The 72,089-nt window shown below is 42.4% G+C and overlaps 2 protein-coding genes across 7 annotated transcripts in view; both read right to left on the bottom strand.

The window, feature by feature from the left end:
• Dazl (deleted in azoospermia-like) overlaps nt 1-7,540 on the bottom strand; it is a 16,738-nt gene extending 9,198 nt beyond the window's left edge. For both annotated transcript variants that reach the window (NM_001413924.1, NM_001109414.2), the window contains exons 1-6: nt 7,341-7,540; nt 2,632-2,778; nt 2,163-2,254; nt 1,639-1,690; nt 1,272-1,335; nt 1,045-1,184 (exon numbers count right to left, since the gene is read on the bottom strand). In NM_001413924.1, coding sequence (NP_001400853.1) covers nt 1,045-1,184; nt 1,272-1,335; nt 1,639-1,690; nt 2,163-2,254; nt 2,632-2,778; nt 7,341-7,343 — 498 coding nt within the window. In that variant the 5' untranslated portion in view covers nt 7,344-7,540. The remainder of the gene's footprint in view (nt 1-1,044; nt 1,185-1,271; nt 1,336-1,638; nt 1,691-2,162; nt 2,255-2,631; nt 2,779-7,340) is intronic.
• Nucleotides 7,541-19,191: 11,651 nt separating this feature from the next.
• On the bottom strand, nt 19,192-38,373 carry Girdinl1 (girders of actin filaments like 1). 5 transcript variants are annotated; one of them, XM_039084435.2, is made up of 5 exons: nt 37,943-38,369; nt 23,654-23,813; nt 22,192-22,323; nt 21,347-21,530; nt 19,192-19,980 (listed from the first exon to the last, which is right to left on the bottom strand). In XM_039084435.2, exons 1-5 carry the CDS (start codon nt 38,136-38,138, stop codon nt 19,975-19,977), a joined length of 678 nt encoding a protein of 225 aa, XP_038940363.1. In that variant the 5' UTR covers nt 38,139-38,369; the 3' UTR covers nt 19,192-19,974. The 5 variants fall into 5 exon arrangements, with proteins under 5 accessions (XP_038940363.1, XP_038940366.1, XP_063124176.1 ...); XM_039084438.2 differs by lacking the exon at nt 37,943-38,369 and adding an exon at nt 27,912-28,114; XM_063268106.1 differs by lacking the exon at nt 37,943-38,369 and adding an exon at nt 24,542-24,813.
• Nucleotides 38,374-72,089: the final 33,716 nt, after the last annotated feature.

Here is a 72,089-nt window from a genome sequence, read left to right as displayed (position 1 = left end):
TTACAAAGATAATTATTTGTCAAATAGGAAGGAAGAAAAGACAATGTTAACGCTGCTTTTCCAAACCAATAACTACCTTAGGAGGCCATCATACACTGATTATATAGTTCTAGTAGGGGAGTTAAATTAATATACCTTCAGTTTCTTTATAAAAACACTTTTGTACAGTATCATTAGCAGCAACATTAGCAAATAATATCTAATATACTGCTGGTATTTATGCTTTTCTTCTGTATTTAATTTCTAAAGGTTAAGGGAATTATAATCTCAAACTAGAAAAATGGCAAATCCTATACTTTTATTTATTGACTAAAGACAAGTAGGTCACATATGGACCTTGCATCAGTTAGAATAGAAAATTTCTTCTAAGTCATTATTTATAGCAAGAAAGATAAGATACAGTCTATATTCCACATATAAAATATATAGGAATTTTACTATTATCTTTTTCTTCTCTGGCAAAAATATCTCTCAAATTGAAAAAGTAAAATGTACCAATTCATCAATAGGCATAGTAAGCACAAAAATTTAAGTTTAACCAATTTCAGACAAATTAAATGCAAGGGACATGATTTATAGAAAAAAATCCCTATCAATTTTAGAACCAAAATAAACTTAGATGTCAACAACTTACACAAGGAGGCATTTGGAAAGCACTTCAAGTAAAAAATAGACTAACTGATGGGGGCCTTTGGGAAGATATCAACTAAGAGAACTTACAAATTGTTTCTGAATACTTAAAAACATTTTCAAATTAAAAAATGTTTTTTACAAGAAAAAATAGTACAATTCTTTTATATATATATTCTTCTGTATGTCTTAATGTGGCTACCAAGGTCCTGGGATAAAAGCTTATAAACTGTAGAGAGGCAGATTTCAGCATAAAAAGCCCTAAGAACAAGAGAGTAGTAACAAAATACTAATTACTTGGAAGTATTCTAGTAAGGAGTGGAGTGTGTTATCACTTAACAGCCAAACTGTGCATATAATTTCAGAGCTTAAGACGACCATTAAATACATGATTAAAATGCAGGCAACTTTTACCTGAACATACTGAGTGATAGGATTCATCATGGTTGGAGGCTGCATGTATGTCTCAGCATTTGGACTACTCCAAACACTCTGGAACTGTGGCGGAGGAGGAGGATTAAAAATCAAAGGACGTGGCTGCACATGATAAGTACCTTTAAAAAAGTAAAAAGAACAAAAGTTACACTGAGTTCTCTGAAAACCTAAGCAGTTTCATCAAGAAAACTTCTGGTTTTACTTACATAAATTTTGTTTCCTGATTGCAGGGCCCAGTTTCAGCTTTTTGCCATGGAAATTAATCTGTGACTGAAAACAGTAGCAAATGATAATTTAACCTTTCATTTCCAAGACTTTGGCAAACTACTGTGCTCAGCCTTACTTTAACCAAACTGTCATTATGCATCAAATTCTGTTTCTAACTCTGTCTCCACTTGATTAAGCTAGAGGCCTCCAAGCAAGCAGGTTCTGACAAGTTACAGAAGATTATATTTTGATTTTAAGCAGAGAGGAAACATATTTTCTCTGTATTTTATAGAAGATTGATTATCCAGGACTTACTCAACACTAAAGCACCACTAAGGAAGACTTTTACAGAAAACTATGACTTACTTCTACTATCTTCTGCACATCCACGTCATTATAAAATGAGACAAATCCATAGCTAGAAAGACAAATGAAATACAAAATCATAACTACATAGTACTATGGTTTAGACCTAGCATTCTATGTAATAGAAAGTGATAATAAAAGATCAATATATTATGATAAATATGCTGAGACAGAGAACAGATCCTCTATAATATCATTGCTGTTTCCTTAATAATATGTCACAATGTGCTAATATTAACATTAATTGACCAAGGTATATTATCTAAGGCAAGACAGCTAAAATTTAAGAGTGTGGAATATGCTGAGAAAATAACTATTTAATAACCCATTTGTGCAAAATAGAAAATATTGAAATACAAGTAGTAGCAAAAGAACTGATTTTAAAATAACCTTTGTCTATAAATTATCAAAAGCAACAATTTCATTAGTTAGTATGCCCATTTTCAGTCTTGTCTAACATTCAAGCAGTTCTCTAGTCATACTTAGTTCTGTAAGTAGTAGCTTGTATCAAGATGTTTACACACCCCTTCGACACACCAGTTCGATCAGTGATTATCTTCACTTCTTTTACTGAGCCATATCTGGCAAAGAAACTCCTGATTTCGGTTTCATCCATCTACGGAAAAGAATTGAATTTCAAGAGTAAAAATTAAGCATTAAAAAGTTCTAATTGTAAAAATGATATTTGATTATGTGAAAGTCAATCTCTATCTGCAATCTATTCTACTTTGTTGAGTGTACTTTTAGTTTCTATGTATTAAAACCAAACCTGCATAAATTTTAAAACAACAGAAAACCCTTTTAGGTCTACACATCAGCTTCCATTGTCCACAACATTTTAAGTAGTTAATTTATTGAGCTAGATCTCAACTATGTTGCCCAGGCACCTCTTGGAACTTCTGGGCTCAAGCACTCCTCCCTCCTCTTCCCACCCCAACACTACTTGGCTTTATAATTTTATTTTAAAGTTTGAATGAGATATGAATACAATACCCTAACATCAATTCCACCAACAAAAACAGTGTTTGGCATGATTTTGCCTTCTGGCAAAACGTATCCTTGACTGGTGGTTGCTGATGAAGACTGAGTGCTGGCCTCTCTGGAGACAGCTGAATTTGGAGCCTCAGAAGTTGTGGCAGACTGAAATTTTGAAAATAGACAATTTTAAATATATATGCATATATGCTCACACATGTATATACATACATGACAAATTATGTAAAACATTTCTTTTGTATTTAACCTAAATTAGTGTTACTCTAGCTGGTAATACAGTGTAGTTTAGCTTCAGGACTTAAAGCAATTAGAGAACTGGCATGGAAATTAAAGAATGTAGTACTTTCAGAAATATCCTTCTTACTATTTTTTTTAAAACAAGTGTGGTAGTTTGAATTAAGAATGGCACCCATAAGAATTAGGAGGTATGGTCTAATTAGGAGGTTGGAGGAAGTTATGTCACTGGAGATAGGTCTCAAAAGGCCAAGCCAGGCTCAGAGGCTCTCTACTTGTCTGTGGAGCTGTATGTAAAACTCTTAGCTCTCTTTTCAGTATCATGTCCACTTTTATGTGCCATGCTTTGGCCATGTTGATAATGAACTAAAACTCTGAAACTGAAAGCAAAACCCACGTTTTCTTTTTTAGTATATGTGCTGCCGAAGCGAGCACCCATGTTTTCTTTTTTAAGAGTTGTTGTGGTCATGGTATCTTTTCACAGCAACAGAACACTAAGACAACACATTTCTTAAATATGTATAAGCATTTTGTCTTTTATGTAAGTGCACCATGTGTGTGCTAGTGCCCGCAGAAGCCAGAGAGATTTGGATCTCCTAGAACTAAAGTTATAATTGTGAACTGTCATAAGGGTCCTCTGCCAAGAGCAGTAAAAATGCTGTTAATCACTGATTCATCTCGCTGGCCCCTTCATGTCACCTTTTACACTATATTGTGAGAAAAATGCCAACTTTACAGTTTATGAAAATATTTTGTTTGATGAGGTGGGTGAAAAGTTCTGATCTATGACAACTAAAACCATTATGCAAATAGTATCAAATTTTAATTTTACTGGGTATGTTAAATCAAAAGCATATTAAAACTCCAAAGTAAACAAAACAGCTCTTCAAACCCCCAAACAGAAAAGTATCAAACTCTTAAATCAATCTTTTTCCTTTGCCTTTCTGTTATCAAATTAATATAAATCTTAACACTGCCATATTAATGTCCGACTGACTTTAGAAATAAATGAATTCTGTTCCTATTCCTTAATACTACTGTGTTTAATGCATGTTTTGAAATAGCCGTTTCACCATTTAAGCCCCACTGCCACCTTGAAATTTTCAGAGGTTAGTAGAAACAACACCATCTTTTATTTTCAGAAAGTCTATACATACAACTCATTTTTTCTTGATTTTGATCCAAACTCTCTTCAATCAACATTCAGTAGATTCTTAATTGGTTAACATGAATTTTTCTAAGTAGAACTTATAGGGAATGTGTGTATGGAAGAGGCAATACAACAGAGCACAACAGAAATGGACTTAGTCAAAACACCTACATTTATGTCTTACTAAGTTGTAAGCAGCGTGCTTACCAGAGTTTATCTCTGACAGATTACTCTGAGAATGACTAAAATACTGTATTTGAATTTGTTTCAATGAAGTTAGAAAAGTCTCCCCCCTCTAAATTTTACTATCTTAGCTGACTTTATTAACTCGAAATCGATTTATGAAATTTAATAGGTAAATACTGAATATTAAGGGAAAACTAGAATACATAACTTGTTTATATATCAAGAAGCTAAAAATGTCAATTAGTTTTTAAAAGATTAACTTAATAAAAACTAGAGATGAAAAATTGTCAAATTTTTTGCTTTTATCTACTTAAGTCCATATTTGCTGTTTTGTTTTCCTACATGAGAATTACCTTCTTCCTTTGAACAGTAAATCCCCTTTGTGATATTTCATGCTAATGAAATGGCAGGGAGTAAGATTATTAAATTTTTTCCTTCTTTTACTATCTTTCAATTTAAGTTTTATTCTAAATGTAACTATTATATATGCTATGCATCTTGGACTACTTAGAACCTGACTTGATTTGATTTCCTAACAGACAATCTATCCATCTCTACTCAATTTTTTATTCAAAAATAAACTCAAAACATAAAAGAGTTCTCTAATTTTTATAGGATTCCATTTCTCAATTTCCCCTTCTTGTATGGATGAATTTAGAATATATTTGCATTTGATGGTTCTTTTTACTGGTGTCTGTACCACAATACATGGATAGATTTCAACTTAGAAGTATAATATTTCACCAGTTAACCAGAGTATAAGTAAGTTATAATGCACCGATTCTCAGTACTGCGGGGGTACTTATTAAATGTCTAGGAACATTTCTGGATGTCACCAGTGAAGTAAACTTGTGGCATCTGGTAGGCAGCCAGGGATATTTCCGTAATAAAGGATTCCCATAACAAAGCATTACTGGGACCAAAACCTGTACAGGGATGTGATGAAAAATCCTGTTATGGTTACCTCTACAACTAAAGATCAAAATAATTGTTTGGGAGAACTTGCTTTTCATTGTTCTAAATGTTAGTTTCCTTGCTTAAAAAAATTAGAAAAAAAAAAAAACAAAAAACCTCAAATGTCTAACTGTATTCTTTATACAAAAGTAAAATGAATGTTTGGGAAAAGTTTAATGAGAAGGAAAATAAAGCATTAAATATTATAGGATGGTTGATTTGGGCTTAAACTACCTGTTTCACCAGAGCAAATATAAAATTGGTTTCATCTTAATAGTGTAATATGTACTAAAGAAAGCAAGCCATATCCTGGTCCTTACCCAGTAGGTGGCACTCAAAACCAAGAAAGCAAAGAACTCCATTTTAATAAGACCTAATGCCTACTGTATGCTTAATATTGTTTTATTTAAAATACCCACGACAGATAAATGCTTTAGTTACTTCTTTTAAAATATGATCAAAACCACTCTACAACCAAATACTTGTAAGTCAAACTTTGATGTTCAAGAAAGTGTAAGTTTTAAAGTTAAGAGATAGGGTCTTATTATGTAACTCTGGCTGGCCTGAAGCTTGCTATGTAGACCAGACTGTCTTCAAAGTCATGCCTCTATTTCTGGAGTACAACAGATTTTTAAAGGATGTCTTACATTGCCAAAGTTGACTTGAATTTCTAAAGGGCTCAAGTGATTCTCTTGCCGCTGGTCCCCACTAACCCCAATAGTTGAGATTTTCCCCACACCTACATGCCCCCTGCTGACCCTGGTGGAAAAGTATAACCTTACCCACCAATAGACTGTAATAGCATACTGAAAAGAAACTGTATTAAACTTAAGGCAAATTAATTATATCTCCAAATGAGCTATGAGTTAATGAGAAATATTAGAATACCAGCAATGAACTTGTTGGCTAGCACACACACTTTCCTACTATGTACAGTAACATATTCCATTATATTTGAATATCCACACATCAAATATTGCTAGAAGCTGAGAATAGATATTAAAAGATTTCAGGATAACGTTTTTGAAATGTAAGTCAATCACTATGCTAAGCAAATTTCCATGTATGTCCCAAATACTACCCAATATAAAGCCTGAAGTCATGACATTTCTGACACTAATGTAGTGAGTAAACTGTCCAGTATTGTGCGATCTTAATTATTGTGATAGATAATTCACAATTATGATTCACAATTTTTACAAATGATTACTAAAGTCCAACTGAATTTTAACATCTGTTGTAAACTGTATAAATTTATTCCTTTACCTTTAAAATGAAAAAAATTATAAACGAGACGCAACATCCAAGGGATTTGTGACTAAATGGCCATCAGCGTTTGCAGTACTGATTCTGAGGCAGAGTCTTACTGTGTAGCCTAAGCTAGCCTGGAAGCTACAAAGCCAGTGTCCTGGGGTGGGGTAGGGATTTCAGCAGGTGTCCTGTCAAGCTATCCCCTCCTTCACCCTTCCCCCAACCCCACTCAGGCCTCTGGCTCCTCCCCATCCCACGCACACCAGAAGCTAAACACTCAAGCTGACGCCAAGCCTCCTCCACCGCTCAGCCACCACTGTCGACAAGGCCTGGCCAATGGCGGCCTGCGAAGGCCCCGCCTCCAGCCTCCCAATAACCAAACTTGCTGAGTCACAGGAGACACAGCTGCCATCCAGAAGTCCACAGGCCCTGCCGCTGCCAGCCTAGGCGCCACCTGGCGGAGGAGCCCGCGCCCGCTCCTACCCGGAAGCCGCCCCTGACTAGGGCCTGGGCCGCAGGGTGGGGGCTGGGTGGCGGCCGGCGTGACCCAAGGCCTACTCCTGCAGTCACCTCCGCCCAAAGGCGGGAAAGGGCTGTCACGTGACGCCCAGGTCGTGCACGTGGCCCACCCTGGAGCAGCCCGAGGTCTCCAGGGCTGCCCGAGGCCACCGGCCTCCCGCCATCTCCCCGGGGCCCTTCAGTGCTTGTGTAGGCCGCAAAGTCAGCAAGGCCATGACTCCCGCCCTCCAGGCCTTACCCTGGGGGCTGTCCGGTGGGAGAACCCAGAACCGGAAATACGAAGGAACCCCTTTTTGCCTTCTCCCCCATTTCTTCGTGCTACATCAAAAAAGCCGAATTTCAACCTCCGTGTAAGGAGTCTGTGGCTTTGGGCTGGTCTTGCACTGTCACCCAGGGCCTGCCCTCGACTCACCATGATGGCGGCCGGAGGTCCGGTGGAAAAAAACTCGAAGGTGGCACAGAAGCCACGCGGCTAGCAGCTACTCGGGGCAGCTGCGGAGTGGCTGCCTGGCCGCCAACGGGCAAAACGCCGCGGCGGCGGTGGAAGGAGAGCCAAGGGCCTCGGAGACAGCGGAGCCGTGAAGCGAGCGTGGCGAGAGTCGCCGAGTCACTGAGGCGTGGGCGGCGCGCCCCCGGGGATGACTGTGCGTGGCTGGCCTCGTGGTGGGCTTCAGCCAATGGGCTGCAGCGCTCGGCCCTCGCGCGGGGGGGCCTGGGGGGACCCACGTCGCCCACGAGTACGTGAGGGGTGCGCATGGGGCATGCGCGAGGTACAGTGCTGGGGGCCGAGGTAGGCCCGAGCCCCACAGACAGACAGATGTACAGACTCACGCCACTCCCCCGCCCCCCAGAACCTTGAAACACGTCCTGTGCAGAGCTGTGGTCAGAGTTCTGTCAGGAAAGCATTTATTCAGGTCATTCCCTCAAAATGGCGCCTTGAGTACATATTGGGTTATCCCGTTGGAAAAGCCCGGCGACCGAATGGAAAAGTAACGAAACGCACCTAGAAATAGAAAATAACAGGCCCGTCTAGACAGAAGGCCTCGCCTGGCCGGACCCCTTCGCCCCTTTTGCCAGCCACATTTAGGAGTTTGAGTCCAGTTCCGTTTTGGAGGACATGCTCACAGGCTGGCCCTTCAGCCGTCAGGACTTTTTTCCCCCCGTTTTTTCCCCTTTTCGGGTAAGTGCCTGAATTATCAGGTACAAGGGACACAGCAGTGAACACGCACGAGAATATTTCTCCCCTCGTGGCATTTAAGTTGTGATGCGAGCGTTTCTTGTAGGCTTTACAGAAATAAGCTAGGCCGGCTGAGAGAATTCTAGAACATTCTCAAGGTCGGAGAAATGGGGCCTACCTACAGCAAAGCCGCGCTGTAGGGTGGTTGGTGGAGATAATCTCGTATCACTGAACAGCTTGAGCGCCTTATTCCGTCATGACTACCTTTTATACCGATGAAGAGTATTACTTTTTTTTTTGAACTGGCAAAACGAGAGACTTAAAATTGCCATTGACTATACAGTAATGCTGGATAAAATGATAATAAAAAATAAAAATAAAATAAATAGGGATGTAAGCACCCATTTAAAAGGGGGGGAATTCCAAGGTCCTGAAAATGAAGACAAGTTGGAAACTGCAGCGGTGAAGATCTGATTCTCCCCTGGCCTTTGATAGGTAAATACATTGTGTTGTGAACGGTATAACAACGGGCCTGGACTCTCCTAATTTTAGTACAGAGAACAAAACAAAACCATACAGATCTGGAATGGTTGGTTAATGAGCAGGGACAGATGGTTCTAACCTCTAGCTCTAGGCATAGATGTGTGGGCTGGAAGGAAAACTTTGAAATAGTGCAGACAGATGTGGAACTGAGCACCCTGCAGCATACCAGTACTCTGGAAAGGCATGATCACCCTAAGGAAAAACATGGACTTGGGGAACGGAGAGCACTGTAGAGATTAGAGCAAACCCCACATCATTTAAGTCTGATTAGAATTTGACGCTCTACACCTGCATTTCCGGAGTTTGGCATTTATATTTATGACATGTTTATAACCAGAATCTCGAAATGAAGAAATAGGCCTTCCCAGTTCGCTATCCCCTTCCCTGCAAAAGATCGTTAGGCATGGTGTTTTTTAAATGTTCGGAAAAAGGAGAGACGGTAAGGGGTCCTCACAGAACAGGACTTTTCAAAGACAACCCTACCGGAAGTAGGGCTTAGAGGTGCAGTCTCCTAACCCCAGCTGCTTGGGAGGAGAGGCTGTGAGGCAAAGAAAACGAAAAGTTCAAGGGTGCCCTGACGATTAGCGACACTGTTTCAACCTAAAAGGAAAGAGAGAACTGCAGAGGATGCTGCACAGGATAGAGTGCTTGCCCAGCATGTTAGAAGGATGTCCTGGCTTTAATTCCCTGTAAGCTCTCTCTCTCTCTCTCTCTCTCTCTCTCTCTCTCATTCTCTCTCTCTTTCTCTGGTGTGTGTGTGTGTGTGTGTGTGTGTGTGTGTGTGTGTGTGCGCGCCTGCGTGTCTGTCTGTCTCTGTCTCTCTCTGTCTCTGTCTGTCTCTCTCTCTCTCACACGCACACACACACCCCAAGAGATTATAAAACATTTACCATGAATAGGAATGGCATGTTTGGATTGCATGATCTTTTTTCTTTTTCTGTCTCTGCCCTTGGTCTTTCAAGACAGACTTTCTCTGGGAGGCCCTGGAATTCTCTCTGTAGACCAGGCTGGCTTACAGAGACCCATTTGCCTCTGCCTCCTGAGGGCCCACCACTCCTGCCTCTTTTACTGCTTTAACATACACTGTAAATAGAAAGCTGATAACTATCCTCCCTCTTAATTAATTCAAAGGCCTCACACGGTGTTTTTACTTGTAAACCCCTTCTCCCAGATTAAACAACACTGTACTCTCCACATTGCCTCCTGCTCTACCCTGCTCTCCGAGCTCCCTCACAATTTAATCCTCATTTAACTTCATTTTTCTTAGCAGATGAATAACAGTCCATTGTGCTTCCCGCACACTCCTGCCTCATCGTTTGAGAATTCTCTGCTTAATTCTGCATCTCACATTTCAGTTGACTTTTGTTTCTTCGTGTTTAGGTCGTTTCATTTTGTACATATTCTAGCTATTAACCCTCTTTCCCATGTTGTAGGCTGCTGGTTTGCCTAAATGATGCTGTCCTTTCCCGTGAGAAGTTTCTCACCTTGATGAGGTCTTCATGCCCGTGGTATCAGTGCCCTGTGCAGAATGGCCTTTTCTGTGCCAAAGAATCAAGCCTATTCCACCCACTGAAAAGGTCTTATTCAGTGTGTATGAGGCTTTTTATACTCAGATAATCATACAGATAGAGCTCCCTCTTCTTATTCCCCTTTAAAAGTATATATAAATAAAATGAATAAATTTGAAAACTCAGGTTAATTGTCCCAAAGAAAGGTTCAGAATCATCACCCATCTCTCTTTGTTTAACTCATGTGGTCATAGTTTTTAATTATATTTGTGTGTGTGTGTGTGTGTGTGTGTGTGTGTGTGTGTGTGTGTGCATGTGCTTATCGATTATTTTGTTTCTAAAAATTTTAGTTTTACCAGGAATAAGATGAAGTTAGCCAAGCTGACAACTTCAGTTTATGTGAGCACTTACTCATAAGTCAATTTGGTGCTAAGTACATGGTGTGCAAACCATAATCGCATGTACTCAGTCTATATAAACAGGATCACACATAAGATACTTTTAAAAACCAAGATTTTGAAGGTTATTATTTGCTGAGATTGTTTTCTATATTTTTCATTGTGAAAAGGAAATCTAACAGGGCTCTCTAGAGATATATTGCTAGTTCCAGATCATGCAGAAACAAAAGCAGACACATGGGAGAGGCGCTCAGGGGTGTTGAGGGCGGGGATCAGGTTCTATCTCAGAGTAGAATGGGCCTGGAGAAGTGAGGCAGCAAGAGCAGGGCTTCAGACTCAGTGCAGCCGGCTGTAGCTCACTGTGCCAGCTTGTGCTGCTGTCGGCAGTTTATCCTTTGAGTCCCAAACCATTAAAATGACAAAACCCCTTTAGTTACTGTCTGATGTTACCTCCTTAGTCTAGTATAACAGAGATACAGTTTAGCGGGATTGGGAGTTTTATAGATGTCTCCATTTTTGTTGTGTGCAGCCCCATGATCTAGTGAACCCATGTCCCATCAGGACACAAGTCCCTGTGGGGGCCACATAAATCACAGATTAAATGTGGACTTGTATGCCCTTTCTTTAAAAATGAAAGGACACTTTCTTTGGGTTAGTGTGGACACAGAAGACTGTACCTAGGCCTTGGCAGGGAGGCCCAGGAAAGCAAAACAAGAGACGGAGAAAGGAACATCATGGTCTCAGCTCAAGGAAAAGGAGCTCTTATGTTGCTGTTAGAGTTGGCAGAATCACAGTGTGAGGTTCTCTCAGGGTTACAGGAGAGACAGAAGGAGAAAGAAAGGAAGACTCTTTTAAAAACTCAAACGTTTGTTCCCAGGTGGAGAGTAAATTCCAAAATGTCTGCAAGGAATGTTACCAGCCCAGTTGGGGGATGGTCAATGGTGTCCATTTACTTTCTCCCCGACACAGAGTCAGGGGCTAGCTTTTACTCTTGCGTGCTTTTACCATAGTTGTTTTCCTAACGACATCCCCATATGAGGAGATAAGTAACACTAACTTACACTGGAACAGCTTCACCAGTTAACTGTCCTTAAGGGCACAGCACCTTTACCTCTCAGGGTGTTTCAGAGTGAGGAGGGGCCAGCCTGACCTAGACAGGTTACTGTGACACATGCTTGAGTCTGAGATGGGAGGGCCAAACCCCATCTCTCCATGGCTGCTCAGTGAACTTCCACAGCACAGGGCAGTTTGTCAAAATCACTTAGTACTTAAGGGTCCTCTGCTCCTGACGCCATTGCCTGATGCTTAGCAGCTCCCTTGCGGTGCCGTAGCAGAAGTGGTTCTACTGTGCCACAGCTGGAATAATTAAAACCACGAGCAAACACATGAACCAGAACTGTTCTTTTGTTCTGGGCAGGATTAAGTGGGGACCGTGGGAGGGAAGAGGGCTCAGATCTCAGTTGGACCTTTTGTGTCAAAAAGAGAGGTGAGGAGTTTGTCCACGGGCAGTGGCTAGGCAGAGTGGGAGAACAGTCGGATAGGGTGCAGGCTCGCCTGCAGGATAACATCGCAGAGGGCTTAGGAGTAGGGTTGGGACTTTGAGCTGTCATGCAGAAGTGAAGGAACAGAGTGAACAATGGGTCGGGAATTTCAGTATTTGCCATTTTGCCTTTAGGCCGGTAAGGATTTGGAAATGGAAATTATTCAGTCCAGGTCGGGTGTGGCTGTTGTATACTTGATATTGGGGCCAGATATGAACCGAGAGCTATGTAAGAGTATGGGGTGAAGTTTTGAGGTTTGATTTTAGGCATGCCAAAGGGCGTTCTTAGGCACAGACAATTTGAAACCCATCTCAGAAGGTCAAGGAAAAAGGAGAATACAGTCATTCCCTAAGTTGTTACCTGGTCCAGGCAGCAGCTGAGGAACAAGCATGAATTGCAGAAGATGGTGTCCCTAGCCTAGCAGGTGGCAAAGGCCAAGGAAGCCCTGGAGAAGGCCTAGGTCTGGGGCCCCTCCTGACACTGGCCAAGACTTACCTTACCAACATGCAGTAGTGGATGTGCTCTAGGAAACAAGGAACCAAGAGCCTCTGTTCTGGAGAGTTGGAGAGATAGGAGGACAGGTTTTACAAAGAGCCCGAGCCATGTTTACGTGGCTTGCCAGTAACACCCAGAATGTGGATCTTAGGTAGACAAAGGACCCCAAGGCCCAGAGGTTTCAAGCTGCAACAGGCAGCTGTTCAGCTTGTAGGAAGCCACGTAAACCACACTGTCAGTAGGTGGGTGTCAGCAAAGGGAGGGAATGGAGAAGGAGAGCAGAAACGACCACCAGGGGAGGTGGACACAGGAGCCCTAAACCCCTCTCAGGTTTCAACACCAAATGTTAGATGGGACAGAAGGAGGCAACATGAATACAAGAAAGTCGCCAACCTCAACAGAAGCAGGCTGTCATTCACCAGAACAGTACAGGGTCCCTCCATGGGAGTGGAGGAGACTTGGAGGGTTTTATAGGGTAGAAAGGGAACTTCAGCAGTGGAAGATTTCCATCTGTACATCCGTTCCTCTGCATCATGGACTTGTAAATGCCAACGTAGGTTGACATGTTGACCTTCTTATCAGGATCGTCCAGTATCCTAACTGCCCACAGATGTTAACAGCTTGTTTACTTTCCTAGCCAGAGCTTCCCAGCTCCTCTGAGGCTTTTAGATCATTAACCCTTCCGAGGCACCAGAGATAAAGGTGCCAGTATTTCACCATTGTGGAAATGTTGCCATCCAGCCAGGGCTGTGGTTTCTGGGCTTTGCGGTTAGATAGGACGACCAAACGCTCCACTTTCTCGGTGCCTTCTGACAATGAGAGACATTTGTTGGGGATGAGTTCAAATCCTCCCAGTCCTGTGTCCAAAGGGTGTCATGTCTTCAGCAATAGAGTTTGATCGTCAAATTCTGGGAGGCAACCAAAGCCATAGCCTGCATTGTCTCAGAGATGTCTCGACTTCCCCTGACTACAAACTTGAGAGAATATTTCTCAGACATAATGCCGAGGTTATTTTTAGGTACTTCATGGCTCCTAGGGAAGCATTATCCTCCCAAGGTATGTGACACATTATTGAAATCTTACAGAAACCTTATTCAAACCATGGGAAACAATTGCTAAGATAAAAACTGGCAGTAAACATTTCAATGTGGCAAGGTTAGCAGCCTGATTCACATAATCTGAGAAGCAAAACTCTATATGGCTTCCTCATCTGCCTGGGGCTATTAACAGAGGAAATATGGTTACACTCAAATTTATTTATTATATATGTAGATGTTAAAAATATTTTATATTAAGTTATTAATTTAATTAAAACTACTTTTAACTTAATTAATTGATTAAATTGAAACTAATTTTAATCATCGGTCGCTTCTGGTTGGCTTTTGAGTAGTTTAATTTAGCCACGTGCTTAAGTGCACCAGTAGCATTGGCTTCTGTCCACATTTTACTGCCCAGTCCAACCTCCACAGCCTCTATTACTCCTAGATAATAGAAATAGACATCTCAATGTCCATAATAAGCTGAAGAAGTCCTTGGCTCATGCCACTTAAAGAATAATTAGTGTTAAACCCAATGCCTTCTTGACACCACTGACCCACAGAGCAAGCCCAAAGTGCTGCTGGGTTCCTCCTAGTCCTTTAATGTCTGTGGGCCATTGGGGCTTCTGCTTTGTGTGCTGATCTCCTGAAGTCATATGGGGCAGAGTCATACACTTCTTTCTGCTGAAAATCAGGCATGCAGTGTTGCTGTGTTGTGCAGTATTTCTCTGCAGGTCAAGGACGTGAGTGTGTATGGAGACAACAGAACAGTTTACGAACATCATATGCTACTTGGTGTTTGCATCAAGGGTCAGGCCATGAAGTGCAGTAGATGGTGTAGCAGGCCAGCCTTGGCGCACTGGCAGCAGGAGATGTAGTGGGAATGATCCAGGCACAGTACCTCCAGCATGGGCCCCTGAGTGTGTGTGGTCAGCTACCTGGTCCACTAATGTGCTGTCTCATGCAGGCAGACTCATTTGCAAGGTACCTGTCCTGGGCTTCCAGATCCTGCTCCGATTGTCCTCTGGTTGGTCGTGGGTGTTCTTCCCATTGGAAACCTTATGTGCTGTGTACCAGTCTGCGGGCAACAGCCAGAACTCAGGTGCTTCCTTCCTCATGTGGCATCCCAGAGACGTGTGTGTGTGTGTGTGTGTGTGTGTGTGTGTGTGTGTATGTGTATGTGTGTGTATGAATGTGTATGTGTATGTGTGTGTGTGTTCACGCACGTGTGTACAAGTGATGGCATGCTTGTGGAGATCAGAGGACAACTTGCATGAATCAGTTCTCTCCTCCCATGAGGATTTAAACTCAGGTACTCCTAAAGGCCTCTGCCACTTCTGTGTTCTAAAAGCCTAGAACTTTGGACAGAAATTTTAGCCTGATGTAGGCACTGGGGAGCTTCATTCGTCTGCAGACCATGGTCACAATTTTTGCTATGGCTACTCTGAGTCGCTACATACACTTTTATAGTTTTAATTGGCCTGTTGTCTTAAGCAGCATGGTTAAATCAGATGCCAAGGTAGCTGCACTTTCAAGCAATTCAAACCAATCACCTTTGAAAGTTATTTTTCTGAACAAATCTTTTGAGGCAACTCAGCTTGCTTCAGACTGACATCGACATCTCCAGATACTTTGTGTAGGAAACTAAGTGTTGACTGCATAAACCTATAAGCATGGGCCAGCGGTTAAAGCTGAACAAGCAGGCAGGACTTGGGCTATAAAATGAGGAGGGGACAACCAACTTGGAGGTCGAGGAGTAATTGGCTCAGATCTGAGCCCATGAGCAGTGGAAAGAGCTCCATCTCTTCCCATCTCCATGGGAACCCTGAGAGTAAGATTTATGCTCCTGCACATTATTTCTAAGCTTCTGTTTCTGCTGAATTATTTCTGCTCTGGATCATCTCATAGTCCAGCACATAGTCCTTGACTGTATCATATTGTAACATAATAGTTCAGAGGGCATTTCCATGATGCACCTCACCAAACGGCCTTGGAGGGTGGTTTCTGTGAAACTGCAGTGGACTCTAGCAGAGTTTGGAAGCAGGAAGGGGATGTGAGGTTACATGGTACAAAGACCTGTGAGTCCTCAGCTGTGAATTCTCCTCTCAGAAAGCACTTTGGCTGACCCTAATCACCACCCATTTCAGTAAGGCAGTTGGCCCAGTGGCTTTGGCTGACTCACACAGGAAGGAAACTCATTAAAAGTTATTGGGTAGTTCGGGCTGGAGAGGTGGCACGGAGGTTGAGAGTCTGTACTGCTCTTGCAGAGGAACTGAGTTTGGTTCCCAGCACCCATGTCAGGGTGCCTAAAACTGCCTGCAACTCCAGGAGATCTGACACCCAGCCTCCAAGGGCATGCACAGTCATGTGCACATGCTGCCACTCAGACACATATGACGTAATTAAAAGTTTAAAAGAAATGAATGTAGAAACAAAATGGACTAAGTAGCTAAACACAAAGTCTCAAAAGGGAGGGAAGAAGCAAATTAGAAGTCTTTGTTTCCAGGAATGGCACACAACACTGCATGTACCTGCTGACTGCATGGGTGTTAGTCATTCAGTGCTCAGTTTCCTAAGCAAGACACCTGAATTTTGCTGTCAGTCTGGGCCAAGCTTGTCTAATTGACACAAAGCTTGCTAAAACACGATATAACTCTGAAAAGTGATGGAGTTGTTAGAAGCAACAGGCGCTGCTTGCCTGTGCTAGGCAACTTGGATTCACTTATGTTACCTCCAATGGTAATAGCTGTTATCATCATCATCGTCAAAATATCACTATTGCAGATGATATGATAGTATACTTAAGTGACTGCAAAAGTTAAGCCAGAGAATTCCTAAGCCTGATAAGCAACTTCAGCAAAATTGCAGGGTATAAAATTAACTCAAACAAATCTGTAGTCTTCCTCTATCCAAAAGAGAAACAAGCTGAGAAAGAAATTAGGGAAATGACACCTTTCATAATAGTCCCAAATAATGTAAAATACCTCAGTGTGACTGTATCAAGCAAGTGAAAGATCTCTGTGACAAGAACTTCAAGTGTCTGAAGAAAGAAATTGAAGAAGATCTCAGAAAATGGAAAGATCTCCCATGCTCATGGGTTGGCAGGATGAAGAGAGTAAAAATGGCCATTTTTCCAAAAGTGACCGACAGATTCAATGCAATCCCCATCAAAATTCCAATCCAATTATTCATTGGGTTAGACAGAACAATTTTCAAATTCATTTGGAATAACAAAAAACCCAGGATAGCTAAAACTATCCTCAACAATAAAGGACTTCCCTGGGAATCACCATCCCTGAACTCAAGCAGTATTACAGAGCATTAGTGATAAAAACTGTATGGTGTTGGTACAGAGACAGGAAGATAGACCAGTGGAATAGAATTGCAGACCCAGAAATGAACCCACACACCTATGATCACTTGATTTTTGACAAAGGAGACAAAACCGTCCACTGGAGAAAAGATAGCATTTTCAGCAAATGGTGCTGGTTCAACTGGAGGTCAGCATGTAGAAGAGTACAAATCATCCCCTTCTTATTGCCCTGGACAAAGCTTAAGCACAGGTGGATCAAGGACCTCTACATCAAACCAGATGCACTCAAACTAATAGAAGCAAAAGTGGGGAAGAATCTTGAACACATGGACACTGGAAAAAATGGAGTGGCTGAGAAGCACCAAAAGAAATGTTCAACATCTTTAGTCATAAAGGAAATGCAAATCAAAACAACCCTGAGATTCCACCTCACACCAGTCTGAATGGCTAAGATAAAACACTCATGCGACAGAAGATGATTGCGCTGATGTGAGAAAGAGGAACACTCCTCCATTGTTGGTGACATTGCAGACTGGTACAACCATTCTGGATATCAGTCGGGAGGTTCCTCAGAAAATTAGACATTACACTAGCTGAGGACCCAGCTATACCTCTCTTGCACATATACCCAAAAGATGCTCCAACATACAACAATGCACATGCTCCACTATGTTCATAGCAGCCTTATTTATAATAGTCAGAAAATGAAAAGATCCCAGATGCCCTTCAACAGAGGAATGGAAACAGAAAGTGTGGTTCATCTACACAATGGAGTACTACAGAGATATCAAAAAGAATGACTTCATGAAATTCATAGGCAAATAGAATGAACTGAGACATATCATCCTGAGTGAGTTAACCCAATCACATGGTATGCACTCATTGATAAGTGGATATTAGCGCAAATGCTGGAATTCCCCAAGATTCACAGACCAAATCAAATTCAGGAAGGATGACCAAAATGCTGATGCTTCACTCCTTCCTTTAAAGGAGAAGAAGAACCGCTATTGAAGGGATAGGGAGGCAAAGTTTAGAACAGAGCCTGGAGGAATGGCCATTCAGAGTCTACCCCACGAGAGGCCTATACATATACAGTCTCCAAATTAGATAAGGTGATGAAGCTGAGAGGTGCAGGCTGACAGGAACTGGATATAGATGTCTCCTGAGAGGCACAGCCAGAGCATGTCAAATACAGTGGAGAATGCTAGCAGCAAACCATTGAACTGAGAACTGGACCTCAGTTGGAGGAATTACAGAAAGATTGAAAGAGCAGAAGGGACTTGCAACCCCATAAGAACACCCATGCCTGCCAAGCAGAGTTCCCAGAGACTAAACCACTACCCAATCACTATACAGGGACTGTGCCATGGCTCCATCTGCATGTGTATCAGAGGTTGGTCTTCTTGGGCACAAATGGAATGAGCAGCCCTTGGTCCTGCCTAGGCTGGGAAAGTGGATGGCTGGTGACAGGAATACCTTTCTAGAAGAAGGGGAGAGGGATGATATTCAGATTTATTTCTAGGAAAAAAGGAAAGAATAACATTTGAATTCGAAATGAAAAACTATCCAATTAAAATTCAACAACAACAAAATGGTGTTTAGAGCTTCAAAAAAAAAAAAAAAAGCCACAATCAGGAAACAGAGAATTGTATGCTTCTGGTTTTCTTCAAATATGCTCAGGGCCCGGGTCGGTACTGGGCCCAGGCTGGAACAAGCAGGTTCCTGCCGCTGACTGCTCCTCTATTCCTGTTTCCAGAGGCAGCATGCAGATTAATATTGGGCCAGAGATATGGGAAGAGCTGGGCCGAAGTGGCTTTCTGTCCTGTGGTCTCAGGATTATCTGCAATCCTGGGTGTTCAGCACTCTCCGCCACGGAATTTGGGTGCAGGCTTCCCGATTGCTTTAAACTCAATTATACCATGTTTATATGTCCTGGGAGATATTACAAAAAATTAATGTATATCCCATTAATTTGTTCAACACTCTCATCCACAGACTATAATTTAGAGGTAACTATATATTTGACAGCAAGCATACACAGTGGGTAATGTATGCATGATGAAGTTGAAATTCACAGAGTTGGGAACACAGTGAACAGTGACTGTGTAACTGCCTTTGAATCTCAGTCTGACTGGGAAGTGATTTGATGCCCAGTGCCCATGAGAATGCACAGATCCATCCCTCCCTGATAGCTGTGGGACTTCAGATATAGACACTAATGATCAATAAAGAAGGTTCTTAAGAGTGAAGATTTGAGATTACCCCTTTATTCACCAGAATACATCCAATTTACTGAATAGTAACCAGATGCAGGTAGTCAATATATACAGTCTATATCCTTATCAAAATAGAAAAGCAAATGAACAAAACAAAAACACATAAGTAATAAAATTTCAAATGAATAGAAGGAAAACCAAATAACCAAAACAATCAAAACTAAACCAAACGTTAAATAAAGGAATTGTGCTAAGCATTCTTTTGCTGCTCCTTTTGCAGAATAGACTTATAGCCTGTGGCTTGCCTTGGAGACATAGTAGACAAGCAGTTACTGATGGTAATAATCTTTTCAAGAGGAGTGGAAGTAGGTCTGTTTTGTTGGAGTGGGGGTATTAAGGACAAAACCTATCAATACTGAGTATAAATGATATTACAGACTTTGTTTCATAGTCTTTCCAATGTTGTGAACTGATCTCCATGAAACTCTTCTGGATGACCCATCAGGACAAGTACAAATTTACACGTGCACAGTCTTTCTGGATGACCAGCAGCTCTTGATTGATGTGCATCAACACTTCTCTGGGTCCATCCAAAAGTTTACACTTGCTGGAGAGAGCTGAGGTGAAAGTAAAGCCTATTCAATCCAAAGAAGTTAAACGAAAGGAGGAAAATGCAGTCTACAATTGCTATGGACATTACAGATGAGACGCAATAGTGGTGTATTTGTTGTGCACACTTAGTTCTCCTCCCGAAGCTCTTCTCTCCAAGGGAGATCTTGTCCTGGTCTGTGTCATGTTCGAGTTTCTGCTGGAGAATTTCAGACCTAGGAGAGCAAGGGAATAAAGGTTTATTGAGTGGCTGTCAATTCAGCTCTCCCTCTTACATCAGCTCTATTCAGTTGGACAATCCAGCATGACCTGTCAGCTGAGGTCAGTCCCTCCATCCCCAAGTGTCCTAGAGTACCTGGGCTTGGATTTATATCTCAGCTTTTCAAACTGCTAGAATTTGAACTGTGGACTATGCACTGTACTGGACTTTAGAGAAAAATGAGCATATTTTGTCACTGGTCCAGGTTTATTATATTGAATAATAACATTGTAGCTGGGTCTGAATCTGAGTTCAAGAATGGTATGAGCAACCTAGAATACCATGTGGATTCCTTCTGGAGAACATGCCCAGAATTGTGGTGAAAGTTCTGATTATGTTAGCACTGAAGGAACCTGCTTAGGGTCAATTTGTAACCACTGAATCTGCAAATACACAGAGAAGCCATCTCACTTCAAATCCATGCTCACTGCACATATCCTGTAATCACTGAGAATGTGCACCATGCAAATCCTCACAGCACACACTAGGAACAGTAAAGTTTATTGTGATGGAGATACATAACAGCACCCCTGTAAGACTATGGTTATTGTAATGCAATTTGTGAGACGACAGAAGAGAAAATGTCCTCAGATCTTATCAGAGAGTTAACAGGAAGAAAGAAGTACAAAATACAAAGAAATCCTGAGGATTATACATATTGGGTCATGGACAAAATTCACATAAACTGAACCAGAACAATACTCTGGGTAGTTCTTCAGGTGACTGACGGTGAAATCCTTGTCAGTGGTCAGCCATCCAAAAAGGATAGTTATATAGGGACAGGAAATCCAATTGGCTTCTGCCAGTCTGTGTTCCTACTTGATCTCAAAGATATCAGAATGCTTCTACAATGTTCCTCCCAAGCCACTTTCCTGGTTGATCGGTTCTTTCTGCTTCAGAATGTCCTGCATTCTTTCCTGTAATCCTTCCTTATCCTGGTCATCAGATGACTGTACTGTCAATGGAAGCATGCATGCATGTGTGCACACACAAACACACACACTGACACACAGACACACTAATACAAACTCGCAAACACACAAGTCACACATAGCACCCTCCACACATAATGGCATGTAGTGCTGTGCTGTGTGATCAACCTATCTCCCTTAATGAACTGCAGATTCTCAAAGAGCAGGAGCATTTGCTTTCCAAACGTGTAGTTTCTTGAAAAAGGGCTATCTCCACAGAAAGCCTTGTAAACCATGACATACATGAACACTTGGATGAGACAGAAGACAGTACATGGATCAGCCAATAGACAGTTTGTCTATGTTTATGGTAAGACATGAGGACAACCTGACCCTGAGCCCTAACCCTACCTGCTGTTGCTTGGCTCTGGGGTCATAGATGTTCATTCCGGCCTCTTCACAGAGCCTCTTTGCCTCCACAGAGGATGCTGGCAGTTCAGTCTGCTCCACCAGCAGTTCGCTCTTCTCATTCAGCAAAATCTGTATATTGTTCTTCAATTGAGTTTTTTCACGCAGGAGCTGGGAGTGCCTGATGCTGAACCACAAACAAAAAATGGTAAATCCCAGCCAGCTTCTATTTGCCTGTCAGTCCTGCAAGTCCAATCATCCCTTCAAGGGTCCTCATCCCCAGACATCCCCAAAATAGAGCCACACTATACAAGTTAGCACCAATTAGAGGAGGTCAAATCCAGAGGGCACATTCCACAAGAATCAAAGTACTTCTGAAAATCCTGACACTAAGACGGTTTATATAAATCAAGGAAGAAGAGATGGTCCATAAGGGAGCTCGTATGTCCATGGTATGGTGAAGTCATCTACAAGTAGAGGTCAAATGCCCTCTGAGGGAGGATAGAAGATCCAATAGCTATACAATCTTTCCATGTGTTTCTCATGGATTATAGACATCCTGTCAGAGTCCTAGAGATTCAGAGTTGATTGATATTCCCATCATGGTGCAAACCTTTTCTATCTAGAGGAACCTTAATGGGGAAAATAACAATTGGAGGGTCTTCTACACCCTTCACATGTACGACAACTGAGTTCAAGAGCTACAAATCTAAGACCCTTGCCAGGAGGCAGGCTTCTTGTTAAGAGTCAGACACTACAGAACCAGAGCCCCGACTTTGGTTCAAAGTCATACAGGACAGAAGCATTCCCTGCCTAGTGCTGGGTTCTCATCTCTAACAGCACCTCACCGGTAGGAACTGTTCACTTGTATGAGCTCCTTGTACCTCTCCATGGCATCACTTATTGAGTTGGTCATCATTTGCATAGCCATCATTCTCATCTCATGTTCGGATTGAAGGACTGGCAATTCGACATGCAGCCTGGGTTAGGTCATGGCCAAAGGAACAAATAATGTTTTGAACTCACGATTTCAGAATTAGGTGAAATGTAAATAAAAATATATAATAAAAAATTTCAAATTCAAGGAATGGTGGAAGGAAAGAAAATGGCAAAGTCAAAAACCAGACCAAAACCCAACAGTGAGACTCAATCCACAGAAAATATTTCCATGTAAATAAGCAAACACTTGTTTTGAAATAAGGACTCCTTGGAATCCTGAGCGATATGGTTCTGCAAAGACTCACTATATAGGAGGGGGCAGAGCCTGAGAGCTGCCTGTTTGGGAATAACAACGGTCAAGACCACAGTGACCATTTCTAGGTCACAATAAACAATCCCTGGATAGTTTAAAAAATAAAAAAACTAAAGATCAAAGCAGGTGAAACAAATTAGGTAAAATCAGACTGTTCTCTCTATTACTTAAACTCAGTATGTACCACATACTTGCTCCTTCAAAGTATTTGTACTGGTTAAGTTTATTATCCTGGGCACAGGACAACAGAGTCACGGTACCAGTTGGAGGGACCTGACCTTCAAGAGCTGGCCAGGTGAGCATGATGGAATTGACTAGTTCAGGAAGAAGATTCCTCCAGTCTGTGCCACAGCTTTGGGTCCAAGAGAAAGCTGTGATGACATTTCTCTTGTTTTGAAAGCAGGTATACTCAATCCTTGGTTTCTATAGTTACATGAATTCCCAGAGGGCATAACTAAGTTTGACAGGGAAGAGGATTTATAGCACCTTCTCCCCTCAGGAGAGTCCTGTGTGCCACCAACGTATACAGAAGGAGCAAAGTGCTCTGTTGATCAGTGTGGGCCTCCACGTACTCATCACTATCATGACCTGCAAAGTGTTGATCAAACAAATCCTCAGACCCCATCAAAGGTCCCAGACGTCCTGATCCTGAGTAAACACCACATATGCTTCCACATACATACATAGCAACCCATATCCAAACACATTTAGAATGCCAACTACATCCATGGAGGTGCCATAGAATCAGAGTATAATGAACAAATTCAGAGGAAAGAGTGATTACGTGCAGGCATTTCATTCACACACACAGTTGCAGCAAGTGTGACAAGGTCCTTCTAGCTGTTGACAGAACCAATGCTAATCCAAGAGGCTCGGGGTCAATTACAAAAGAGGTTGACCCTAAACACACAGCACCTAGCTTATCTCACAAGCAAATGCCTGCCAAATCTCCTTAAAATCCAGGATGAGAGGTGAAACTTTCTCCTGCTATGAGTAAATCTTGAGGTAGTAGAGAGAGAGCGAAAGACAGTGAACAGGATACTGGGCATAATGACTACCTGTGGTCCCACTCATCATAGATATAAAGATCCAGGATTTGATAAAGTTCATCCCTCTCGAATTGACACTTCTGGATTTCAAATTTGAGTTCCTCCAGTTCCTTTAGACACTCCTCTTGCTTACTGATGACATTTTGGGATGATGCCTTCCTACCAAAACCTGTAGACAGATAAACCCAAGTGAATTTGCATATTTGAACCAATGGGCAGAATAGATCATTCTGAATCCGAAAAGGAGGTTGAGGAAGGGGAAATGGTAGGGAATGGGTGAATCCCTGAAAGAGCAGAAAAGCTTTCTTAAAGGTTGATTCTTAAGCTATGTCCCTCTTCCCAACCTCTAATGCCATACACGTGCCACACTCACTATTACACAGACCCCGGCACAGAAATTTATAATCTGACTGAGACATAAACATCTGCGACATTGTTATCTCATATCAGATGTGGTGCAGATAATCCTGGAGTTCATAATGACTTCATAATGCTTAGCACCATCAAGCTCTAACCAAGTGTGGTCCAGCCCAAAGTGTCTGAGAACTCAATTCATGACTAGGGGTGCATCCTTCCTTGTTCTCGCCATCAGAGACTTATGTCACCTACAGTAATCTAGAGGATGAAGTGCTTCAACTCCCAACCATGGATGGTCACATTGTTAATCTCACAGTGACTCCTCCTGCCAATCATTGACACTCACAGTTAAAAAGCTTCAAGAAAAGACACTGAAGTCTTACCACTTTATGTCTTTCTCTCAAATTAAAGATCAGGAACTCCTGACTCTTGGTTTGCCTTTGAAAAATCCCAAGGCTCCTGCTTGTAAGGCCTAGTCTTAGAAGGCACATCTCAAACCTACCTCCTTGAGGATGTTCCCCAACTCTGCCCACGACTCACCAAGCCTTCCCCAGAATGATTTCCTCCTTCCTGTTTCACTCGAGAGGGGTTCAGCTTCCCTCTGACCTGGTGTGGTTTCTCCTTGATCAACACTTTCCTTCCGAAATAGCCTGAGCAGCTGGCGAAACATGCCTGCTTGTGAACCCAAAGGGAACTGAAGTAATATCCCAAAGGCAGTTGGTGTCACCACAACACTGGTGACATCACAGAAGATTCTAGGGATCTCTTAGATACAATAGAGTGTCCAGTGAACGGCTTACTGGTGATGTCACTGGAAAATTCTATGGCCTACCTACTAACCAACTCTCCCCATACTGATGAATTTATGTGGGGACCCTTTCCTCCAGTCTCCCATGTGTCACTGGGAATACCATTTGGCAATCTCTATTTCAGAGCTACATATGCCTCTCTGCTTCATTAGAAGTCAACAATGCTTTTGCTGGGGAGTTGTTGCTTACAACCCTGAATTGGAGAACAGATTTTTCTTAGCACCCAAATCTCTAGGGACCAAGGAGGAGGGAGATTTTTCTTAAAAGTAAATCTACTACTCGAGACAATGCATGTGACATGTATTTCGATTTCTAAGCTTTTCCCTTTTTCTGGAGGTCAATGTATTTCTTCTATACCTCTGAGTGTATAAAACCTGGAAATATTTGCTTACTGTGCAGTCCTTGACAACTGACATTGTTTCCATTTACATATCCATGTATTTCACAAAATCAATGGTCTATAATCCTATTTTTTTTGCAATAAAAACTCCTTTTCCTTGGGATCATAGGGATCAACTACAGGGCATATATAAAATAATAAATTTCTGTCCGTTTTATATATAAAGTAGGGCATCCTCCCTTTCTCAAATATAACAAGACAATTAAATTGGACATCAATGAGCAAATGTCAACTTCGACCTTGTGTTACTACATTGTAACTATATAGCCATCACTTCTCCAATATCATTCTTCCTGAATAGACAAGTCTAGGCATGAGAATGTTGGGGACTACACCATGATCTTTTACTTGTAGCAAACATAAGAATCAGGAGGATGGAAAGGTAGTGGAATGGCCTGAGTTCAGGTTGAACCTCAATTTTAATGGGTCCATAAGTTCAGGAGGGAGTCCATTTGGCATTGTGATATATGGATTCTGTTTTCTTACCCTAGGTGTTATAATTCCACCTGAATATGTGCTATAATGCCACCCCACCTCAGAGATGTAAGAGTGAAAATCATGTCTGACCTTTCTGGGAAGAACTCTGCCTTTTACTACCATCTGGAGTTATACAACATCACTATACAAAGCTCAGAAGAGAGGGGTGCAGATGTGCGGGCCTTAGAAGTTGAGGATCTTTTCTACTGATTAAGCCACTTGTTTTTCCTATGTACTTTTTCCCTTGCTCTTTTACTAATGGTGGCTGACTTCTTTCCTGGCCTGAGGTAAACTGGAGTCCAATCTTTTGGATTACCGAACCTTCTATTTTTGAGATGACAGGCCCACCAAGGGTCCTACTGCATACAGAAGGTATGAATAAGTCTCAGGGGCTGGAGTAAGTTAAAAACGTCTGTGACAACAAAGAACTGATTAAGAAAACAAGAGCCCAGCTGCTCTTCAAGATCACAGTTGTATGATAGTAAGAAAATGTGAATAGGGTATCAGGTGAAAAGATAAATTAATTAGGAGGTCATAGGCCTAGAAGGGTTATCCTTTGCTCTCAGTGGAGCTGCCATTCTTTCTGCCATTCCTCGCCCTCTGCCACAGGACCAGAGACCTCCCCATACAACTGGCTGGCCTTGCAAAGACCTGGCAGGGCTTCTCCCTGTAGAATAGGACACATAGAGTCCTTGAGGACTCACCAAGAGGTCTCCTCCACACAGGTTCCTTGTTGTCAAAGGGAAATGTTCCTGCAGAATCCTGCCATGCCAGCAGGAATTTCAACCTGGCTGCTCTTGGTCCAGCTCACTGGGTGCAGGCCTGAGGCCCAGGGGTATCTGGGGAAAGAAGCAGCAGGCACTACCTCACAGCTCTCTCTTTGTTGGATGCAACTGCTAGGACTGTGATAGGATTTTTGTTTCTTTGTCTGTTTATTAGAAATACCTACAAAGCTGATTAAAGTTGCAACATGCCTTCATACCCAGAGTGCAGAATGTTTTTACATTGTTGTTGTTCCTGTTTTATGTTTGGATTTTGTTTTTTAATCCCCTCAGGAAATATCCCTGTGCTTAGAATGTTAAGCACATGCTCGGGAGGGATCGATTGTTCAAGTTCGGCAAAGCTTTTGTTCTCACCATCCACTCCACAGATGACGCCATTACTTACTTTTAAATAAGAAAACAGTTATAGAGAAGTATTTTAACCTGTAAGCTATCAAAGAAGAAACACATCATGATTGTGGAATGGCACCCCAGTATTTTGTATTTCCTAAGTTATTTTTATTTTAAATTTTTTATTGGATTTTTTTGGGTACATTTCATCTTTTTTAAATTCTTAAAGGTATCTTTTATTCCTCTCCTCCCATTTACAAGGTGGAATTTCACATGTAATTGTTAGTCCAGATAGTTTGGTCAATGGCTTAGATATCACCTTGGCCTAGTTTCCTTGGCATAAGCTGAGTTAGAAGCAGACTCAAAGATTCAGGACCAACAAATAATGAATTCCACTACATCTGGATCCCTAGCCTCACAGCCAGGAAGGGACTGGATTTCCATTCAGTATTTTAAAAAAAGATGCAGTTCATTAACATGTAAAAAATTTCTCAAGTATATTAAAGTGTTTACCATGGTCATACAGTTTTTCAAATACCTGGCATTCATCTTTTTCCAAAACCTAAAATTTCTTTCTTATTCACATTTTTTGATTATTTTTTGGTATTAGTATCATTTTTTTAAATTTCAGTTTTTTTAATAGATATATATGTTTTATTCAAACGTTATTCCCTTTCCCAGCTTTTGGTCAATAAGCCCCCCTGCCGTGACCTCTCCCATATGTATGGTCCCCCAATCCATGCCACTTAGAAACCCCTTCCCGGACATTCCCCTGCACTCAGGGTCCAACCTTGTTAAGAACAAGGGCTTCCCCTTCCACAGGTGCCCCAACAAGGATATTCTCTCCTACATATGCAGTTGGACCCCTGGGTCAGTCCATGTATAGTCTTTTGCTAGTGGTTTATTTGGTTGGCATTGCTGTTCTTATGGGGTTGCAAGCCCTTCAGCTCTTTGGATACTTCTTCTAATTCCCATAAAGGGCGTCTTGTTCTCAGATCAGTAGTTTACTGCTAGCACTGACCTCTTTATTTGACATGCCCTGGATGTGTCTCTCAGGGGAGATGCATATTCTGTCCCTTTCAGTAAGTACTTTTTAGCTTTATCAATCTTACCTAGTTTTGGTGGCTGTATATATATGGGCCACATGTGGGGCAGACTCTGAATGGCTGTTCCTTCAGTCTCTGCTTTAGATTTGGCCTCCACATCCCCTCCTATGGATATTTTTGTTCCCCATTTTAAGAAGGAGTGGGAGCATCTGCATTTTGGTCATCCTTCTTCTTGAGTTTCCTGAGATCTGTTGATTGCATCTTGGGTAATTCGAGGTTTTGGTCAATATCCACTTATCAATGAGTGCATACTGTCAACGAGGGGTGTTGAGTACCTGGAAGAGAATGAGGGACAAGAGATGTGACGAAGGACTCCAAGACAAGTGTCTGATCAAGGCGACAATTTTATTTTTCCCCAAGGCTGAATTTGAACCATAAAAAGGGTAACAGAGAGAGGGGGGAAGTAAGAAACATTTACCCACGCTAAGGACACAATATTCGTGTGGTCAGAGAATTGGCTGGTGTTGACAGGTTGTCAGAAAGGTCAAGGGTTTTTCATATCTATTAGTCAGCAGGATGTTGGTTTTTCAGAAAGGTTACAGGTCATGACATTGGGTATCTTAACGTCACACGTTATCATATGATTATTCATCTTGACCACCACATTTGTATTAGTCTTCTGCAGCTGGCTGGCGATTTTCCATGAACCCAGGCATACTTAATGCTCACCATAATAATAACATAAATAATGGAGGGCTTCATGGCCATCGCTCCCAACAGCATACCAAGTGTGTTTTTCTGTGACAGGGTTACCTCACTGTGGATGATATTTTCTAGTTCTTTCCATTTGCCTATGAATTGAACGTTGTCATTGTTTTTGATAGCTGAGTGGTACTCCATTGTGTAGATGTACCACATTTTTCGAATACATTCCTCTGTTGAAGGGCATCTGGGTTCATTCCAGCTTCTGGCCATTATGAATAAGGCTGCTATGAACATAGTTGATCATATGTGTTGTTGTATGTTGGAGTATCTTTTGGGTATATGCCCAGGACAGGTATAGCTGTGTGCTCAGGTAGTGATATATCCAATTTTACAGGAACCTTCAGACTGATTTCCAGAGTTCTTGTACCAGTTTGCCATCCCAGCAACAATGGACGAGTGTTCCTCTTTCTCCACATCCTCGCCAGCATCTGTTGTCACCTGATTTTTTGATCTTAGACATCCTGACTGGTGTGAGGTGGATTCTTAGGGTTGTTTTGATTTGCATTTCCCTGATGACTAAGGATATTGAGCATTTCTTTAGGTGCTTTTCAGCTATTCTATATTCCTCAGCTGAGAATGTTTTCTTTAACTGTGAACCCCATTTATTAACAGGGGTGTTTGGCTCTCTGTACTCTAACTTCTTCTGTTTTGTGTATACTTTGGATATAAGCCCTCCATCAGATGCAGGATTGGTAAAGATTATTTCCCAATCTGTGGGTTGCCTTTTTGTCCTAATGACACTATCCTTTGCCTTACAAAAGCTTTTCAGTTTTATGAGGTCCCATTTGTCGATTCTTGATCTTAAAGCATAAGCCACTGGTATTTTTTTCAGGAAATTTTCCTTAGTGCTCATGTCTTCGAGACTCTTCCCTACTTTTTATCCATTACTTTTAGCGTATCTGGTTTGATGTGGAGGTCCTTGATCCACTTGGACTTAAGCTTTGTCCAGGGTAATAAGAATGGGTCAACTTGCATTCTTCTACATGTTGACCTCCAGGTGAATCAGCACCATTTGTTAAAAATACTATCTTTCTTCCATTGGATGTTTTACCTCCTTTGTCAAAGATCAAATGACCATAGGTGTGTGGGTTCTTTTCTGTGTCTTCAATTATGTTCCCCTGATCTGCCTGTCTGTATGCCAATACCATACAGACTATAGCTCTGTAATACTGCTTGAGGTCAGAGATGGTGATTCCCCCAGAAGTTCTTTTATTGTTGAGTATAGTTTTGCTATCCTGGGTTTTATGTTATACCAAATGACAGCAAATTGCCCTTTCTACCTTTTTAAAGAATTGAGTAGGAATATTGTTGGTGATGGCATTGAATCTGTAGATTGCCTTTGGCAAAATGGTCATTTTTTACCATATTCATCCTGCCAATCTATGAGCATGGGAGATCTTTCCATCTTCTGAGACCTTCTTCAATTTCTTCAGAGATTTGAAGTTCTTGTCATACAGATTTTTTACTTGCTTGGTTCAAGTAACAGCAAGTTATTTTATATTATTTGGGACTATTGTGAAGGGTGTCATTTCCCTAATTTCGTTCTCAGCCTGTTTACCCTTTGAGTAGAGGAAGACTACTGAATTGTTTGGGTTAATTTGATACTCAGACAGTTTGCTGAAGTTGTTGATCAGGTTAAGTAGTTCTCTGGTAGAATTTTGGTGTTGCTTAAGTGGACTATATATCATCTTCAAATATTAGTGTTTTGACTTCATCCCTTCTAATTATTTCCCTTTGACCTACTTTCGTTGTTTGATTGCTATGGCTAGGACGTTAAGTACCATATTGTACTTAAGTAGGGAAAGAGTGGGCAGCCTTGTCTAGTCCCTGATTTTAGTGGGATTCCTTCAATATTCTAAGTTTAGTGTGATGTTAGGTACAGGTTTGATGTATTTTGCATTTCCTATATTTAGATTCAGGCCTTCAATTCCTGATCTTTCCAGGACTTTATTAATGAAAGGGTAATGAATTTTGTCAAATGATTTCTCAGCATCTAATGAAATGATCATGTGGTTTTGACTTTGTTTATATGATGAATTTCGTTGATGGACTTCCGTATATTAAACCATCCCTGCATCCTTGCCATGAGGCCTACTTGACCATGATGGATGATTGTTTGGATGTGTTCTTGGATTCAGTTTGCAAGAATTTTATTGAGCATTTTTGATCAATATTAATAAATAAAATAGGTCTGAATTTCTCTATCATTGTTGTATCTTTGTGTGGTTTAGGTATAAGAGTAATTGTGGCTTCATAGAGGGAGTTTGGTAGTGCTCTGTCTGTTTCTATTTTGCGGAATAATTTGGACAGTTATGGTATGAAGTCTTCTATGAAGGTCTGATAGAATTCTGCACTAAATGCATCTGGTCCTGGGCTCTTTTTGGATGGGAGATGTTTAATAGCAGTTTCTATGTCTTTATGAGTTATGGGGTTGTTTCAATGGTTTATTTGTTCCTGATTTATCTGTGGTACCTGGTATCTGTATAGAACATTGTCCATTTCCTCCACATTTTCCAGTTTTGTTGAATATATGTTTTGTAGTAGGATCTGATGATCTTTTTAATTTCTTCAGATTTTGTTGTTATGTCTCCCTTTTATTTCTGATTTTATTAATTTGGATACACTCTCTGTGACCTCTGGTTAATATGGCTAAGCGTTTATGTATCTTGTTGATTTTCTCAAAGAACCAGCTCCTGGGTTTGCTGATTCTTTTGATACTCGGTTTTGTTTGTTCTTGTTTGATTTCAGCCCTGAGTTTGATTATTTCCTGCCTTCAACTCCTCTAGGGTTTATTTAATTTTTTCTAGAGCTTTTAGGTGTGCTGTCAAGCTGCTGACATATGCTCTCTCTTGTTTCTTTTTGCAGGCACTCAGAGCTATGAGTTTTCCTCTTAGCGCTGCTTTTATTGTGTCCCATAAGTTTGGGTATGTTGTATCTTCATTTTCATTAAATTCTAAGAAGTCTTTAATTTCTTTCTTATGTCTCCAATGACCAAGTTGTCATTGACTTCAACTTCCACGTATATGTGGGCTTTCTGTTCTATTTGTTGTTATTGATCAGCAGCCTTAGTCCGTGGTTTTTTGATACGAGACATGGGATTATTTCTATCTTCCTGTACCTGTTGAGGCTTGTTTTGTGACCGATTATATGGTCAATTTTGGAGAAGGTACCATGAGATGCTGATAAGAAGGTATATCCTTTGGTTTTAGGGTGGTGTGTTCTATAAATATATGTTAAATCCATTTGTTTCATAACCTGTTAGTCTTTCTGTGTCTCTGTTTAATTTCTGTTTCCCTGATCTGTCCATTGATGAAAGTGGCGTGTTTAAATCTCCTACTATTATTGTTTGTGGTGCAATGTATGATTTTTTTGAGCTTTAGAAAGGTTTCTTATTGTTTAGGGACACAACTGCTATATACTTGACAAATATAGCAATCAACCAGAATATCCGTAGAAAGCATGTGACTGTTGGCCACATGAGGATGAGTTTCTTTCAAAGATCATCATGATTTTTGGTAAGATCTTCCCTGTAATTGGTGGCATGGCTTCCTACAAACATGGTCCAGTTGTCTACAATCTCCTCCTTGGTCAGCATCTCATCCTTGTTCTTATCTGACTCATACACCAGATGCTGGGCCTCAGCCTGTGCATGGTCATAGTCCTGAGGGAGGATCCAGTGGTGAATCTCATCCTAATCCAGTTTCCCATCCTTGTTCAGATCTGGGAAATCATTGAACTGCTCCCCAGACAAAACCCAGTCGGTCTCAGGGCAATTGTCCTCGTGAGAAAAAGATGTCCACAATGTACTCATCCTGCTCCACAAAACCATCCCTGTTCTTGTCGATATTCTCCAGCGTTTCCAGAACTACAATCTCCTTCATATGTTCTAAATCCTCTTAGTGCAGAAAAGCAATGAACCAGTCCTGAGTAGCTGTCAGGTCACCGTCAAGGCCTTAAACCTCCTCTCATCTCGTGGAGGCAACTTTTTAAAGTTGTGATGATCAGAGCTATCTTGGAATTCAGCAAGGTTTCCCAGGTAGTAGCCATAGGTAGCCTGCTTGTATTCTTCCCAGGAGATTTTTCATCTATGTCCCTATCATAATCCTTCCAGAGTTTAGCCACATTTTAGTTGATGTATCTTTTCTGTACCTGTTTGATCCAAACTTTCAGGTCCTCAGTAGTAACAAGGCCGCCTTCATCACTGTCGATTGGATCAACAATTTTCCCCAGCCTCTCCTGCTCTCGGCCAGGCTTAGCTATCAAAGGTCTTGGAGTCCTCCTTGCCCAGGAAGACCTCGTGATCGTACAGGAAGCTGTGCTTATTCTCTGGTGGCCATTCGCCCTGCTCTGAATCAGGACAAACCATGTGCTCCTTGCTCATCATGCTCTTGGCCATGAACGCCAGGACCAGTGCCAGCAGCAGCCCATGGAGAGTCCCAGGCTGACACCATGTACCACAGTCTCGATCAAAGGGAGGCAGCAGGGAAGTAGGGGCTCAGAGCACCTTATCCGCTGTCCCTTCCCCAGAGAGGGCTTTTGTTACATTTCAAATGTTATCCGTTTTCCTGGTTTCCACAAAACCCCTTATAAAACCCCCTCCCCCTTCTACTGTGAGGGTGTTACCACACCCACCCAAACACCTAGGCCTATCTGCCTCCCTGTTCTGGTTTCCCCTACACTGGGGCATCAAGCCTTGACAAGACCAAGGGCTTCTCCTCCCATTTGTGCCCAAGAAGGCCATCCTCTTCTACATATGCAGCTGTAGCCATGGGTCTGTCCATGTGTACTCTTTGGATGGTGGTTTCCAGCCCTGGGAGCTCTGGGTGTTTCTTAGTGTTGTTCTTATGGGGCTGTAAACCCCTTCAGCTCCCTCAATCCTTTCTCTTACTCCTCCATTGGGGACCCTGCTCTCAGCTGAATGGTTGGCTGCAAGTATCTGCCTCTGTATTTGTCATGCTCTTTACCCCACTCTTTTGAGCAGATCACCACAGAGCAACGAAGATGTATTGTCTTGGCGTGATGATGTACAGACAAATAGATGATTTCTTAATTCTTATGATGATTCTATAAGAGTTCCTAAAACTAGATTAGAAATTTTAAGCTCCTTTATAATGGGACAGCTATTATGTTTTCTCTGGTAATCAAAATTGCATTGAGAACTCTTCCTTCTTAAAGTTTCATGAGTGAATTGCTTCTGCAATACCAAGCAGGCATCTACAAATTAGAACCCATGCTAAGAGGGTATAAACCAATTAACCAAAGTTCATAAATAGAGAACTAATGATTTACTATAGGTGCAAGGACTGAACGTAAATAATTGACTGGATTTGCCTATAGGCAATTTCACTTATTCTTTTCTCATAAAAATTACAGCTTTTAACTCTCCATGAACATGCAGAGCCAGTGACAGATGGTGACGGTTTATCCTGATGATTACTCTTGATGGATATGCATGTAAACATTCTCTGTCGTAAACTGATTATCCAACTTATGATTTGAATTCCTGTGCAAACTTGTGGTGAACTTTTCACCATGTGATGCTCTGTTCAGAAAGATATACAAATGCTGAGGACAAAGAGAGAGAAAGCTTTTTAGACAGAACTGAACTGAAGAGAACAGAACTCAAGAAGAACTTAGAAGTAAAGGCCTAGCGTTGAGAGTAAGGCATTGAGAGTAAGGAAATTATTGTGTCATAAGAGCAAGAGGAAAGGAGATAAGAAGAGAGCAAGGAGAACCTTATAAGTCAAACTTTATGGAGGCAAACCTTTGTAGAAATTTTAGGAAAACGGAAGAACTTATAAATAAAGGTTAAAATCACTGCTCTTCAGTCTTCAGCCTGGCTCACTGGCTAGCCTGTGCTCTTCAGTCAGACTCACTGGCTAGCCTCTGCTCTTCAGTCAGGCTCACTGGCTAGCCTGTGCTCTTCAGCCTGGCTCACTGGCTAGCCTGTGCTCTTCAGTCAGACTCACTGGCTAGCCTCTGCTCTTCAGTCAGGCTCACTGGCTAGCCTCTGCTCTTCAGCCTGGCTCACTGGCTAGCCTCTGCTCTTCAGTCAGGCTCACTGGCTAGCCTGTGCTCTTCAGCCTGGCTCACTGGCTAGCCTGTGCTCTTCAGCCTGGCTCACTGACTAGCCTCTGCTCTTCAGTCAGGCTCACTGGCTAGCCTCTATTCTTCAGTCAGCCTCACTGGCTAGCCTCTGCTCTTCAGTCAGGCTCACTGGCTAGCCTCTGCTCTTCAGTCAGGCTCACTGTCTACCCTGTGCCCTTCAGTCAGTTTCCCTGGCTAGCCTCTGCTCTTCAGTCAGGCTCACTGGCTAGCCTCTGCTCTTCAGTCAGGCTCACTGGCTAGCCTCTGCTCTTCAGTTAGGCTCACTGACTAGCCTCTGCTCTTCAGTCAGGCTCACTGGCTAGCCTGTGCTCTTCAGTCAGGCTCACTGGCTAGCCTCTCCTCTTCAGCTGGGCTCACTGGCTAGCCTGTGCTCTTCAGCCTGGCGCACTGCCTAGACTCTGCTTTTCAGCTGGGCTCACTGGCTAGCATCTGCTCTTCAGTCAGGCTCACTGGCTAGCCTCTGCTCTTCAGTCAGACTCACTGGCTAGCCTCTGCTCTTCAGCTAGGCTCACTGGCTAGCCTCTGCTCTTCAGCTAGGCTCACTGGCTAGCCTCTCCTCTTCAGCTAGGCTCACTGGCTAGCCTCTGCTCTTCAGTCAGGTTCACTGTCTAGCCTCTGCTATTCAGTTAGGCTCACTGGCTAGACTCTGCTTCTCAGCTGGGCTCACTGGCCTATGGGGCCCTAGCACATCGCTTAACCATCTGCTCATGACTGCCTGACCACACTGACCACCTGACCGGTCGCCCTGACTTCTTAAAGTCATTCCCTAGAAAGAGCACAAGCAACCAAAGAGAAACACCATGGCAAACTTTTCCCATGGGCTCTGCTTTAACCTTAAGTGCTTTCATTATTTCTTTAAAAGAGTGAAATATAATTTCGGCTATTCATATGGCCAAGAGAGCTGTGCAGTAGTCATTGCTTTAGGGAATTTGGTGCTAAATCAAAAGATTCCTTTATTCTATCACGATGTTATCTGTATGCTGTAAGATGTATGTTTAGAAAACACAACACCAAATTCCTAAAATCTAGATGTTTTAAGACATCAGCTCATGGAGAAACATAACTGCTTCCTATCTAGACTGGGCTTTTTTGCTATACTGCAGGTACAATCAATTTTCCACACTACTTCCATGATTTTCAAGAATGATTAAGAGAAAAATAAGTTGAACATAATGGCCAGAAAGGGGGTTCTGTCAAGTTGTCTTATGTGGGACAAGATACCAAACTATGATGGTAAACCTAAAACCACCTGTTCCCAAAACTAACAGAACTTACAGAAAATACATACTTTCTCATCATTCCTCCTCCCCAATGATCAGTGATTTAATGAGCACCTACTACGATCCTAGCACTGTGCATCTAAGTGGGTAATGGTGAATAAAAAACTCAATAAAAAGCCTCATTAAGGAATAAAGAAAAATGAAACATAACTTTGAAACTCAGAATTCAATATAAGCAAAACCACCATTTCTTCAACTGGTGATTTCTGAAAACTTCATCATTTTTTCCATGGGCTTCTATAGTAATGATACTGAGTCTTGATTTGGTAAATCACAAAAAGCAAGTCACACTTCTTTCTTGGCTCCCATAACTGTCAAAGGGAACAAAACTGTTGCTGTCCATTGTGCTTCCCTATCAATCCTGCTATGGATGGTAATGAATTCCAGTCTTTTCAATGTGAAAACAGGCCACCACTTGAGGGCAAAGGTTATTAAAATTACCCAAACCGGTATATTCTCTAAAATTTTCACATAGCATTTTACTGATATCACAATGTAAATTCACCACAAATATTTAACCAATGAAAATATTGAATAGCTCTGCAAATAGGAGCGATAATCATATATACGTGAAAACAACTATCATGGAAACAAACGACGTAATAGGAGAAAAGATACATCACTAAAAGCTACACAAGCAGCAAAAAAGACACTATATTTCTTGGTTTAAAAGTTAGGAGATACACTTGATCTTTAAAGACAGGCAATGTACTTGATCTTTAATCCCTTTAACTGTGCCCTGTCCACATAGAAACTGCAGTAGATGACAATCTTTTGTAAGATTTATTTATTTATATGTGAGACAATGCATCTGTCTTCAGACACAGCAGAAGAGGGCATCAGTACTCCTTACAGATGGTTGTGAGCCACCATGTGGTTGCTGGCATTTGAATTCAGGACCTCTGGAAGAACACTTGGTGCTCTTACCCACTGAGCCATCTCTCCAGCCCTCACAATGGCCTCTTACACACCATCACTTGGTCTATTTCACTAGATGGCTCCAGGGTGATAACAGAGAAACTTTCACAGTTCCTGAGCACTTCTGAGTTCAAATACCACCAGTGCCCACTCTGTGCTGTTGGCACATTCTGACCTTCTCCTAAGGGTTGTCAGCCACAAAAGGGACGGGTTAGCCCCAGACAGCATTCACTGCCCAATCCTAAAAACCCCCTCGATTCTGAAAAAGCCACATTCCATGCTTGCTCCATATTTGAGGAAGCCAGATGGTTGATCTGGCTCAAGGCTCTACTTTTCTTAGCTCATCAACATTCTTTTTCCACTTCTTGTCACAAGAAGTATTTTTTTTTATGCTGCAACTACACTGCAATGTGTGAAGGAAACCAGCATAAACTCTGGGTGCCACCTCTTGAAATTTAAAATTCACAAAACAATTCATGGCTTTCTAATCAGCACCATGGACAATAAACAAAAACAAGCAAAACCATTCCAAAGGAACTTGCTGATCTGGAGGCCTGCTCATAGCAGGCAGGAAAGAATTAAATTAGGCAGAACTGTAATCTGCATAAATTGCCTGAGGTTTTAAGAAAATATATTCCCATGATCCCCATCCTTTAACATACAATAGAAACATTACAGGGAGTGTGCCACCAGGATAAGCTGCCTCTGAAAAGCCTGTCCTGCCCTGGCAGGTACAGGTCATTTAATTCTAAGTCAATCTGGAGAGAGGTGACAGCCCCAAGTTGCTCTGGGGATGTCAGAGCACAGCTCTCATGCACACTCCTGAGCACCTCTACACTCTTTCCCAATGCCATAGGCTTTCCAATCCCTGCTTCAGCTCTCCATACATCCCTGAACCCTCCCTCCCCCTACCCAATGGGCTCACTTTGCATTGCCTCCTTCTGCCACTGCTTTCCCAGGACAGGGGGACCAGGTGGGGGGGGGGGGCAGAACCAGTCCAAAGAGGGACGCGGGTGTCCTACCTACCTTGATTCTGCTGCTCTGGGGCTGCAGCCCGCCCTGCTTGCTGCTTGCTGCTTGCTGTTCCTGGGGACCAGACCGGAGGTCGGGCTAGGGGTCTGCGCGAGCTCCATGCCTCAAGGTCCCCTGGCAGGGCTGGCCTGGGCTTCTTCCTTGGACACTGCGAGGCTGTAGTCTCTGTTGGAAACCCCGCCGCTGTCATAGGGCGCCCTCCCGTGGCCGAGATGATGCCCAACGCCGCTAAGGCCCCCTTCCCTGGCCTCTCCTTCTGCTTTTTCTTTTCTTTTTTTCTTTCTCTTTTTGCTGGCGATGTGGCGCCTGCGAAGAGCTCGCCTCCAGCAAGGAGGACATCGTGGAGGCAGAATCACCTCTGGGCCCTGCCGGGGTCGGAGAGGGAGAGAGAGGAGTCAACTTGGGCGGAGGCGCCCCGGCTGCCAGCGCCTGCGAAAGGAAAACTCGTCCAGGCACACGTGCTGCTGCGGGCTCCAAATATAACGCTAGCGCCTCGCCCCCTCAGGCCCTGCGCTCACCCACGAGCTCCGCGTGCCCTGAGGCCCGGCTGGGGCGAGGTCGAAGGGCGGGGTGGGAAGGACACGTGTGCCCACTCCAAGGTGCAGGCAACACCGCGAGGCACGACACCCGGAAGCGCATGGTGCGGAATTCAGGGATCCAACCAGGCGCGTCAGTCCCCTCTCAAGGCTCTGTGGATGCGAGGGCGGCTTCTTCAGGCCTCCAGGTCCACCACGAAAAACCCGCGGGCATCACAGCTCGAGCTTCCAGGTGCCCCAGGCTGGAGGCTTGGACATGGCGATTGTGGTTGCCACTCTCCTAGGCTGGCTCAGCAGGGCACAAGCCACCACCTGCTGTCCTCACCTGAAGGCATCTTGATGGGGCTGAGAGCCCACATCCAGCAGGCGAGCCTCAGTGCTCAGGGCCATGGTCTTGGGTCTGCACCTTGTTGCCAGCCCCTCACACATATGGCAGCATCACACATATGGCTCCTTCTACCAACCGCCACTAATCACCATTTGGACATTCCATCACAGTGTTCTCAAGAAGAAAGATGCAAACAATCACGAAAAGAATGAAAGTTAAAATCTTTTTTATCAGGCTGGAGAGATGGCTTGGTGGTTAAGAGCCCTGCTTCTCCAGTGCTCCCAAGTTCAATTCCCAGCAACCACATGGTGACCCACAACTATCTGTAGTGGGATCCAATGCCCTCTTCTGTCTGAAGCTCTCTTCTGAGATGCAGGCACACTCGCAGACAGAGTGGTCATGTACATAAATAAATAAATCTTTAAAAATAAAACCTTCTAATCAGTTAATGTATCTACATCTAGAAGCTAGAAAAGGGTCACAGCACTATTAAAAATAACTCAGAAATAGTAAAGGGATGTATGAGAGTCACAAAATTCACTGGGCAAGATGGTGTATACCTGCAATCCCAACACTCACAAGGCTGAGGTAGGTGGATTGCCTTGAGTTCAAGGCTAGACTAAAGTGTGAGACCTTGTATTAGAAAACAAAACAACTGGGGAGGGGATGGAGAGAGAGACAGAGAGACAGAGAGACAGAGAGAGACAGAGAGACAGAGAGACAGAGAGGGAGACAGAGACAGAGAGACAGAGATAGATAGATAGATAGATAGATAGAGAGAGAGAGAGAGAGAGAGAGAGAGCTTGATGTAATTTCCTGCACTGATGACAAGCTACTGAAGAATGTGAATGCCTCCTATCAAGCACAGAGACTGCTAGTGACAGAATGGGTTTCTTATTAAGATATCTTAAAATGTAGATGGAAAAGTAAAGGAATGTATAATAAATAAAAGAGAAATTCTAAATTTGGAAAGCCTAAATTTAGAAGACTGTATAAGTTTAAGTCATAGGGGAGGGGATGAGACGATGTGGGGGGAGAGAATAATCACAATAAATTATATATGTGTATGAAAATGTTAACTAAGAGCAACCAATGAAAAGAGAAAAGCAGGTTTGTTTACGATGAAATTGAGTTCCCATATGACACTATATAACATTTTGTGAATGGATTATATGAATTATCTGCAATAAAAAAATCAATTGTTATTAAAGATGTGGTTGTGTTCATATTAATTTCAAGTGTTTTAAATTCTTTTTTATTTGCTTATTTATTGATTGATTTTTTTAAGATAGGGTTTTCCTATGTAGACCAGGTTGACTCAAAAAAGAGATCAACCTGCCTAAGCCTCCAAAGAGTTAGGATCAAAAGTGTATACACACACATGAAATTTACATTCTTAAAGTCATAAAAAATAACAGCTATCAACTTCGTACAATTTTTGAACAGTGATCAAGTGAATAGAAATATCAGAAACACATGTAAGGCATTAGGTTACTGTTGTTAAAAGGATCTTGAGCAGCATATATAATTCAAATCATCCAGGAGATACATTGTGAAAAAAAACATGAAACTGGGTAAAGATGATTTAAATTTTTTAATCTATTAAAAATTTTAAAGTGCATTCGATATGAAAGCTCTAAGTGATATACTTCACACTTTTGCTTATATACCATCTTCAATTTTATGTGCATTCTGCAAATATTGTCCATGTTTATTCAGGCTCTTATTATTTCCCCATGACTGATAACATTCACAGAAATCATATTGAGCAAACTGTATATGTTGACGTATAACAGAATTGTATTCTACACAGTATAGCATAGAAATATGTATACATAACTTCCCATATGTGTGTATATACATATGTAAATGGCTCAAGAAAATGAGTATCACTTTATCATTGTGGTATTATTTTCATCAAAATCCTGAGAACATTGAAATGGCATCAAATAGTGACCAGATCGGCAAAAAAATCCACAAAATAAAACTCTTATAAAGAATCTAAAAATACTAGCAAAAGATGCAAAAATATTAAAGTCTCAATGAAATAAAAAGCCCAGATGAAATATTGTATAATATTTTCTCAACTCTAGGATAATGTATTTTTGTAAAACTATCAATAAAAGGCCTAAATTTTGAAGAAATCAAAAGTAGTACAGTATAATTATGCAGTGGTCAATATTGATGCATACCATTTTTACATAACTGCATAAACTGTCATTCTTTTATTCCGTGGTCTACCGTCGAACTCGGATAGATTTATGGGGAACCATTACATTGTAGACTTAAACTGGATTAATTTCGGGGTGAGTAAGTCATATTTTGGTAAAGTTGCTTTAAAAATAAACCATTTGATATTAGTACGGCAAATAATTCTCCCTAAAGGAAAAACCAGACACCAAGAACCTAGACCACTGCTGTCCAGGAGAAATTTCTAGATGATAGAAATATTCTATATCTGCGGTGTTTCTGGCTATGGATTCTGGCTGGCTGTTTGCCTCCTGGTTTGCCTGCTGTGACTAAAGAGGCAGATTTTAGTTCTAAGTTTAGTTCATCTCAAATAGCCATGTGTGACCAGTCGGTGCCATTTGGACAGTGTAGCCACAGAAAACTGAAGCAGTGTAACCAAAGACTCACCTAGGAGTCAGTTGACCTCCTAGAAGTGACTTGGGAAAACGCTGGCAGTGATAGCCTCTTGGGGAGCTCAGCTTCACCAAAAGCAAACTGTGAATCCTTTACTCTTCTGCAATACTCATAATGCAACTGGTCTCACACCCACCCCAACTCTCACCAAAGACACTTGAGAGGGAGCCTTACCCACTGTGTGCTTAGGATTTCAGTTTAGAAAGCACTTCCTTGAAAGTGGAGCAGACTTAGATTGCCAAGTCCTTTGTGTGGCTCCAGGGACTTGGGCCTGACCAGGGATGAGGAGGAAATGAAGAATGACATTGGACACACATACATGGGGAAGGCTGGGTCCGTGGGCTGGAGAAAATGCAGCATCCCAGAAGCTCAGCATGTTTATTGTATAGAGCTGGCCAGGAAGCAGGGCTGTTGCACAGGGCAGCAAGGAGGTGGGCATTACATGCAGATAAACAAGTAGGAGAGGACTATGCATATGCAACTGACAAGGGGCAGATTTAGCTAATCTCAGTAGGAGCAGTCTGTGCAGGGAGCAGTCTTCACGCTGTAAATATCCAGATGGGGCCAGGGAGAAAGGTAGAGTAGACTTTTTCTGCACACACTATAAACACCATCCTGAGAAGGCTTTGTCATGTCCCTGAGCCTCAAGGGGCATGGGGGCCTTTGCCTTTTCCCCATGGATGAATGGTTTTGGGTCCAAGGCATGGTCATATCATGTTTACAGCACACATCCACTTAGGGCTGTACTTCCTCAGGGCTTCCTCTGCTCCCACAGTGAGATCTCAAAAGAAAAACAGAAACCAAACAAAGAAAAAATGTGCTCAGTGAACTGGTTAATTCCCTTAACGGTACAGATCCAGTGTCCTAAGTCTAGGACTTCCTCCAAGGCTACAGAAAATCCTGTGGACCTAAAATAAGCAAAAAACAAACAAACAAACAAAAGGAAAACCAAAAAACAAAACAAAAACAAAAAACAAACAAAGACCCTTGCGCCCCCCCCAAAAAAAATGAATGGGAGAAAAAATTATTAAAGGTTTTCATAGAAAAATGTTTAAGAAATACACACGGGAATTTACTTAATATAGTTAGTGTGCTGAGATGTGAGGCCCACTCACATCATGCAGCATTTGGAAGTCTCAGACAACTTAACAGAAGAGGACTCCTAATTATTCTTTGTGACCACTCTCCACATCTACTCACAGCTTAATACTAACCTTCATAATTGAGTTGGGGACAATATTCACCATAGCAGATAATTGAAGCATTAGTGCACACAGACACAGACACAGACACACACACTCATACATACACTCACACACGCACACACACACAAAACACACACACAAAACACACACACTCACATGCATACACACACACACTCACACCTGCATACACACTCACACACATACACACACAGACACACAGACACTCACACACACAAGTACACACACATACACACACACTCACACATACACATAATACACACACAAAACACATACAAAACACACACACTCAGGAGCACACACAAAAGAAATGTATATTCTATGAAGTTTCTTGGCATATTTTTATTTGTAATCCTCAATGCTTTAGTATTCTTGGTTTTGCTTAAAGGGGGGGAAAGTCAGGCTTCATTTTCCCCCTTTTGAAATGACAGATATCTGTGTGTTAAACATACTCTCATGGCTGTCCAGGCTGCCTCGGTCTATTTGACAGCATCCAGGTCACTGTGGTCAGGACCACAGTGCTCTTCTTATTGGCAACTGGTTTGCATCACAAGAGTTTTCCACATCCTTACCAATATTAGAAGTTTGGTGACACAAGCAGCTTGAGAAACAGTAAAATTATTGTGGTTTTGCCTTTCTGGAGGACATTAAAATTTACATGTTTTGCATATTGCTTTTTTTCTTGGCATTTAGTCCTGCTTTAGTGCTGTTCAAATGTGGCCATGCAGCCAGCATCCCTTTGCTCCAGGCTCTCAGCACCCCATTCCCGTCACTGATCTGATGCATACTTGGTCCCAGAGATGGACAGCAGAGGGACTTGACACACAGCATCCACTCTGCTCCACTGCTTTGCTTTTTGTAAATTCTTTACAATGGCTATTTCTTGATTTATTATTAAATAATAATAAATCTTGACTTTTCTTGACATTTTGACATAGGATCTTATTAGGCAGCCCAGGCTGGCCTTGATTTCCAAATTCTCTGGCCTTAGTCTTCCATCATTCCCTGATTCTCAGTTTGTTACTAGAGGTAGTTATATAGACCCATTTCCAAATCAAATGTTCTTCTGGCTTTATTACTTTGCCCTTTCCACAGACTTTTATTAATTATGCAAAGTAGATGATGTTTAATGTTTAAATACTAGATATATTAACTCGTCAGTCCCCAAGACAACTCTGTGAATTAACACTCGTTATCATCCTCACTGTGCAGATAAGGGAATTGAGTCACACAAAGGTAAAATAACTTCTCCAGGTTGAACATCCAATGGATGTGAGAGCCAAGCTTTGAGTCCAACTACAAAGTAGATCGGCCTATAATGTGTCTGCTGCTGCTGTATATTCAAATGGTAAATTCTGTACCCTAAGGTCTGGTTTCTCCAAGACAAGGAGATCCTCATGTATACCAGATTTTCTTTTTTTTTTTTTGCCTCCTAAGTTACCCCTGATTGGTTAATAAAATCCCTACAACATGGGCTGGGCAGAAGAGAGGGGACAGAGCAAAGTTTCCCTGGGCCTGGGGGCTCAGGCAGGGTCCACAAAGAGAAGGAAAGGACATGGAGGAGAAGGAAGGAGACACCACCCCATACGGTAGGTGGATCGTGAGTGTATTGGCATGAGGGGCAGCCTGTCAGAACAGGAGTGGCCCAGGTAGAGCATGGCAAGCAATACCTCAGGGTTATTGAGAGGGAAGCAGAAAAAATAGCACAGAGGGTTGATGTCTGCCCAGTTCTAGTATTTTAAAGCTTATTATAAATCTAAAAGTTTTGTGTCTTTTATTTGGGAACTAAATGATCTACGGTCGGGTAGAAACCCCCTTATAATATTTACTGTAGCAATGGCCACTCAATTATTGTGGTATTTTAAATATAACACACATTGAATTTTACAATTCAGATGCAAGGTTTTGTATATTTCCAATGTGACTGTACACCTGAGGTCATGTGTAGGTATAGAGACATAACATGGCAGAAATACCTAGAACATTTTAAGGTCACCACACCGACCAAATGAAAGCCACAGGCTATACAGACTATGATGGATGAGGAGAAGGCTTAGTGCTCTCTGGAGTCCCCTTCCCTAGTCTTGGGATAAGACTACCAGTAAATCAAGACCATATTCCTCTTTCATTTCTCAAGGAGCCAGGGGTAGACCCAGATATATGATTTATTGCCTGCAGGGTTTTTTTTTCTGCAAGCGCTGCCCTGTTTGAGAACTTGTCAAGGGTAAGCACTGTCAGAGGAAGGCCAGCATATGAATTCTGTATAACTCTGCTCTGACAGCATGTAGCACAATACTATCAAGTACTGGAAGCCTTGCTGGAAAGATTAATCAAACTCTAGGATCAAAAGGAAGCAACCCGAGGGCCACATGGCTGTAAATCAAGTATGAAACCATAGCCCATTATGGAAGTTCATCCTTGCATCTTATGTCAAACAGCGTTAGCATCCAAAAGAAACACAAAATTGAAATTGCAAGGTGACGGGTAATGACCCCATGGCAAGAATATCTAAGTCATGTGGAAAGATCCCAGTGAAAAGACATGTAGCAAAGATACTGAAAGAGTGTACCCCAAAATGGGGAGCCCCGTCTCTTGCTCTGATCGCGGGCTGTGGTGCCCCCAGGAATCACGAGTAGCCATTCTTGATGTAACAGCAAGAGGTAGCTTTTAGTAAGGAGATCCCGGGTCTTAGCGGGATCCCGGGTCGATACGTATCTCACACAGGAGACAGAGGAATCGACCCCGAGCCTCCAACCTGGGGGGTTTATATAGGGAGGTTAGGGACATTTGCACGGTTACACATGATTGGTCAATTCAAGTGGTGCACAGTTACTTTCGGCGCGAAATTACATCAGCAAGGAGTACGTGCTCCCTAGCAGCTCGGCAGGCAGGTAGGGTGGCTCATCTCACTCAGGGGGGTGAAGGAAGGGGAGGGAGTGGCTACAGATGGTCAATGTCCTTGGGGCTGGTAGCGGGTCCGGCAAGTCCTATCTCTGGCTCTCCCTCAGGCACGTCCGGCCCTGCACATCCGGACTCTGACAATGAGTAACCTTTTAAAAACTCTAGTTCTACATTCCCCACTTCTTTTTTTTTGTTAATAGTTCTAATCTTAGAACTTCATGGAGAACTCAGCTTCATCTAGCATAACAGCTTGGTATTGTTGTCTTAACATGAGGATTCTAATCTGGACACTATCTAAGCCTATACACCAAGGTCATGACTAGCTTTTAGAACTTCTAAGCTTATACAGACTGTGATCCCTGAGGCACGGTCCCAAGAAGTATTAAGAGTACTAACATATGCAATGTTACATCATTTGTAATGGAAATCAAGCCTATCCGACACCTATCTTGATAGAACCCGGGACAAACATGACTGAATTTCCCTCTAGGTCCCAGCTCTCAGCCCCAACAGCTAGTACACGACTGGTGAGGGCTGAGAATTGACAGCTGTCAGGGTGGTCAGCAGCACCAGGTATGGTCCTTTCCAGCTAGGCTCGAGTGTCTGGGCTCAGTGTAGCTGCAGTCTCCGACCTGGAACTGATGGGATGTCTCAGGGGTCTCCGGGGCATAGGCTGCTGTCAGCTGTGAGCAGATTTCTTTCTGTATCACCTGTAGGTCTTTTAGCCTGGCACACAAATCATTATTACTATGGCACTATGACGTGTTGGTTCAGTAACATCATCTAATACAGTCAGGGGGGCTGAGGCCCCATATAAGATCTCAAAGGGGGTAAGGCTGAATCTGGAAGGGGTATTTCTTGCTCTGAAAAGAGCAAGAGGGAAGGAGTGTCACCCAGTCTGCGCCAGTCTCCATGGTTAATTTAATTTGGACAGGGTCTCTTTTAGAGTTTTATTTATTTACTCTACCTGTCCTGAACTTTGAGGTCTGTAGATACAATGTAATTTCCAATCGACCTCTAAATACTTGGCCATACCCTGGCTTACCTTGGCAATGAAAATAGGGCTGTTGTCTGACCAGATTACCTTGGGTACTCCAGGCTGGGGGAAGATTTCTTCCAGTATCTTCTTGATGACTATCGAGGCCGTCTCTTGCAGTTGTTGGCTTCACCAGGGCATCCAAGAGATGGTAAAGGCATCTGAAGTGCTGATGTGCTGGGGGGTAGAAGTTCAGCCCTCCCAGATGACATCGTGTTGTCCACCATGGCAGCACCCACTTGTCTCTGACCTTCATTCATGAAGAGAACTGTTCCCGTCGTGTGGACAAGGTCCTCGGCTTTCAGCAGGGGTCAATCAGCCAGTTGCAGAGGTCTTTCCTCCACCCATGGGCTTCTGTCAGTGCTTGACACTCGTGCTGTGGTGGCTCCAGGTCTGGATTGGGCAGCAAGGTGACCAGATTGTCCCCACCGGTGGAGAATCTAGTCCATGGCAGCTGACCAGTGGTTCCATCTTTTGGGACACTCTATTTAAAGGCAAAACATCAGCCACTCTATCACAGTTTAAGTCCTGGATTGGGTGATAATTGCCAGTGCCTGGCTGGCAGGAACGGTGTGTTCCAAGCAGAACAGGACTAAGTCACACATCTCCCAGCATCAGGTACTGGTGCACTGAGACAGGTCTTAAGCTCCACATTCACAGTCTGTAGATATGCATACACATGGCCTCACCCAGCGATTTTAGCCCACGAAAGCCAATTTGGAGAGCAATTTTCTCATGAGCAAGGGATAGGGGCAGTCAGGGATGACCATGAATTAGTGGGTGGGTTACCCGGCCCACGCCAAGGTCCACTGTTCTTCGGGCAGTCCATAAGTATTGTTCGTTGCCAGTAGCCCCTTGCACTCAAGGTCTTTGGATATTGGCCCACTGGGGGGCATAGGAGCACAGATCATTGGGTCCCTGTCCAGCACTCTAGGACCAAGAAGCTCTCCAGTGGCCCCTCTTGTTCTTTCTTGGGCAGTCCCTGCCCCAGTGTCCTTTTTCTTTGCATTAGGCACACTGATCTTTAGCCAGGAATTCTCTTCTGTTGCCAGGTACTATCTTCCTAAGTTCCCTAACTACTGTGGCCAGTATATGTTCCTCTCTCATCTTTTATCTCTCTTTAGCTCTCTAACTTCTTCTTCTTTTTGTCTCTTTTCTTCCCTAGCTTCCTGCTCTTTTTATCCTCTTTCTTTCTTTTTTTCAATCTCTCTGTCTGCACCTTCTTCTACAGCTATTTTTCTCTGCAACTTACAATAACTCTCTCAGTGACTTAGCTTAACCCTTCAAGTTTCTGTAACTTTCTGTTCATATCCTTTCCTTATCTTAGCCAAATTGGTGGGGCATTTTCCAGCCCCTCAGAGACCACCCTTGGAGCCTGGCGGCAGACCTGGAGCACTCCCTACCTTCAGGCGTCTGAAGAGAGCAGGCAGAAGTCAGGGCCTTCTCTCCGTGTCTGGAACATTTTTTCTGGCCTCTAGTAGGATCCCGTCTTTCCTCAGTGGTAAAGAAAACCTGTAACAGTTACTAACAAGCATGAAGAGGGCAAACAGCATTTAGTCACACAGCTAAACCAGGAGGCCTTCTTGGACAAAAAGCCATTGTACAAATAAGCACAAGCTTTGTCTATGAAACAGAAAGGTGAGCAGAGAGGCAGCAGATCTTTTATCGACTATCTCTCTAGACTTAGATTTTTCCCTCAAGGAGTATAACCAAAGGATGGAGAGATGGTTAGAACCTGGGTGCTAGATGCCAGGTGGCTGACAAAAGAATCGTAACCAATTCACCTGGGGCTATCAGGACCTCAGTAGCAGCCCTTTACCAAACTGTCTCACTGGGTTTAAAGGCCCATGGAAAAGAAAACATTAATGCTGACCTTGGCCACCTCCTGATAAGGCAGGCTCCCTTAAAGAACTTCTCTAAATGAGTGCTCTCCTACTGTGAGCAAATGTCAGAAATTCCTTTCTTGTTCTTGTTTTCCTTATAGTCCTCTCCCACCTCCCTCTCAGCCTTTTCAGATAGTTCCTCCTGTAGCATTTCTAACACAGCCTCTCTCTCTCTCTCTCTCTCTCTCTCTCTCTCTCTCTCTCTCTTTTTTGATAGCCTGTTGAAAGCATTTCTGATCTTTTAGGCAGCTACGCACTAAGTGTCAAAACGGCTGAAACTCTGCCTTTAAGATTCCTTACTCCCAAGCAAAATTTAAATCTTTCTCTAGCTTATCTCAGCTGGCTGCGAGCACAAGCACAGATAAAACACTGTTTTAAAAATTAACTTTGGAAGTCCCACACCCGCGGATCCCGGCCCGCAGCAGCTCTCTGCTCCCAGACCCGGTGAGAGAGAGACCCAACCGCCTGGTCAGGTGGGCACTCCTGAGGCTGCAGAGCGGAAGAGACCACCAACACTGCTCACCCCTGCCCACATCCCTGGCCCAAGAGGAAACTGTATAAGGCCTCTGGGCTCCCGTGGGGGAGCGGCAGGACCCCTGCCAGAGACACTGCCGGACCCTGAAGGAAACAGACCGGATAAACAGTTCTCTGCACCCAAATCCCGTGGGAGGGAGAGCTAAACCTTCAGAGAGGCAGACAAGCCTGGGAAACCAGAAGAGACTGCTCCCTGCACACACATCTCGGACGCCAGAGGAAAAAGCCAAAGACCATCTGGAACCCTGGTGCACTGAAGCTCCCGGAAGGGGCGACACAGGTCTTCCTGGTTGCTGCCGCTGCAGAGAGCCCCTGGGCAGCACCCCACGAGCGAACCTGAGCCTCGGGACCACAGGTAAGACCAAATTTTCTGCTGCAAGAAAGCTGCCTGGTGAACTCAAGACACAGGCCCACAGGAACAGCTGAAGACCTGTAGAGAGGAAAAACTACACGCCCGAAAGCAGAACACTCTGTCCCCATAACTGACTGAAAGAGAGGAAAACAGGTCTACAGCACTCCTGACACACAGGCTTATAGGACAGTCTAGCCACTGTCAGAAATAGCAGAACAAAGTAACACTAGAGATAATCTGATGGCGAGAGGCAAGCGCAGGAACCCAAGCAACAGAAACCAAGACTACATGCCATCATCGGAGCCCAATTCTCCCACCAAAACAAACATGGAATATCCAAACACACCAGAAAAGCAAGATCTAGTTTCAAAATCATATTTGATCATGATGCTGGAGGACTTCAAGAAAGACATGAACACACTTAGGGAAGCACAGGAAAACATTAATGAACAAGTAAAAGCCTACAGAGAGGAATCGCAAAAATCCCTGAAAGAATTCCAGGAAAACACAATCAAACAGTTGAAGGAATTAAAAATGGAAATAGAAGCAATCAAGAAAGAACACATGGAAACAACCCTGGATGTAGAAAACCAAAAGAAGAGACAAGGAGCTGTAGATACAAGCTTCACCAACAGAATACAAGAGATGGAAGAGAGAATCTCAGGAGCAGAAGATTCCATAGAAATCATTGACTCAACTGTCAAAGATAATGTAAAGCGGAAAAAGCTACTGGTCCAAAACATACAGGAAATCCAGGACTCAATGAGAAGATCAAACCTAAGGATAATAGGTATAGAAGAGAGTGAAGACTCCCAGCTCAAAGGACCAGTAAATATCTTCAACAAAATCATAGAAGAAAACTTCACTAACCTAAAAAAAGAGATACCCATAGACATACAAGAAGCCTACAGAACTCCAAATAGATTGGACCAGAAAAGAAACACCTCCCGTCACATAATTGTCAAAACACCAAACGCACAAAATAAAGAAAGAATATTAAAAGCAGTAAGGGAAAAAGGTCAAGTAACATATAAAGGGAGACCTATCAGAATCACACCAGACTTCTCGCCAGAAACTATGAAGGCCAGAAGATCCTGGACTGATGTCATACAGACCCTAAGAGAACACAAATGCCAGCCCAGATTACTGTATCCAGCAAAACTCTCAATTAACATTGATGGAGAAACCAAGATATTCCATGACAAAACCAAATTTACACAATATCTTTCTACAAATCCAGCACTACAAAGGATAATAAATGGTAAAGCCCAACATAAGGAGGCAAGCTATACCCTAGAAGAAGCAAGAAACTAATCGTCTTGGCAACAAAACAAAGAGAATGAAAGCACACAAACATAACCTCACATCCAAATATGAATATAACGGGAAGCAATAATCACTATTCCTTAATATCTCTCAATATCAATGGCCTCAACTCCCCAATAAAAAGACATAGATTAACAAACTGGATACGCAACGAGGACCCTGCATTCTGCTGCCTACAGGAAACACACCTCAGAGACAAAGACAGACACTACCTCAGAGTGAAAGGCTGGAAAACAACTTTCCAAGCAAATGGTCAGAAGAAGCAAGCTGGAGTAGCCATTCTAATATCAAATAAAATCAATTTCCAACTAAACGTCATCAAAAAAGATAAGGAAGGACACTTCATATTCATCACAGGAAAAATCAACCAAGATGAACTCTCAATCCTAAATATCTATGCCCCAAATACAAGGGCACCTACATACGTAAAAGAAACCTTACTAAAGCTCAAAACACACATTGAACCTCACACAATAATAGTGGGAGATTTCAACACCCCACTCTCATCAATGGACAGATCATGGAAACAGAAATTAAACAGTGATGTAGACAGACTAAGAGAAGTCATGAGCCAAATGGACTTAACGGATATTTATAGAACATTCTATCCTAAAGCAAAAGGATATACCTTCTTCTCAGCTCCTCATGGTACTTTCTCCAAAATTGACCATATAATTGGTCAAAAAATGGGCCTCAATAGGTACAGAAAGATAGAAATAATCCCATGCGTGCTATCGGACCACCACGGCCTAAAACTGGTCTTCAATAACAATAAGGGAAGAATGCCCACATATACGTGGAAATTGAACAATGCTCTACTCAATGATAACCTGGTCAAGGAAGAAATAAAGAAAGAAATTAAAAACTTTTTAGAATTTAATGAAAATGAAGATACAACATACTCAAACTTATGGGATACAATGAAAGCTGTGCTAAGAGGAAAACTCATAGCGCTGAGTGCCTGCAGAAAGAAACAGGAAAGAGCATATGTCAGCAGCTTGACAGCACACCTAAAAGCTCTAGAACAAAAAGAAGCAAATACACCCAGGAGGAGTAGAAGGCAGGAAATAATCAAACTCCGAGCTGAAATCAACCAAGTAGAAACAAAAAGGACCATAGAAAGAATCAACAGAACCAAAAGTTGGTTCTTTGAGAAAATCAACAAGATAGATAAACCCTTAGCCAGACTAATGAGAGGACACAGAGAGTGTGTCCAAATTAACAAAATCAGAAATGAAAAGGGAGACATAACTACAGATTCGGAGGAAATTCAAAAAATCATCAGATCTTACTATAAAAACCTATATTCAACAAAATTTGAAAATCTTCAGGAAATGGACAATTTCCTAGACAGATACCAGGTATCGAAGTTAAATCAGGAACAGATAAACCAGTTAAACAACCCCATAACTCCTAAGGAAATAGAAGCAGTCATTAAAGGTCTCCCAACCAAAAAGAGCCCAGGTCCAGACGGGTTTAGTGCAGAATTCTATCAAACCTTCATAGAAGACCTCATACCAATATTATCCAAACTATTCCACAAAATTGAAACAGATGGAGCCCTACCGAATTCCTTCTACGAAGCCACAATTACTCTTATACCTAAACCACACATAGACACAACAAAGAAAGAGAACTTCAGACCAATTTCCCTTATGAATATCGACGCAAAAATACTCAATAAAATTCTGGCAAACCGAATTCAAGAGCACATCAAAACAATCATCCACCATGATCAAGTAGGCTTCATCCCAGGCATGCAGGGATGGTTTAATATACGGAAAACCATCAACGTGATCCATTATATAAACAAACTGAAAGAACAGAACCACATGATCATTTCATTAGATGCTGAGAAAGCATTTGACAAAATTCAACACCCCTTCATGATAAAAGTCCTGGAAAGAATAGGAATTCAAGGCCCATACCTAAACATAGTAAAAGCCATATACAGCAAACCAGTTGCTAACATTAAACTAAATGGAGAGAAACTTGAAGCAATCCCACTAAAATCAGGGACTAGACAAGGCTGCCCACTCTCTCCCTACTTATTCAATATAGTTCTTGAAGTTCTAGCCAGAGCAATCAGACAACAAAAGGAGATCAAAGGGATACAGATCGGAAAAGAAGAGGTCAAAATATCACTATTTGCAGATGACATGATAGTATATTTAAGTGATCCCAAAAGTTCCACCAGAGAACTACTAAAGCTGATAGACAACTTCAGCAAAGTGGCTGGGTATAAAATTAACTCAAATAAATCAGTTGCCTTCCTCTATACAAAAGAGAAACAAGCCGAGAAAGAAATTAGGGAAAGGACACCCTTCATAATAGACCCAAATAATATAAAGTACCTCGGTGTGACTTTAACCAAGCAAGTAAAAGATCTGTACAATAAGAACTTCAAGACACTGAGGAAAGAAATTGAAGAAGACCTCAGAAGATGGAAAGATCTCCCATGCTCATGGATTGGCAGGATTAATATAGTAAAAATGGCCATTTTACCAAAAGCAATCTACAGATTCAATGCAATCCCCATCAAAATACCAATCCAATTCTTCAAAGAGTTAGACAGAACAATTTGCAAATTCATCTGGAATAACAAAAAACCCAGGATAGCTAAAGCTATCCTCAACAATAAAAGGACTTCAGGGGGAATCACTATCCCTGAACTCAAGCAGTATTACAGAGCAATAGTGATAAAAACTGCATGGTATTGGTACAGAGACAGACAGATAGACCAATGGAATAGAATTGAAGACCCAGAAATGAACCCACACACCTATGGTCACTTGATTTTTGACAAAGGAGCCAAAACCATCCAATGGAAAAAAGATAGCATTTTCAGCAAATGGTGCTGGTTCAACTGGAGGTCAACATGTAGAAGAATGCAGATCGATCCATGCTTATCACCCTGTACAAAGCTTAAGTCCAAGTGGATCAAGGACCTCCACATCAAACCAGACACACTCAAACTAATAGAAGAAAAACTAGGGAAGCATCTGGAACACATGGGCACTGGAAAAAATTTCCTGAACAAAACACCAATGGCTTATGCTCTAAGATCAAGAATCGACAAATGGGATCTCATAAAACTGCAAAGCTTCTGTAAGGCAAAGGACACTGTGGTTAGAACAAAACGGCAACCAACAGATTGGGAAAAGATCTTTACCAATCCTACAACATATAGAGGCCTTATATCCAAAATATACAAAGAACTCAAGAAGTTAGACCGCAGGGAGACAAATAACCCTATTAAAAAATGGGGTTCAGAGCTAAACAAAGAATTCACAGCTGAGGAATGCCACATGGCTGAGAAACACCTAAAGAAATGTTCAACATCTTTAGTCATAAGGGAAATGCAAATCAAAACAACCCTGAGATTTCACCTCACACCAGTGTGATTGGCTAAGATCAAAAACTCAGGTGACAGCAGATGCTGGCGAGGATGTGGAGAAAGAGGAACACTCCTCCATTGTTGGTGGGATTGCAGACTGGTAAAACCATTCTGGAAATCAGTCTGGAGGTTCCTCAGAAAATTGGACATTGAACTGCCTGAGGATCCAGCTATACCTCTCTTGGGCATATACCCAAAAGATGCCTCAACATATAAAAGAGACACGTGCTCCACTATGTTCATCGCAGCCTTATTTATAATAGCCAGAAAATGGAAAGAACCCAGATGCCCTTCAACAGAGGAATGGATACAGAAAATGTGGTACATCTACACAATGGAATATTACTCAGCTATCAAAAACAACGAGTTTATGAAATTCGTAGGCAAATGGTTGGAACTGGAAAATATCATCCTGAGTGAGCTAACCCAATCACAGAAAGACATACATGGTATGCACTCATTGATAAGTGGCTATTAGCCCAAATGCTTGAATTACCCTAGATCCCTAGAACAAACGAAACTCAAGACGGATGATCAAAATGTGAATGCTTCACTCCTTCTTTAAATGAGGAAAAAGAATACCCTTGGCAGGGAAGGGAGAGGCAAAGATTAAAACAGAGACTTAAGGAACACCCATTCAGAGCCTGCCCCACATGTGGCCCATACATATACAGCCACCCAAATAGACAAGATGGATGAAGCAAAGAAGTGCAGACCGACAGGAGCCGGATGTAGATCGCTCCTGAAAGACACAGCCAGAATACAGCAAATATAGAGGCGAATGCCAGCAGCAAACGACTGAACTGAGAATAGGTCCCCTATTGAAGGAATCAGAGAAAGAACTGGAAGAGCTTGAAGGGGCTCGAGACCCCAAAAGTACAACAATGCCAAGCAACCAGAGCTTCCAGGGACTAAGCCACTACCTAAAGACTATACATGGACTGACCCTGGACTCTGACCCCATAGGTAGCAATGAATATCCTAGTAAGAGCACCAGTGGAAGGGGAAGCCCTGGGTCCTGCTAAGACTGAACCCCCAGTGAACTAGTCTATGGGGGGAGGGCGGCAATGGGGGGAGGGTTGGGAGGGGAACACCCATAAGGAAGGGGAGGCGGGAGGGGGATGTTTGCCCGGAAACTGGGAAAGGGAATAACACTCGAAATGTATATAAGAAATACTCAAGTTAATAAAAAAAAAAAGAAAAAAAAATTAACTTTGGCTATCAACCAACACACCGCCACTAGAGCAGGGTCCATAAGATTAAGTTTCTTACTCACTAAGCATTAAGGGGACCAAGTAAAACTCTTCGACGAACAAAGCAAAACATGATTTCAAACACAGTCGTCAGTCCAAGATTTTAAACACAGTCAAATCTTTTTGACTGTCAGTTGCCGGGTCCTCCCTGCAAAATTCAGCTCGTGGAACGTTCTCATGCGTCCCAGATCCTGCGCGATTGGGGCGTCCCCCTGTGCGCTTTCTAAAAAGGAAAAAGAAAAAAAAAAGACTATTTGGAGTAGGAATCCTTCATCTACTCACAGGCGCCTATTCGGGGTGGGGAACCTTCTTCCACCCGTGCACAGGGCAGGAATCCTCCTTCTGCCCAGACAGTGCACTCTCAAGGTAGCTTTCTACTGGGTGGGAATCCTTCTTCCACCCGTGCACAGGGCAGGAATCCTTCTTCTGCCCAGACAGTGCACTCTCAAGCTAGCTTTCTATGGGGTTGGAATCCTTCTTCCACCCGTGCACAGGGCAGGAATCCTTCATCTGCCCAGACAGTGCACCAAGACCTTAAACCGGTACTGAAAAACACAGACTACAAGACTTAATTCACACACACTCACACACAGCAGCCGCTTTCCAGCACTCACACTAACGTACCTCCAAGTGGCATTCTTGGTTCCGGGGGGGTCATGCTCAGATCCCAGACGAGCCCCCAAATGAAAGAGCATACCCCAAAATGGGGAGCCCCGTCTCTCGCTCCGATCGCGGGCTGGGGTGCCCCCAGGAATCACGAGTAGCCATTCTTGATGTAACAGCAAGAGGTAGCTTTAATTAACAAGATCCCGGGTCTTAGCGGGATCCCGGGTCGACACGTATCTCACACAGGAGACAGAGGAATCGACCCCAAGCCTCCAAACTCGAGGGTTTATATAGGGGAGGTTAGGGGCATTCTCTCGGTTACACATGATTGGTCAATTCAAATGGTGCACAGTTACGTTCGTCGCGAAATTACATCAGCAAGGAGTACGTGCTCTATAGCAGCTCGGCAGGCAGGTAGGGTGGCTCATCTCACTCAGGGGGGTGAAGGAAGGGGAGGGGGTGGCTATAGATGGTCAATGTCCTTGGGGCTGATAGCTGGTTTGGCAAGTCCTATCTCTGGCTCTCCCTCAGGCACATCCGGCCCTGCACATCCGGACTCTGACAATGAGCAACCTTTTTAAAACTCTAGTTCTGCAATACATGTCCATGAAGCTTTCACAAGAATGCCCATTCTGTGTTCTAAAATACTATATATACACACACACATACAGTGAATCCTCATTTATGGTCAGCTATGGGGATTGATTCTCTGGGAACCTGACTTTGAGATAGAGATAGATGTATAAATGTGTTCGACAAGTGCTCTTTGGGACCATGGCTGTGACAAAGAGGAGAGAAGAGGATAGGGTAGAGAGCACTCTGGCTCTAATGCAGTCACAAGAGTATGCAGGCAGCCCTGTGTGGGGCTCAGGAGCTGGCCTGACCCTGAAGTCTTAGCCTGCACTGGAACAAGCAGGAGGCCCGGCCTTAAAGTCCCCATTGGCTAAGGACGAGGTTCCTGGTCAGAAACTAGTTACCACATTGTAACCACATAGCCATCCCTTCTCCAATATCATTGTTCCTGAATTTCCAAGTCCAATCATGAGGATATTTGGGGGTCCACTCTGATCTTTTACTCAGAGCAAACATAAAAATCAGGTGGATGGGCAGGGAGTGGAATGGCCTAAGGTTAAGCTAAACCTCAATTTTAATGGGTCCATAAGTTCAGGAGGGAGTCCATTGGCATTGTCATCTGTGGCTTCTGTGTCCTTATCCCGGGTGGCTGACTCTGTGATACGATGCCACCTCAACTCACATATGTCAGGGTGAAAATCATGTATGAGTTTTCTGGGAAGAACTCTGCCTTTTCCTACCATCTGGAGTTATACAACATCACTATGCAAAGCTCAGAAGAGAGGGGTGGAGATTGTGGAGGCCTTAGAAGTTGAGGATCTTTTCTGAATAAGGCACATATTTTTTCCTGTATAATTTTTCCCTTGCTCTTTCCCTAATGATGGTTGACTTCATTCCTGGCCTGAAGTAAACTGGATTCTAAGGTTTGGATTAGGGAAGCCCCTCTTTTTGAGATGATAGGCCCAGCAAGGGATCCCACTGCATACAGGTTCCTATTCCCAAGGAAGTTGTTGCTGCAGAATCACAGCATGGGGGCAGCAGCACAGGATGTCTCCCAGCTTTCTCTCCTGCACTTGCTGCAAGTGTAATAAGGCTGTTTGTTTGTTTGTTTGTTTGTTTGTTTGTTTTTTATTGGAAATTCCTACAAAGCTGGTCAGAATTAATACATGCCTTTAATACCAGCACCCACAAGGTATTTTTGTTTTTCCTTTTGTTTTTGTTTTATTTCATTTCATTATTTCTGTAATTGTTGTTAGGATTCTTATTGTTTTCTTTGGTAATTCCCTCTACCTCTTCACTCTCTACCTAGAATGTGAAGCCTATGCTCTGCATGGTCCTATTATTCATGTTAAGAATTTTATTCTTACCACCAACACCACAGATGATCACATTATTTACTTTCAAATCAGGAAAACAGGCATAAAGAAGAGAGCTATGTAGTTTGGTCTCAGGTAAGCAGGCAATCAGGAGTGTAGGATGGCTTCCCATTGTTTTGGGTTAGGTAAGCTTCTGTTATTGAGATGAAATGCCTCTGTTGAAACCTCCAGTTGAGTAACTGAGAGCATGGAAAGACTGAAAGAGTGGTTGCACCTTGAAGGTGAAGGCTGGCCCTTCAGTGCCTCTGCAGCCTGAGGCAGAGTTCTGTTGTGAACACAAGGGCACTTGGTCAGAGATCATAGGGGACTGCATTTTGGTTGAGCCCTGAGACCTGGATGAGCAGAGGCCTCCACAGTCCTGATAAAGGGAAGCAGAGCCACATAGATGTGAGGGAAGAATGGATCTTTGAACTGCATGTTCTCCACCTCATTTATCTTGTATACATAATATATGTAAATGACAAGGGCATCCTACTTTATCACATCTAGTCTCTCTATCTGTAAAAGCATGTGCAAATGTAAATACAGTAGAGTTAGTTCAGCAATACATTGTATCCCATTTTGTTAAAGAACTTTGTTTTATTTCTATTTATATATTTTTTCTTTTTCACTTTACGTTCTGCTCACTGACTACTGATACTTAATTACTCTCCCACAATCCTTCCCCAATTCTCCTGGCACAGTCTTCTCTGAGTGTATGAGGGCCAACTGTCTCAGTACCTCCCTTCTTTAACCAAAGCCTTTCCTGGGGGCATTGGTGAGGATGCTGGTTTTGAATGCCTTGGACTTGGCTTTCTTCATGCTCCAATTTGCTGGCTTTCGGGAGTTTGTGAAGAAATGTCTGTGAACTTGTTCCTTCATCCAGATGGTACACAAGAGGCAATGGTTTTGTTAATATTTTTGAGAGTATATTTCAATCAAACCTATCCTACTAATATCCTAACAATAACAAAGGTAATGGGAGGCTACACATCTATTCCCTTAGTTTTCAGTTCTTCTCAGAGCAGCAGTGTAGAAGCCCACAAAGGTGGCAAAGTGAAGTGAGGTCAGGCAGGGGTCTTAAGAGCTCAGTCCTACATTCTTAGAGTAACTCCTAGGGACTTACCATATCCATACACCCATAGCTCCATATGCACTAGACCCCAGGGAAGTGCTCAACATTCATTGCTTTTGCCACACAGTTTGCCACAAATGTTAGAAATCTGAAAAGTTCAGGAAAATTGAAGATGTGAATAAGTCCCAGTGACTGGAGTAAGCTCAAACAGTCTGTGACAACGAAGAAATGACTGAGCATCCAAGAGACAAGACGCTCACCAGGATCATAGTTTTATCCCAGTAAGAAAATTTGAATAGTAAGTCTTCAGGTGAAAAGATAAATTAGGAGGTCATAGACCTAAAAGTTTTATCCTTTGCCCTCAGGGGAGCAGCCATTCTGTCAGCCTTTCCTGGCCCTGGGTCACAGGATCAGAGTTCTCACCTGGAAGCAGGGTTATCTGGAAGGCACATAATACATATCCACAGACTCCTCTTTGGGTACAAACTGATAGGCAACTTCAAGGCTTAAAGTCATTGTCTCTCTCTCTCTCTCTCTCTCTCTCTCTCTCTCTCAGGTTGAGGCTGCACACACGCTGTATTCTTTTGTGCACTCCGGTTTTTTTATTGCAGTTTTCTTTTCTCAAACTCCCACAATCATGTACACATCTGTTCATTACCCTTGCATTCTCACACACACTCTTCATACACACCTCGTACATATCTCACACACACCACATGCACTCTCCTGTCAGGCACACACACATAATCTTCACACACACCTCACACATATCTCACACACAGCACATGCACTCTCCTGTCACGTACACACACATAATCTTCATACACACCTCACACATATCTCACACACACCACATGCACTCTCCTGTCACTCACACACACAATCTTCACACACACCTCACACATATCTCACACACACCACATGCACTCTCCTGTCATGCACACACACAATCTTCACACACACCTCACACATATCTCACACACACCATATGCACTCTCCTGTCACGTACACACACATAATCTTCATACACACCTCACACATATCTCACACACACCACATGCACTCTCTTGTCACGCACACACACAGTCTTCACACACACCTCACATTCTCTCCTCACTCATTTTCACATTCTCTCCTCATGCTTTCTCCCTGGCTCTCACATTTGTTCTCAGACTCGCTCTCTCATTAGCTTCCTCATTCACTCTTCACATTCTCTCTCCACTCACTCTTCACATGCTCTTCTCATGCTCTCTCATTCGCCCTCACATTTGTTCTTACATTTGCTCTGTCATTTACTCTCTCATTCACTCCCTCATGCTCTCTCTCATTTACTCTTCACATGTTCTGTACCCTTTCTCTTGCCCCAGTCCTTTATTAATAATCCAAAAGCGGGTAGAAAAAAGAGATTTTATAATCATTGCCAAATCAAATGCAAAGAATGACTACATCTCACCAAGAACTAAGAATTACAACTGTTCTCCAAAGTTTCAGGCTTGCCCTATACCCAGGCCTGTGGCCAATATAATAATAATAATTGTAAACTTATCATTATTTAAACTTTAACTCTTTACTTTTATACTTCAGAGTCCAAAGATCCGAGATCAGCTAATTGCATTTTCCTGTGACACTCTAATGATAAATGACATAGGCAAAACTGCCAGGCAGTGGCCAGAAAGAATCAAGGTAACCCTTAGCACACTAATTCCACTAGCATTCTGTTCCTTGCACTCAATGACTCTCATAAGGGTTCCAGTAGTTAGACTTAGTTTACTAGTATATTATTTTATATATTCTATACTTCCTTAACTAGTCTATAATATTATGTAAAACTTACTTCCTAACTTCAATAACTTTTTCCTTTCTTAGGGTCCCAATGTTGGCTCTAATTCATTTTCTCTTATTTTCTTCAAGCTGTCTTTGCAAGTAAAACCCTAATCTAGAACTACAATTCTGCAGTTATTACATTTTTTCCAAGATGAGAATACACAGTATGCACCTGGGCCACTAGGGCTGTGCTGTGCTGTGCCCCTATGCATCAATTTCCAATTGTCTAAGAATCATAACATCAAAGAACATCTAGTTTCACAGAATTCACCAGAGCAGAAGGAGAAAGAAGTAGAAAAGTCAGATATAATACAATAATTGTGCAAACCAAGGCCAACTGATAGGCAGTCACACACAAATGAAATCTATAAAGCCGTTGTCCAGGGCTAAGGTTTGGAGAAATGGAAACAACCAGTTTTTACAAAAAGCTACTGCGGGCTACTGCGATGTCTCCATTGTATGTTGTCCCCAGCATTAGCCAGAACTCAGACAACAAAGGGAGGTCAAAAGGATTCAGATTGGAAAGGAAGAAGTCAAAATATCACTGTTGCAGAGGATAGGGTAGTATACATGGGACACCCCAAAAGTTACAACAGAGAACTCCTAAGCCTGATGAACAACTTCAGCAAAGTGGCTGGGTATAAAATTAACTCAAACAAATCAGTAGCCTTCCTCTACACAAAAGATAAACAAGCTGAGAAAGAAATTAGGGAAATGACACCTTTCATAATAGTCCCAAATCATATAAAAATACCTCAGTGTGACTTTTATCAAACAAGTGAAAGATCTGTGTGACAAGAACTTCATGATCTGAAGAAAGAAATTGAAGAAGATCTCAGAAAATGCAAAGATCTCCCATGTTCATGGCTTGGCAGTATGAAGATAGTAAAAATGGCCATTTTCCCAAAGTGACCTACAGTTGCAATGCACTCTCCATCAAAATTCGATTCCAGTTCTTCATAGGGTTAGACAGAACAATTTGCAAATTCATTTGGAATAACAAGTAATGCAGGATAGCTAAAACAATCCTCAACAATAAAAGGACTTCCCTGGGAATCACCATCCCTGAACTCAAGCAGTTTACAGAGCATTAGTGATAAAACTGTATGGTATTGGTACAGAGACAGGAAGATAGACCAGTGGAATAGAACTGCAGACCCAGAAATGAACCAGCACACCTATGGTCCCTTGATTTTTGACAAAGGAGACAAAAGCATCCAGTGGAAAAAGGATAGCATTTTTAGCAAAGGGTGCTGGTTCAAATGGAGGTCAGCATATGGAGGAGTACAAATCATCCTCTTCTTATTGCCCGGTGTAAAGCTTAAGTCCAGGTGGATCAAGAACCTCTACATCAAACCAGATCACTCAAACTAATAGAAGCAAAGGCGGGGAAGAATCTTGAACACAAGGACATTGGAAAAAATTTCCTGAACAAAACACGAATGGCTCTTGCTCTAAGATCAAGAATAGACAAATGGGACCTCATAAAGCTACAAAGCTTCTGTAAGGCAAAGGACACTGTGGTTAGGACAAACCAGCAACCAACAGATTGGGAAAAGACCTTTACTAATCCTACAACTGATAGAGGGCTAATATCCAAAATATACAAGAACTCATGAAGTTGGACTGCAGGGAGACTAATAACCCTATTAAAAATTGCAGTTCAGAGCTAAACAAAGAATTCATAGCTGAGGAATATGGAGTGGCTGAGAAGCACCAAAAGAAATGTTCAACATCTTTAGTTATGTGGGAAATGCAAATCAAAACAACCCTGAGATTCCACCTCACACCACTCAGAATGGCTAAGATCAAACACTCAGGCTATAAAAGACGCTTGCACGGATGTGAGAAAGAGGAACAATCCTCCATTGTTGGTGAGATTGCAGACTGGTACAACCATTCTGGATATCAGTCTAGAGGTTCCTCAGAAAATTAGACATTGCACTAGCGGAGGACCCAGCTATACCTCTCTTGCACATATACCCAAAAGATGCTCCAACATACAACAGGGCACATGCTCCACCATGTTCATAGCCGCCTTATTTATAATAGTCAGAAAATGAAAAGATCCCAGATGCCCTTCAACAGAGGAATGGAAACAGAAAGTGTGGTACATCTACACAATGGAGTACTACAGAGATATCAAAAACAATGACTTCATGAAATTCATAGGCAAAGTGAATGAACTAAAACATATCATCCTGAATGAGTTAACCCAATCACAGAAACACACACATGGTATGCACTCATTGATAAGTGGATATTAGCCCAAATGCTCAAATTCTCCAAGATTCACAGACCAAATGAAACTCAGGAAGGATGACCAAAATGCTGATTCTTCACTCCTTCCTTTAAAGGAGAAGAAGAATCCCTATTGAAGGGATAGGGATGCAAAGTTTAAAACAGAGCCTAGAGGAATGGCCATTCAGAGTCTACCCCACATGTGGCCTATACATATACAGCCTTCAAACTAGATAAGGTGGATGAAGCTAAGAAGTGCAGGCTGATAGGAACTGGATATAGATGTCTCCTGAGAGGCACAGCCAGATCATGTCAAATATCTGGTGAATGCTAGCAGCAAACCATTGAACTGAGAACTGGACCTCAGTTGGAGGAATTACAGAGAGATTGAAAGAGCTGAAGGGACTTGCAACCCCATAAGAACAACCATGGCTACCAAGCAGAGTTCCCAGAGACGAAACCAGTACTCAACCACTATACAGGGACTGTGCCATGGCTCCATCTGCATGTGTATCAGAGGATGGTCTTCTTGGGCACAAATGGAATGAGCAGCCCTTGGTCCTGCCTAGGCTGGGAAAGTGGATGGCTGGTGAAGGGAATACTTTTAAAGCAGAGGTGGAGGGCGATGGTATTCAGACTTATTTCTGGAAAACAAGGAAGGAATAACATTTGAATTCGAAATGAAAAATATCCAACTAAAAATCAACAACAAAATGGTATTTTGAGCTTCGAATCAAAAAAAGCCACAGTCAGGAAACAGAGAATTGTATGCCTCTGGTTTTCTTCAAATATGCTTGGGGCCCAGGTAGGTTCTGGGCCTAGGCTGAACCAAGCAGGTTCCTGCCACTGACTGCTCCTCTATTCCTGTTTCCAGAGGCAGCATGCAGATTAATATTGGGCCAGAGATGTGGGCAGAGCTGGTCAGAAGTGGCTTTCTTTCCTGTGGTCTCAGGATTATCTGCATTCCAGGGTGTTCAGCATTTTCTGCCCCAGGATTTGGGTGCAGGGTTCCCAATGGCTTTAAACTCCCTTATACCATGTTTATATGTCCTGGGAGGTATTACAGAAAAATTAATGTTTATCCTATTAATTTGGTCAAAACTCTCATCGACAGAGTATAATTTAGAGGTAACTATATATTTGACAGCAAGCATACACAGTGGGTAATGTATGCATGATGAAGTTGAAATTCAGAGTTGGAAACACAGTGCACAGTCACTGTATAAATGCCTGTGAATCTCAGTCTGACTGGGAAGTGATTTGATGCCCAGTCCCCATGAGAATGCAGAGATCCATCCCTCCCTGATAGCTGTGGGACTTCAGATGTTGACACTAATGATCAATAAAGAAGGTTCTTAAGAGTGAAGAGTTTGAGATTACTCCTTTATTGACCAGAATACATCCAATTTACTTGATAGTAACCAGATGCAGGTAGTCAATATATACAGTCTATATCCTTATCAAAATAGAAAAGCAAATGAACAAAACAACAACAGATAAATAACAAATCTTCAAATGAATATAAGGAAAACCAAATAACCAAACCAATTAAAAATTAACCAAACTTCAAATAGAGGAATTGCACTAAGCATTTTTTGCTGCTCCTTTTGCAGAATAGACTTATAGCCTGTGGCTTGCCTTGGAGACATAGTAGACAAGCAGTTAGTGATGGTAATAATCTTTTCAAGAGGAGTGGAAGTAGGTCTGTTTTGTTGGAGTGGGGTATTAAAGAAAAAGCCTACCAATACTGAGTATAAATGATATTACAGACTTTGTCACAAAGTCTTTCCAATATTGTGAACTGAACTCCATGAAACTCTTCTGGATGACCCATCAGGACAAGTACAAATTTACACGTGCACAGTCTTTCTGGATGACCAGCAGCTCTTGATTGATGTGCATCAGCACTTCTCTGAGTCCCTCAAAAAGTGCACCCTTGCTGGAGAGAGCTGAGGTGAAAATACAGCGTATTCAATCCAAAGAAATCAAACTAAAGGAGGAAAATGCAGTCCACAATTGCTATGGACATTACAGATGAGACGCAATAGTGGTGTATTTGCTGTGCACACTTAGTTCTCCTCCTGTAGCTCTTCTCTCCAGGGAAATCTTGTCCTGGACTGTGTCATGTTCGAGTTTCTGCTGGAGAATTTCAGACCTAGCAGAGCAAGGGAATAAAGATTTAATGAGTGGTTGTCAATTCAGCTCTCCCCCTTACATCAGCTCTATTCAGTTGGACAATACAGCATGACCTGTCAGCTGAGGTCAGTCCCTGCATCCCCAAGTGTCCTAGAGTACCTGCGCTTGGATTTATATCTCAGCTTTTCAAACTGCTTGAATTTGAACTGTGGACTATGCACTGTACTGGGAGTAAGAGAAAAATGAGCATTTTTCCCCACTGGTCCAGGTATATGACATTGAATAATAACATTGTAGCTATGTCTGAATCTGAGTTCAAGAGAGGTATGAGCAACCTAGAATACCATGTGGATTCCTTCTGGAGAACATGCCCAGAATTGAGGTGAAACTTCTGATTATGTTAGCACTGAAGGAACCCGTCTAGTTTCCATTTGTAACCACTGTATCTGCAAATACACAGAGAAGCCATCTCACTTCAAATTCATGCTCACCGCACAGATCCTGTAATCACTGAGAATGTGCTCCATGCAAATCTTCCCAGCGTACACGTGGACATTAAAGGTGATTGTGATGTAGAAACAGAACAGCACCCCTGTAAGTCTATGGCTAGTGTAAGGCAATTTGTGAGAGGACAGAAGAGAAAATGTCCTCAGATCTTTCCGGAGAGATCACAGGAAGAAAGGAATAGAACATAGGAAGAAATACAGTGGATCATATATATTGTTTCATGGGCAAAATTCACATGAACTGTACCAGAACTATACTCTGAGTAGCTCTTTAACTGCCTGAGGCTGAAATCCAGGTGTGGTGGTCATCCACCCAAAAAGGGTATTTATATAGGGAAGGATATTCAAATGGCTTCTTCCAGCCTGTGTTCCTACCTGAACATTAATGCTTAATGTAAAGATTCCCCAGGATTTGCTAGAGGCATAAAAACAAATGTTGAGTGGAATATGTACATAGTGGCCAGATCCTATAGACAGCTCAGTCAGTGATGTGCTGTCCTCCCATAAACCGTCATAGACTCAGGGTTCTTTCTCCATTAACAATCTGGCTTAGCAAGTCCCAAAGGCTGTGTAGAGCTGTCTTGTTGCTCAGCAAAGGATCATATGTTGGTGGTGGACTAGACTCTTGTTCTTGTTCACTCTTTCAGACTTTCCCCAAAGTGTGCAACTTCTTCTAATCGGAGCTGTCTTTACCATAGCCTGAGTGACTTCATGCCCAAAGCTAGAATCACAGGAAATCTCCATAACCAGGATCCAAATCAACAAATTTTCTCCCCGTAATGTGATTTTTCCACAGATAATTTGAATAAGTAAGTAAAAGCTTGCATGGATTATCTCACACTGAATCAGAATCTATGGAAGGGCTCCATCGTATGGTACACTTTTACTCCTTGGCTGATGGACGTCTGGATAGATTCTCCTTCAAGGTTACTCTGGGACCACTACAACATTGATGCTCCCTAGTTGCAATGGCAATACCTACTCCTTGTTGTGGAATCACTGGGTTAACTAAAACTTCTGTTCCACTTTCTGAACATGGCTTCTCATAGGGCTACCTGTTCTTACACTGTCAGACCCATTTCAAGCTCATCATTTCTCATAACCCATTGAGGCTGAAATTAACTGAGAGAAAATGATGTTGATCGACAGCACTTGCAGAATGCTACACAGATAACATAGAGGAGCGCTTTGGATTATCTGTGCACCGAAAGGGGCTCCTGAAACTGCCCTGTTCTTGCACCACAGCATAGCTATGGGACTTTTTCTGGATGACGATACAATTCCAAGCAACTCAAATTCTCAATGAATAATATCCAAGCCAAACTCCCAGGGGAAGTTGTAGTGTGCCAAGGTAGCTCGAAAGAAATGGTAGCAGGCAATGTGGAAAGCAACCTTGGAGAAGACACAGTGAGTGACATAACCTTCCAGTGGGCTTTCACAATTCACAAAGAACAGAGAAGCAGAATAAACTCATGGATTTTTCTAGAGAAGCCTTGCCCTTACCTCCCAGTACTCCATTCCTTTGATGTGCTCCAAAGGATTTCAATGCAGATCAGTAGTTTTGCCCCTAATCACTTGAAAATCTAACTTTACAGGTGTTTTTCTGTCCTCTTTTTGGGGGTTGCATTTCTAAAGGATTTTATTGTCCTGCTTCTACACCATAACAAAAAGGGACCTGCAAACTCTAGGCCTGTACCATTTGTTACCCCTGTGAAACATGACTCACTTGAACATATTTCCACTCCTCCCCCAGACTTCACAAGATAATTCATTCTGAAATTTTTGGAAACAATAAATTAGTAATTTAAGTGTCCTTTTGCTGTACAGAGCTAGATGGAGATGCCAAATGACTGGGCAGTTCTATTTCATGTTTCATGGATGTAAAGTGAATGCTTAGAGTACTTTTCTCATGAAACTTGGAAATAGAGGGAAACATACGTTCACTACTGCAAACACACACACACACACACACAGATATACCCACACACACCACACACACACACACACACACACAAACACACACAAACACACACACAAACACAGACACACAGATACACACTTGCATGCACAAATGAAAACTTTGCTCTTATGCAGCACATTTCCTGTTGAGTGAGGAATTAGTGGGAACAATGCTGTGTACAAGTCTCTTAGACACAAGTAAGATGTGCTGCCCTGGCCGGTACTCATTTCCACTTCAGGAAACCTTTCTATGCAGATACTTGCTGGTCTGACAAGTAAGTTACATGTTCTGAACAGATAGCCTAAACAACACAACATCAAATCCCCAAGAGAGAAATTTCTAGGAAAAGACTCCATCAAGCTCTATGCTGACTCATCATAGGCCCCTCACTAAAACTACCCTGTTTCCTTCATAGAAGACTTTGGAAGCACCAGAGGAGACAGTGACTCATGGTCAGTTCCCAGGAACATTTGATCACATTAGAGTTCCTGTGGTATTAAAACAACTCAATGTCAGTCAGAAAAAGGCTAAATAAATAACATACAGTGAATTTTCTGAAATGCAGCACTGTGTACAATATTGAGAGGGAATCTATCCTGAAAGAATGCAGTGCCCATGATATAGTCAGCAAAGCAATGTCAGCAGAGGGTTGCACTCTAGGATTCCATGCAAGATCATGGTGAAGCCAATAATACAATCCAGAATCTTCCCGGGGGATAACTCTGTTCAGGTAAAGTGAAGAAATCTAATCCTTATTTTTAAAATAGCTGAATGGTTTAAGAATGTGTTGAGACAAATAAGAGAGGGGGCTCATCTTGGAACTGGACGAATGATGCAAAGACTGCTGGCCAGCACAAAACAGGAAGCTTCATGTTTGTTGAGAGACCTAGGCTTAAAGGACTAAGTTAGATAATGACTGGACAAAACTGCATGTCATGAACTGGCCTCCCCGCATGCTCCCTAAGATGCAGGTCAGCACAGCAATGCAACTTTCTTGGTGAGAATTGGGGGTACATACGGATAACTTTGTTCTTGAAGTCTCAAGTCTCTCATACCAACCCTCAGCCTTTGAGAAACCTTTTCCACATCCTTGCTCTTCTAACCAGCTTCAGGTTGTAAGGCCCAGTTATGAACTCTCCAGGAGCACTCAAATAAGACAGGACTGACATGCTGATACACAGGCTCTGTAGTTACCCAAGATCTATGAAGCATGAAGTCACCATCTTCATATACAGGGACATGATGGGAGGAAGAAAAAAAGCCACCACAAATGACAATGAGAACCATTTCTTTGGCATTTCCACCAGGCTCTCCTCCTTGAAAACTACTTACTTCCTGAGTCTCACACGATCCCTGTAAAGAAAATGGGCTCTGGGCTTTTGCTTCATCCCTCAAAGCCCTGCTCTAGGCTAAAGAGGGGCTCCCACATAGCACCCTCCATCCATAATGGCATGTAGTGCTCTGCTGTGTGATCAACCTATCTCCCTTAATGAAGTGCAGATTCTCGAAGAGCAGGAGCATTTGCTTTCCAAACATGCAGTTTCTTGAAAAGGGGCTATCTCCACAGAAAGCCTTGTAAACCATCACATGAATGAACACTTGGATGAGACCTAGGTCAGGACATGGATCAGTCAATAGACAGTTACATTTGATTGTCTATGTTTATGGTAAGACCTGAGGACAACCTGACCCTGAGGCCTAACCCTACCTGATGTTGCGTGGCACTGGGGTCACAGATGTTCATTCCGGCATCTTCACAGAGCATTTTGTCTCCACAGAGGATGCTGGCAGTTCAGTCTTCTCCACCGGCAGTTCTCTCTTCTCATTCAGCAAAATCTGTATATTGTTCTTCAATTGAGCTTGTTCACGCAGGAGCTGGGAGTGCCTGATGCTGAACCACAAACAAAAAATGGTAAATCCCAGCCAGCTTCTATTTGCCTGTCACTCCTGCAAGTACAATCATCCCTTCAAGGGTCCTCATCCTCAGAAATCCCCAGAATAGAGCCACACTATGCAGGTTAGCACCAATTAGAGGAGGTCAAATCCAGAATCCACATTCCACATGAATCAAAGTACTTCTGAAAATCCTGACACTAAGACGGTTCATATAAATCAAGGAAGAAGAGATGGTCCATAAGGGAGCTCGTATGTCCATGGTATGGTGAAACCATCTTCACGTTGTGGGGAAAGCCCCTCTGAGGGGCAGTTGAAGACCCAATAGATATAGACTCTTTCCATGTGTTTCTCATGGATCACAGATCTTTAAATCTCCTGTCAGAGTCCTAGAGATTCAGAGTTGATTGATATTCCCATCATGGTGCAAACCTTTTCTATCTAGAGGAACTTTAACGGGGAAAATAACAATTGGAGGGTCTTCTACACCCTTCACATGTAGGGCAACTGAGTCCAAGAGCTACAAATCTAAGACCCTTGCCAGGAGGCAGCCTTCTTGTTAAGAGTCAAACACAATGGAACCAGAGCCCTGACTTTTGTTAAAGTCATACAGGACAGAAGCATTCCCTGCCTAGTGCTGGGTTCTCATCTCTGTCAGCGACTCACCGGTAGGAACTGTTCACTTGTATGAGCTCCTTGTACCTCTCCATGGCATCACTTATTGAGTTGGTCATCATTTGCATAGCCATCATTCTCATCTCATGTTCAGATTGAAGGACTGGCAATTCGATATGCAGCCTGGGTTAGGTCATGGCCAAAGGAACAAATAATGTTTTGAACTCACGATTTCAGAATTAGGTGATATGTAAATAAAAATATATAATAAAAAATTTCAAATTCAAGGAATGGTGGAAGGGAAGAAAATGGCAAACTCAAAAACCAGACCAAAACCCAACAGTGAGACTCAATCCACAGAAAATATTTCTATGTAAACAAGCAAACATTTGTTTTGAAATAAGGACTCCTTGGAATCCTGAGAGATATGGTTCTGCAAAGACTCACTATATAGGAGGGGCAGAGCCTGAGAGCTGCCTGTTTGGGAATAACAACTGTCAAGACCACAGTGACCATTTCTAGGTCACAATAAACAATCCCTGGATAGTTAAAAAAATAAAAAAACTAAAGATCAAAGCAGGTGAAACAAATTAGGTAAAATCAGACTGTTCTCTCTATTACTTAAACTCAGTATGTTCCACATACTTGCTCCTTCAAAGTATTTGTACTGGTTAAGTTTATTATCCTGGGCACAGGACAACAGAGTCACGGTAGCAGTTGGAGGGACCTGACCTTCAAGAGCTGGCCAGGTAAGCATGATGGAATTCACTAGTTCAGGAAGAAGATTCCTCCAGTCTGTGCCACAGCTTTGGGCCCAAGAGAAAGCTGTGATGACATTTCTCTTGTTTTGAAAGCAGGTATACTCAATCCTTGGTTTCTATCGTTACATGAATTCCCAGAGGGCATAACTATGTTTGACAGGGAAGAGGATTTATAGCACCCACCTCCTCCCCTCAGGAGAGTCCTGTGTGCCACCAAGGTATACAGAAGGAGCAAAGTGCTGTGTTGATCAGTGTGGGCCTCCACGTACTCATCACTATCATGACCTGCAAACTGTTGATCAAACAAATCCTCAGACCCATTCAAAGGTCCCAGATGTCCTGATCAGGAGTAAACCACCAACAAATATTGCCACATATATACACACCAACCCATATCCAAACACATTTAGAATGCCAACTACATCCATGGAGGTGCCATAGAATCAGTGTATAATGAACAAATTCAGAGGAAAGAGTGATGACGTGCAGGCATTTCATTCACACACACAGTTGCAGCAAGTGTGACAAGGTCATTCTAGCTGTTGACAGAACCAATGCTAATCCAAGAGGCTCAGGGTCAAGTACAAAAGAGGTTGACCCTAAACACACAGCACCTAGCTTATCTCACAAGGAAATGCCTGCCAAATCTCCTTAAAATCCAGGATGAGAGGTGAAACTTTCTCGTGCTATGAGTAAATTTTGAGGTAGCAGAGAGAGAGCTCAAGACAGTGAACAGGTTACTGGGCATAATGACTACCTGTGGTCCCACTCATCATAGATATAAAGATCCAGGATTTGATAAAGTTCATCCCTCTCGAATTGACACTTCTGGATTTCAAATTTGAGTTCCTCCAGTTCCTTTAGACACTCCTCTTGCTTACTGATGGCAATTTGGGATGACGCCTTCCTACCAAAACCTGTAGACAGATAAACCCAAGTGAATTTGCATATTTGAACCAATGGGCAGAATAGATCATTCTGAATCCGAAAAGGAGGTTGAGGAAGGGGAAATGGTAGAGACTGGGTGAATCCCTGAAAGAGCAGAAAAGCTTTCTTAAAGGTTGATTCTTAAGCTATGTCCCTCTTCCCAACCTCTAATGCCATACACGTGCCACACTCACTATTACACAACATCCCGCACTGAAAGTTATAATCTGACTGAGACATAAACATCTGCGACATTG

Source organism: Rattus norvegicus, chromosome 9 (assembly GCF_036323735.1).
Source record: "Rattus norvegicus strain BN/NHsdMcwi chromosome 9, GRCr8, whole genome shotgun sequence".
Taxonomy (NCBI): Eukaryota; Metazoa; Chordata; class Mammalia; order Rodentia; family Muridae; genus Rattus; species Rattus norvegicus.
Note: the sequence above shows the minus strand (reverse complement) of the source record. Positions and strands in the feature narration are given on the sequence as shown.

Excerpts from the sequence above, each read along its gene's own strand:
- Girdinl1 (XM_039084435.2), bottom strand. The coding sequence starts at position 38,138 with ATGACAGCGGCGGGGTTTCCAACAGAGACTACAGCCTCGCAGTGTCCA. Across the intron at positions 22,324-23,653 it reads TATGATGAGTGGGACCACAG|GCTGCATGTCGAATTGCCAG; the intron begins GTAGTCATTATG and ends GACCTAACCCAG. Across the intron at positions 21,531-22,191 it reads CAAGTGAACAGTTCCTACCG|CATCAGGCACTCCCAGCTCC; the intron begins GTGAGGTGCTGT and ends TTTGTGGTTCAG.